We start from the raw sequence: 72,089 nt of genomic DNA, 5'->3' as shown, positions 1-72,089 counted from the left end.
AATCGCTTCTGTATCTGCTATAGTAACGGAGATATGCGATTTTGAAATTTTACATAATGTTTTTGTAAAACGTGAAGCCTAAGGATGTATAACATTGTTTCAACAATCAAAGTGGTTATTTCAAATCTCCACGACGACTACTACAATGAAGCACAAATATATTGCTTACTTTTTTGTTATGAGAGTTTCCATGGTAACTAAGCATGAATATTACACATGGATTAAATTTTTCCTGATGAGCCTATAGAGAGCTTCGACCTGATTACATTGAGTGTAAAATCCCTTCTGAATCTGCTATAGTAACGGAGATATGCGATTTTGAAATTTTATATAATGTTTTTGTAAAACGTGAAGCCTAAGGATGTATAACATTGTTTCAACAATCAAAGTGGTTATTTCAAATCTCCACGACGACTACTACAATGAAGCACAAATATATTGCTTACTTTTTTGTTATGAGAGTTTCCATGGTAACTAAGCATGAATATTACACATGGATTAATTTTTTCCTGATGAGCCTATAGAGAACTTCGACCTAATTAGATTGAGTGTAAAATCACTTCTGTATATTCTATAGAAACAGAGATTTGCGAGTTTGAAATTTTATATAATGTTTTGGTAAAACGTGAAGCCTAAGGATGTATTACACTGATTCAACAATCAAAGTGGTTATTTCAAATCTCCAATTCGACTACTACAATCAAGCACAAATATATTGCTTACTTTTTTGTTATGAGAGTTTTCATGGCAACTAAGCATGAATATTACACATGGATTAAATTTTTCCTGATGAGCCGATAGAAAACTTCGACCTAATTAGATTGAGTGTAAAATCCCTTCTGTATATTCTATAGTAACAGAGATTTGCGAGTTTGAAATTTTATATAATGTTTTTGTAAAACGTGAAGCCTAAGGATGTATTACATTGTTTCAACAATCAAAGTGGTTATTTCAAATCTCCACGACGACTACTACAATGAAGCTCAAAAAGATTGTTTACTTTTTTTGTTATGAGAGTTTTCATGGCAACTAAGCAGGAATATTACACATGGATTAAATTTTTCCTGATGAGCCGATAGAAAACTTCGACCTAATTAGATTGAGTGTAAAATCCCTTCTGTATATTCTATAGTAACAGAGATTTGCGAGTTTGAAATTTTATATAATGTTTTTGTAAAACGTGAAGCCTAAGGATGTATTACATTGTTTCAACAATCAAAGTGGTTATTCAAATCTCCACGACGACTACTACAATGAAGCACAAAAAGATTGTTTAATTTTTTTGTTATGAGAGTTTTCATGGCAACTAAGCATGAATATTACACATGGATTAAATTTTTCCTGATGAGCCGATAGAAAACTTCGACCTAATTAGATTGAGTGTAAAATCCCTTCTGTATATTCTATAGTAACAGAGATTTGCGAGTTTGAAATTTTATATAATGTTTTTGTAAAACGTGAAGCCTAAGGATGTATTACATTGTTTCAACAATCAAAGTGGATATTTCAAATCTCCACGACGACTACTACAATGAAGCACAAAAAGATTGTTTACTTTTTTTGTTATGAGAGTTTTCATGGCAACTAAGCATGAATATTACACATGGATTAATTTTTTCCTGATGAGCCGATAGAAAACTTCGACCTAATTAGATTGAGTGTAAAATCCCTTCTGTATATTCTATAGTAACAGAGATTTGCGAGTTTAAATTTTATATAATGTTTTTGTAAAACGTGAAGCCTAAGGATGTATTACATTGTTTCAACAATCAAAGTGGTTATTTCAATTCTGCACGACGACGACTACAATCATACACAAATAGATTGTTTGATTTATTGTTATGAGAGTTTCCATGGTAACTAAGCATGAATATTACACATGGATTAATTTTTTTATGATGAGCCTATACAGAGTTTCGACCTGATTACGTGAGTGTAAAATCACTTCTGTATCTTCTATAGTAACGGAGATATGCGATTTTGAAATTTTACATAATGTTTTTGTAAAACGTGAAGCCTAAGGATGTATAACATTGTTTCAACAATCAAAGTGGTTATTTCAAATCTCCACGACGACTACTACAATGAAGCACAAATATATTGCTTACTTTTTTGTTATGAGAGTTTCCATGGTAACTAAGCATGAATATTACACATGGATTAAATTTTTCCTGATGAGCCTATAGAGAGCTTCGACCTGATTACATTGAGTGTAAAATCACTTCTGAATCTGCTATAGTAACGGAGATATGCGATTTTGAAATTTTATATAATGTTTTTGTAAAACGTGAAGCCTAAGGATGTATAACATTGTTTCAACAATCAAAGTGGTTATTTCAAATCTCCACGACGACTACTACAATGAAGCACAAATATATTGCTTACTTTTTTGTTATGAGAGTTTCCATGGTAACTAAGCATGAATATTACACATGGATTAATTTTTTCCTGATGAGCCTATAGAGAACTTCGACCTAATTAGATTGAGTGTAAAATCACTTCTGTATATTCTATAGAAACAGAGATTTGCGAGTTTGAAATTTTATATAATGTTTTGGTAAAACGTGAAGCCTAAGGATGTATTACACTGATTCAACAATCAAAGTGGTTATTTCAAATCTCCAATTCGACTACTACAATCAAGCACAAATATATTGCTTACTTTTTTGTTATGAGAGTTTTCATGGCAACTAAGCATGAATATTACACATGGATTAAATTTTTCCTGATGAGCCGATAGAAAACTTCGACCTAATTAGATTGAGTGTAAAATCCCTTCTGTATATTCTATAGTAACAGAGATTTGCGAGTTTGAAATTTTATATAATGTTTTTGTAAAACGTGAAGCCTAAGGATGTATTACATTGTTTCAACAATCAAAGTGGTTATTTCAAATCTCCACGACGACTACTACAATGAAGCTCAAAAAGATTGTTTACTTTTTTTGTTATGAGAGTTTTCATGGCAACTAAGCAGGAATATTACACATGGATTAAATTTTTCCTGATGAGCCGATAGAAAACTTCGACCTAATTAGATTGAGTGTAAAATCCCTTCTGTATATTCTATAGTAACAGAGATTTGCGAGTTTGAAATTTTATATAATGTTTTTGTAAAACGTGAAGCCTAAGGATGTATTACATTGTTTCAACAATCAAAGTGGTTATTCAAATCTCCACGACGACTACTACAATGAAGCACAAAAAGATTGTTTAATTTTTTTGTTATGAGAGTTTTCATGGCAACTAAGCATGAATATTACACATGGATTAAATTTTTCCTGATGAGCCGATAGAAAACTTCGACCTAATTAGATTGAGTGTAAAATCCCTTCTGTACATTCTATAGTAACAGAGATTTGCGAGTTTGAAATTTTATATAATGTTTTTGTAAAACGTGAAGCCTAAGGATGTATTACATTGTTTCAACAATCAAAGTGGATATTTCAAATCTCCACGACGACTACTACAATGAAGCACAAAAAGATTGTTTACTTTTTTTGTTATGAGAGTTTTCATGGCAACTAAGCATGAATATTACACATGGATTAATTTTTTCCTGATGAGCCGATAGAAAACTTCGACCTAATTAGATTGAGTGTAAAATCCCTTCTGTATATTCTATAGTAACAGAGATTTGCGAGTTTAAATTTTATATAATGTTTTTGTAAAACGTGAAGCCTAAGGATGTATTACATTGTTTCAACAATCAAAGTGGTTATTTCAATTCTGCACGACGACGACTACAATCATACACAAATAGATTGTTTGCTTTATTGTTATGAGAGTTTCCATGGTAACTAAGCATGAATATTACACATGGATTAATTTTTTTATGATAAGCCTATACAGAGTTTCGACCTGATTACGTGAGTGTAAAATCACTTCTGTATCTTCTATAGTAACATAGATATACGAGTTTCAAATTTTATATGAGGTTTTTTTCAAAACGTGAGTCCTTAGTATGCATTACATTGTTTCAACAATCAAACTGGTTATTTGAAATCTCCACGACGACGCCTACAATCCTGCACAAATAGATTGTTTACTTTATTGTTATGAGAGTTTCCATGGTAACTAAGCATGAATATTACACATGGATTAAATTTTTCCTGATGAGCCTATAGAGACCTTCGACCTGATTACATTGAGTGTAAAATCGCTTCTGTATCTGCTATAGTAACGGAGATATGCGATTTTGAAATTTTACATAATGTTTTTGTAAAACGTGAAGCCTAAGGATGTATAACATTGTTTCAACAATCAAAGTGGTTATTTCAAATCTCCACGACGACTACTACAATGAAGCACAAATATATTGCTTACTTTTTTGTTATGAGAGTTTCCATGGTAACTAAGCATGAATATTACACATGGATTAAATTTTTCCTGATGAGCCGATAGAAAACTTCGACCTAATTAGATTGAGTGTAAAATCCCTTCTGTATATTCTATAGTAACAGAGATTTGCGAGTTTGAAATTTTATATAATGTTTTTGTAAAACGTGAAGCCTAAGGATGTATTACATTGTTTCAACAATCAAAGTGGTTATTTCAAATCTCCACGACGACTACTACAATGAAGCACAAAAAGATTGTTTACTTTTTTTGTTATGAGAGTTTTCATGGCAACTAAGCATGAATATTACACATGGATTAAATTTTTCCTGATGAGCCGATAGAAAACTTCGACCTAATTAGATTGAGTGTAAAATCCCTTCTGTATATTCTATAGTAACAGAGATTTGCGAGTTTGAAATTTTATATAATGTTTTTGTAAAACGTGAAGCCTAAGGATGTATTACATTGTTTCAACAATCAAAGTGGTTATTCAAATCTCCACGACGACTACTACAATGAAGCACAAAAAGATTGTTTAATTTTTTTGTTATGAGAGTTTTCATGGCAACTAAGCATGAATATTACACATGGATTAAATTTTTCCTGATGAGCCGATAGAAAACTTCGACCTAATTAGATTGAGTGTAAAATCCCTTCTGTACATTCTATAGTAACAGAGATTTGCGAGTTTGAAATTTTATATAATGTTTTTGTAAAACGTGAAGCCTAAGGATGTATTACATTGTTTCAACAATCAAAGTGGATATTTCAAATCTCCACGACGACTACTACAATGAAGCACAAAAAGATTGTTTACTTTTTTTGTTATGAGAGTTTTCATGGCAACTAAGCATGAATATTACACATGGATTAAATTTTTCCTGATGAGCCGATAGAAAACTTCGACCTAATTAGATTGAGTGTAAAATCCCTTCTGTATATTCTATAGTAACAGAGATTTGCGAGTTTGAAATTTTATATAATGTTTTTGTAAAACGTGAAGCCTAAGGATGTATTACATTGTTTCAACAATCAAAGTGGTTATTTCAAATCTCCACGACGACGCGTACAATCCTGCACAAATAGATTGTTTACTTTATTGTTATGAGAGTTTCCATGGTAACTAAGCACGAATATTACATATGAATTATTTTTTTTCGGATGAGCCTATAGAGAGCTTCGACCTGATTACACTGATGTAAAATCACTTCTGTATCTTATATAGTAACGGAGATATGCGAGTTTAAATTTTATATAATGTTTTTGTAAAACGTGAAGCCTAATGATGTATTACATTGTTTCAACAATCAAAGTGGTTATTTCAATTCTGCACGACGACGACTACAATCATACACAAATAGATTGTTTGATTTATTGTTATGAGAGTTTCCATGGTAACTAAGCATGAATATTACACATGGATTAATTTTTTTATGATGAGCCTATACAGAGTTTCGACCTGATTACGTGAGTGTAAAATCACTTCTGTATCTTCTATAGTAACATAGATATACGAGTTTCAAATTTTATAAGAGGTTTTTTTCAAAACGTGAGTCCTTAGTATGCATTACATTGTTTCAACAATCAAACTGGTTATTTGAAATCTCCACGACGACGCCTACAATCCTGCACAAATAGATTGTTTACTTTATTGTTATGAGAGTTTCCATGGTAACTAAGCATGAATATTACACATGGATTAAATTTTTCCTGATGAGCCTATAGAGACCTTCGACCTGATTACATTGAGTGTAAAATCGCTTCTGTATCTGCTATAGTAACGGAGATATGCGATTTTGAAATTTTACATAATGTTTTTGTAAAACGTGAAGCCTAAGGATGTATAACATTGTTTCAACAATCAAAGTGGTTATTTCAAATCTCCACGACGACTACTACAATGAAGCACAAATATATTGCTTACTTTTTTGTTATGAGAGTTTCCATGGTAACTAAGCATGAATATTACACATGGATTAAATTTTTCCTGATGAGCCTATAGAGAGCTTCGACCTGATTACATTGAGTGTAAAATCCCTTCTGAATCTGCTATAGTAACGGAGATATGCGATTTTGAAATTTTATATAATGTTTTTGTAAAACGTGAAGCCTAAGGATGTATAACATTGTTTCAACAATCAAAGTGGTTATTTCAAATCTCCACGACGACTACTACAATGAAGCACAAATATATTGCTTACTTTTTTGTTATGAGAGTTTCCATGGTAACTAAGCATGAATATTACACATGGATTAATTTTTTCCTGATGAGCCTATAGAGAACTTCGACCTAATTAGATTGAGTGTAAAATCACTTCTGTATATTCTATAGAAACAGAGATTTGCGAGTTTGAAATTTTATATAATGTTTTGGTAAAACGTGAAGCCTAAGGATGTATTACACTGATTCAACAATCAAAGTGGTTATTTCAAATCTCCAATTCGACTACTACAATCAAGCACAAATATATTGCTTACTTTTTTGTTATGAGAGTTTTCATGGCAACTAAGCATGAATATTACACATGGATTAAATTTTTCCTGATGAGCCGATAGAAAACTTCGACCTAATTAGATTGAGTGTAAAATCCCTTCTGTATATTCTATAGTAACAGAGATTTGCGAGTTTGAAATTTTATATAATGTTTTTGTAAAACGTGAAGCCTAAGGATGTATTACATTGTTTCAACAATCAAAGTGGTTATTTCAAATCTCCACGACGACTACTACAATGAAGCTCAAAAAGATTGTTTACTTTTTTTGTTATGAGAGTTTTCATGGCAACTAAGCAGGAATATTACACATGGATTAAATTTTTCCTGATGAGCCGATAGAAAACTTCGACCTAATTAGATTGAGTGTAAAATCCCTTCTGTATATTCTATAGTAACAGAGATTTGCGAGTTTGAAATTTTATATAATGTTTTTGTAAAACGTGAAGCCTAAGGATGTATTACATTGTTTCAACAATCAAAGTGGTTATTCAAATCTCCACGACGACTACTACAATGAAGCACAAAAAGATTGTTTAATTTTTTTGTTATGAGAGTTTTCATGGCAACTAAGCATGAATATTACACATGGATTAAATTTTTCCTGATGAGCCGATAGAAAACTTCGACCTAATTAGATTGAGTGTAAAATCCCTTCTGTACATTCTATAGTAACAGAGATTTGCGAGTTTGAAATTTTATATAATGTTTTTGTAAAACGTGAAGCCTAAGGATGTATTACATTGTTTCAACAATCAAAGTGGATATTTCAAATCTCCACGACGACTACTACAATGAAGCACAAAAAGATTGTTTACTTTTTTTGTTATGAGAGTTTTCATGGCAACTAAGCATGAATATTACACATGGATTAATTTTTTCCTGATGAGCCGATAGAAAACTTCGACCTAATTAGATTGAGTGTAAAATCCCTTCTGTATATTCTATAGTAACAGAGATTTGCGAGTTTAAATTTTATATAATGTTTTTGTAAAACGTGAAGCCTAAGGATGTATTACATTGTTTCAACAATCAAAGTGGTTATTTCAATTCTGCACGACGACGACTACAATCATACACAAATAGATTGTTTGCTTTATTGTTATGAGAGTTTCCATGGTAACTAAGCATGAATATTACACATGGATTAATTTTTTTATGATAAGCCTATACAGAGTTTCGACCTGATTACGTGAGTGTAAAATCACTTCTGTATCTTCTATAGTAACATAGATATACGAGTTTCAAATTTTATATGAGGTTTTTTTCAAAACGTGAGTCCTTAGTATGCATTACATTGTTTCAACAATCAAACTGGTTATTTGAAATCTCCACGACGACGCCTACAATCCTGCACAAATAGATTGTTTACTTTATTGTTATGAGAGTTTCCATGGTAACTAAGCATGAATATTACACATGGATTAAATTTTTCCTGATGAGCCTATAGAGACCTTCGACCTGATTACATTGAGTGTAAAATCGCTTCTGTATCTGCTATAGTAACGGAGATATGCGATTTTGAAATTTTACATAATGTTTTTGTAAAACGTGAAGCCTAAGGATGTATAACATTGTTTCAACAATCAAAGTGGTTATTTCAAATCTCCACGACGACTACTACAATGAAGCACAAATATATTGCTTACTTTTTTGTTATGAGAGTTTCCATGGTAACTAAGCATGAATATTACACATGGATTAAATTTTTCCTGATGAGCCGATAGAAAACTTCGACCTAATTAGATTGAGTGTAAAATCCCTTCTGTATATTCTATAGTAACAGAGATTTGCGAGTTTGAAATTTTATATAATGTTTTTGTAAAACGTGAAGCCTAAGGATGTATTACATTGTTTCAACAATCAAAGTGGTTATTTCAAATCTCCACGACGACTACTACAATGAAGCACAAAAAGATTGTTTACTTTTTTTGTTATGAGAGTTTTCATGGCAACTAAGCATGAATATTACACATGGATTAAATTTTTCCTGATGAGCCGATAGAAAACTTCGACCTAATTAGATTGAGTGTAAAATCCCTTCTGTATATTCTATAGTAACAGAGATTTGCGAGTTTGAAATTTTATATAATGTTTTTGTAAAACGTGAAGCCTAAGGATGTATTACATTGTTTCAACAATCAAAGTGGTTATTCAAATCTCCACGACGACTACTACAATGAAGCACAAAAAGATTGTTTAATTTTTTTGTTATGAGAGTTTTCATGGCAACTAAGCATGAATATTACACATGGATTAAATTTTTCCTGATGAGCCGATAGAAAACTTCGACCTAATTAGATTGAGTGTAAAATCCCTTCTGTATATTCTATAGTAACAGAGATTTGCGAGTTTGAAATTTTATATAATGTTTTTGTAAAACGTGAAGCCTAAGGATGTATTACATTGTTTCAACAATCAAAGTGGTTATTTCAAATCTCCACGACGACGCGTACAATCCTGCACAAATAGATTGTTTACTTTATTGTTATGAGAGTTTCCATGGTAACTAAGCACGAATATTACATATGAATTATTTTTTTTCGGATGAGCCTATAGAGAGCTTCGACCTGATTACACTGATGTAAAATCACTTCTGTATCTTATATAGTAACGGAGATATGCGAGTTTAAATTTTATATAATGTTTTTGTAAAACGTGAAGCCTAATGATGTATTACATTGTTTCAACAATCAAAGTGGTTATTTCAATTCTGCACGACGACGACTACAATCATACACAAATAGATTGTTTGATTTATTGTTATGAGAGTTTCCATGGTAACTAAGCATGAATATTACACATGGATTAATTTTGTTATGATGAGCCTATACAGAGTTTCGACCTGATTACGTGAGTGTAAAATCACTTCTGTATCTTCTATAGTAACATAGATATACGAGTTTCAAATTTTATAAGAGGTTTTTTTCAAAACGTGAGTCCTTAGTATGCATTACATTGTTTCAACAATCAAACTGGTTATTTGAAATCTCCACGACGACGCCTACAATCCTGCACAAATAGATTGTTTACTTTATTGTTATGAGAGTTTCCATGGTAACTAAGCATGAATATTACACATGGATTAAATTTTTTCTGATGAGCCTATAGAGACCTTCGACCTGATTACATTGAGTGTAAAATCGCTTCTGTATCTGCTATAGTAACGGAGATATGCGATTTTGAAATTTTACATAATGTTTTTGTAAAACGTGAAGCCTAAGGATGTATAACATTGTTTCAACAATCAAAGTGGTTATTTCAAATCTCCACGACGACTACTACAATGAAGCACAAATATATTGCTTACTTTTTTGTTATGAGAGTTTCCATGGTAACTAAGCATGAATATTACACATGGATTAAATTTTTCCTGATGAGCCTATAGAGAGCTTCGACCTGATTACATTGAGTGTAAAATCCCTTCTGAATCTGCTATAGTAACGGAGATATGCGATTTTGAAATTTTATATAATGTTTTTGTAAAACGTGAAGCCTAAGGATGTATAACATTGTTTCAACAATCAAAGTGGTTATTTCAAATCTCCACGACGACTACTACAATGAAGCACAAATATATTGCTTACTTTTTTGTTATGAGAGTTTCCATGGTAACTAAGCATGAATATTACACATGGATTAATTTTTTCCTGATGAGCCTATAGAGAACTTCGACCTAATTAGATTGAGTGTAAAATCACTTCTGTATATTCTATAGAAACAGAGATTTGCGAGTTTGAAATTTTATATAATGTTTTGGTAAAACGTGAAGCCTAAGGATGTATTACACTGATTCAACAATCAAAGTGGTTATTTCAAATCTCCAATTCGACTACTACAATCAAGCACAAATATATTGCTTACTTTTTTGTTATGAGAGTTTTCATGGCAACTAAGCATGAATATTACACATGGATTAAATTTTTCCTGATGAGCCGATAGAAAACTTCGACCTAATTAGATTGAGTGTAAAATCCCTTCTGTATATTCTATAGTAACAGAGATTTGCGAGTTTGAAATTTTATATAATGTTTTTGTAAAACGTGAAGCATAAGGATGTATTACATTGTTTCAACAATCAAAGTGGTTATTTCAAATCTCCACGACGACTACTACAATGAAGCTCAAAAAGATTGTTTACTTTTTTTGTTATGAGAGTTTTCATGGCAACTAAGCAGGAATATTACACATGGATTAAATTTTTCCTGATGAGCCGATAGAAAACTTCGACCTAATTAGATTGAGTGTAAAATCCCTTCTGTATATTCTATAGTAACAGAGATTTGCGAGTTTGAAATTTTATATAATGTTTTTGTAAAACGTGAAGCCTAAGGATGTATTACATTGTTTCAACAATCAAAGTGGTTATTCAAATCTCCACGACGACTACTACAATGAAGCACAAAAAGATTGTTTAATTTTTTTGTTATGAGAGTTTTCATGGCAACTAAGCATGAATATTACACATGGATTAAATTTTTCCTGATGAGCCGATAGAAAACTTCGACCTAATTAGATTGAGTGTAAAATCCCTTCTGTATATTCTATAGTAACAGAGATTTGCGAGTTTGAAATTTTATATAATGTTTTTGTAAAACGTGAAGCCTAAGGATGTATTACATTGTTTCAACAATCAAAGTGGATATTTCAAATCTCCACGACGACTACTACAATGAAGCACAAAAAGATTGTTTACTTTTTTTGTTATGAGAGTTTTCATGGCAACTAAGCATGAATATTACACATGGATTAATTTTTTCCTGATGAGCCGATAGAAAACTTCGACCTAATTAGATTGAGTGTAAAATCCCTTCTGTATATTCTATAGTAACAGAGATTTGCGAGTTTAAATTTTATATAATGTTTTTGTAAAACGTGAAGCCTAAGGATGTATTACATTGTTTCAACAATCAAAGTGGTTATTTCAATTCTGCACGACGACGACTACAATCATACACAAATAGATTGTTTGCTTTATTGTTATGAGAGTTTCCATGGTAACTAAGCATGAATATTACACATGGATTAATTTTTTTATGATAAGCCTATACAGAGTTTCGACCTGATTACGTGAGTGTAAAATCACTTCTGTATCTTCTATAGTAACATAGATATACGAGTTTCAAATTTTATATGAGGTTTTTTTCAAAACGTGAGTCCTTAGTATGCATTACATTGTTTCAACAATCAAACTGGTTATTTGAAATCTCCACGACGACGCCTACAATCCTGCACAAATAGATTGTTTACTTTATTGTTATGAGAGTTTCCATGGTAACTAAGCATGAATATTACACATGGATTAAATTTTTCCTGATGAGCCTATAGAGACCTTCGACCTGATTACATTGAGTGTAAAATCGCTTCTGTATCTGCTATAGTAACGGAGATATGCGATTTTGAAATTTTACATAATGTTTTTGTAAAACGTGAAGCCTAAGGATGTATAACATTGTTTCAACAATCAAAGTGGTTATTTCAAATCTCCACGACGACTACTACAATGAAGCACAAATATATTGCTTACTTTTTTGTTATGAGAGTTTCCATGGTAACTAAGCATGAATATTACACATGGATTAAATTTTTCCTGATGAGCCTATAGAGAGCTTCGACCTGATTACATTGAGTGTAAAATCACTTCTGAATCTGCTATAGTAACGGAGATATGCGATTTTGAAATTTTATATAATGTTTTTGTAAAACGTGAAGCCTAAGGATGTATAACATTGTTTCAACAATCAAAGTGGTTATTTCAAATCTCCACGACGACTACTACAATGAAGCACAAATATATTGCTTACTTTTTTGTTATGAAAGTTTCCATGGTAACTAAGCATGAATATTACACATGGATTAATTTTTTCCTGATGAGCCTATAGAGCACTTCGACCTAATTAGATTGAGTGTAAAATCACTTCTGTATATTCTATAGAAACAGAGATTTGCGAGTTTGAAATTTTATATAATGTTTTGGTAAAACGTGAAGCCTAAGGATGTATTACACTGATTCAACAATCAAAGTGGTTATTTCAAATCTCCAGTTCGACTACTACAATCAAGCACAAATATATTGCTTACTTTTTTGTTATGAGAGTTTTCATGGCAACTAAGCATGAATATTACACATGGATTAAATTTTTCCTGATGAGCCGATAGAAAACTTCGACCTAATTAGATTGAGTGTAAAATCCCTTCTGTATATTCTATAGTAACAGAGATTTGCGAGTTTGAAATTTTATATAATGTTTTTGTAAAACGTGAAGCCTAAGGATGTATTACATTGTTTCAACAATCAAAGTGGTTATTTCAAATCTCCACGACGACGACTACAATGAAGCTCAAAAAGATTGTTTACTTTTTTTGTTATGAGAGTTTTCATGGCAACTAAGCAGGAATATTACACATGGATTAAATTTTTCCTGATGAGCCGATAGAAAACTTCGACCTAATTAGATTGAGTGTAAAATCCCTTCTGTATATTCTATAGTAACAGAGATTTGCGAGTTTGAAATTTTATATAATGTTTTTGTAAAACGTGAAGCCTAAGGCTGTATTACATTGTTTCAACAATCAAAGTGGTTATTCAAATCTCCACGACGACTACTACAATGAAGCACAAAAAGATTGTTTAATTTTTTTGTTATGAGAGTTTTCATGGCAACTAAGCATGAATATTACACATGGATTAAATTTTTCCTGATGAGCCGATAGAAAACTTCGACCTAATTAGATTGAGTGTAAAATCCCTTCTGTACATTCTATAGTAACAGAGATTTGCGAGTTTGAAATTTTATATAATGTTTTTGTAAAACGTGAAGCCTAAGGATGTATTACATTGTTTCAACAATCAAAGTGGATATTTCAAATCTCCACGACGACTACTACAATGAAGCACAAAAAGATTGTTTACTTTTTTTGTTATGAGAGTTTTCATGGCAACTAAGCATGAATATTACACATGGATTAATTTTTTCCTGATGAGCCGATAGAAAACTTCGACCTAATTAGATTGAGTGTAAAATCCCTTCTGTATATTCTATAGTAACAGAGATTTGCGAGTTTCAAATTTTATATAATGTTTTTGTAAAACGTGAAGCCTAAGGATGTATTACATTGTTTCAACAATCAAAGTGGTTATTTCAAATCTCCACGACGACGCGTACAATCCTGCACAAATAGATTGTTTACTTTATTGTTATGAGAGTTTCCATGGTAACTAAGCACGAATATTACATATGAATTATTTTTTTTCGGATGAGCCTATAGAGAGCTTCGACCTGATTACATTGATGTAAAATCACTTCTGTATCTTATATAGTAACGGAGATATGCGAGTTTAAATTTTATATAATGTTTTGGTAAAACGTGAAGCCTAATGATGTATTACATTGTTTCAACAATCAAAATGGTTATTTCAATTCTGCACGACGACGACTACAATCATACACAAATAGATTGTTTGCTTTATTGTTATGAGAGTTTCCATGGTAACTAAGCATGAATATTACACATGGATTAATTTTTTTATGATGAGCCTATACAGAGTTTCGACCTGATTACGTGAGTGTAAAATCACTTCTGTATCTTCTATAGTAACATAGATATACGAGTTTCAAATTTTATATGAGGTTTTTTTCAAAACGTGAGTCCTTAGTATGCATTACATTGTTTCAACAATCAAACTGGTTATTTGAAATCTCCACGACGACGCCTACAATCCTGCACAAATAGATTGTTTACTTTATTGTTATGAGAGTTTCCATGGTAACTAAGCATGAATATTACACATGGATTAAATTTTTCCTGATGAGCCGATAGAAAACTTCGACCTAATTAGATTGAGTGTAAAATCCCTTCTGTATATTCTATAGTAACAGAGATTTGCGAGTTTGAAATTTTATATAATGTTTTTGTAAAACGTGAAGCCTAAGGATGTATTACATTGTTTCAACAATCAAAGTGGTTATTCAAATCTCCACGACGACTACTACAATGAAGCACAAAAAGATTGTTTAATTTTTTTGTTATGAGAGTTTTCATGGCAACTAAGCATGAATATTACACATGGATTAAATTTTTCCTGATGAGCCGATAGAAAACTTCGACCTAATTAGATTGAGTGTAAAATCCCTTCTGTATATTCTATAGTAACAGAGATTTGCGAGTTTGAAATTTTATATAATGTTTTTGTAAAACGTGAAGCCTAAGGATGTATTACATTGTTTCAACAATCAAAGTGGTTATTTCAAATCTCCACGACGACGCGTACAATCCTGCACAAATAGATTGTTTACTTTATTGTTATGAGAGTTTCCATGGTAACTAAGCACGAATATTACATATGAATTATTTTTTTTCGGATGAGCCTATAGAGAGCTTCGACCTGATTACATTGATGTAAAATCACTTCTGTATCTTATATAGTAACGGAGATATGCGAGTTTAAATTTTATATAATGTTTTTGTAAAACGTGAAGCCTAATGATGTATTACATTGTTTCAACAATCAAAGTGGTTATTTCAATTCTGCACGACGACGACTACAATCATACACAAATAGATTGTTTGCTTTATTGTTATGAGAGTTTCCATGGTAACTAAGCATGAATATTACACATGGATTAATTTTTTTATGATGAGCCTATACAGAGTTTCGACCTGATTACGTGAGTGTAAAATCACTTCTGTATCTTCTATAGTAACATAGATATACGAGTTTCAAATTTTATATGAGGTTTTTTTCAAAACGTGAGTCCTTAGTATGCATTACATTGTTTCAACAATCAAACTGGCTATTTGAAATCTCCACGACGACGCCTACAATCCTGCACAAATAGATTGTTTACTTTATTGTTATGAGAGTTTCCATGGTAACTAAGCATGAATATTACACATGGATTAAATTTTTCCTGATGAGCCTATAGAGACCTTCGACCTGATTACATTGAGTGTAAAATCGCTTCTGTATCTGCTATAGTAACGGAGATATGCGATTTTGAAATTTTACATAATGTTTTTGTAAAACGTGAAGCCTAAGGATGTATAACATTGTTTCAACAATCAAAGTGGTTATTTCAAATCTCCACGACGACTACTACAATGAAGCACAAATATATTGCTCACTTTTTTGTTATGAGAGTTTCCATGGTAACTAAGCATGAATATTACACATGGATTAAATTTTTCCTGATGAGCCTATAGAGAGCTTCGACCTGATTACATTGAGTGTAAAATCACTTCTGAATCTTCTATAGTAACGGAGATATACGAGTTTGAAATTTTTTATAATGTTTTTTCAAAACGTGAGGCCTTAGTATGCATTAAACTGTTTCAACAATCAAACTGGTTATTTCAAATCTCCACGACGACGCCTACAATAATGCACAAATAGATTGTTTACTTTATTGTTATGAGAGTTTCCATGGTAACTAAGCATGAATATTACACATGGATTAAATTTTTCCTGATGAGCCTATAGAGAACTTCGACCTAATTAGATTGAGTGTAAAATCACTTCTGTATATTCTATAGAAACAGAGATTTGCGAGTTTGAAATTTTATTTAATGTTTTGGTAAAACGTGAAGCCTAAGGATGTATTACACTGATTCAACAATCAAAGTGGTTATTTCAAATCTCCAATTCGACTACTACAATCAAGCACAAATAGATTGTTTACTTTTTTGTTATGAGAGTTTTCATGGTAACTAAGCATGAATATTACACATGGATTAATTTTTTCCTGATGAGCCTATACAGAGCTTCGACCTGATTACGTGAGAGTAAAATCACTTCTGTATCTTCTATAGTAACATAGATATACGAGTTTGAAATTTTATATAAGGTTTTTTTCAAAACGTGAGTCCTTAGTATGCATTACATTGTTTCAACAATCAAACTGGTTATTTGAAATCTCCACGACGACGCCTACAATCCTGCACAAATAGATTTTTACTTTATTGTTATGAGAGTTTCCATGGTAACTAAGCATGAATATTACACATGGATTAAATTTTTCCTGATGAGCCTATAGACAGCTTCGACCTGATTACATTGAGTGTAAAATCACTTTTGTATCTTCTTTAGTAAAGGCGATATGCGAGTTTGAAATTTTATATAATGTTTTTGTAAAACGTGAAGCCTTAGTATGCATTACACTGTTTCAACAATCAAAATGGTTATTTCAAATCTTCACGACGACTACTACAATCAAGCACAAATATATTGTTTACTTTTTTGTTATGAGAGTTTTCATGGCAACTAAGCATGAATATTACACATGGAATAAATTTTTCCTGATGAGCCTATAGAGACCTTCGACCTGATTAGATTGAGTGTAAAATCCCTTCTGTATATTCTATATTAACGGAGATTTGCGAGTTTGAAATTTTATATAATGTTTTTCAAAACGTGAGGCCTTAGTATGCAATACACTGTTTCAACAATCAAACTGGTTATTTCAAATCTCCACGACGACGCCTACAATAATGCACAAATAGATTGTTTACTTTATTGTTATGAGAGTTTCCATGATAACTAAGCATGAATATTACACATGGATTATATTTTTTACTGATGAGCCAATAGAGAAATTCGACCTGATTACATTGAGTGTAAAATCGCTTCTGTATCTTCTATAGTAACGGAGATATGCGATTTTGAAATTTTATATAATGTTTTTGTAAAACGTGAAGCCTAAGGCTGTATTACATTGTTTCAACAATCAAAGTGGTTATTTCAAATCTCCACGACGACTACTACAATGAAGGACAAATATATTGTTTACTTTTTTGTTATGAGAGTTTCCATGGTAACTAAGCATGAATATTACACATGGATTAAATTTTTTACTGATGAGCCAATAGAGAATTTCGACCTGATTACATTGAGTGTAAAATCGCTTCTGTATCTGCTATAGTAACGGAGATATGCGATTTTGAAATTTTATATAATGTTTTTGTAAAACGTGAAGCCTAAGGATGTATAACATTGTTTCAACAATCAAAGTGGTTATTTCAAATCTCCACGACGACTACTACAATGAAGCACAAATATATTGCTTACTTTTTTGTTATGAGAGTTTCCATGGTAACTAAGCATGAATATTACACATGGATTAATTTTTTCCTGATGAGCCTATAGAGAACTTCGACCTAATTAGATTGAGTGTAAAATCACTTCTGTATATTCTATAGAAACAGAGATTTGCGAGTTTGAAATTTTATATAATGTTTTGGTAAAACGTGAAGCCTAAGGATGTATTACACTGATTCAACAATCAAAGTGGTTATTTCAAATCTCCAATTCGACTACTACAATCAAGCACAAATATATTGCTTACTTTTTTGTTATGAGAGTTTTCATGGCAACTAAGCATGAATATTACACATGGATTAAATTTTTCCTGATGAGCCGATAGAAAACTTCGACCTAATTAGATTGAGTGTAAAATCCCTTCTGTATATTCTATAGTAACAGAGATTTGCGAGTTTGAAATTTTATATAATGTTTTTGTAAAACGTGAAGCCTAAGGATGTATTACATTGTTTCAACAATCAAAGTGGTTATTTCAAATCTCCACGACGACTACTACAATGAAGCTCAAAAAGATTGTTTACTTTTTTTGTTATGAGAGTTTTCATGGCAACTAAGCAGGAATATTACACATGGATTAAATTTTTCCTGATGAGCCGATAGAAAACTTCGACCTAATTAGATTGAGTGTAAAATCCCATCTGTATATTCTATAGTAACAGAGATTTGCGAGTTTGAAATTTTATATAATGTTTTTGTAAAACGTGAAGCCTAAGGATGTATTACATTGTTTCAACAATCAAAGTGGTTATTCAAATCTCCACGACGACTACTACAATGAAGCACAAAAAGATTGTTTAATTTTTTTGTTATGAGAGTTTTCATGGCAACTAAGCATGAATATTACACATGGATTAAATTTTTCCTGATGAGCTGATAGAAAACTTCGACCTAATTAGATTGAGTGTAAAATCCCTTCTGTACATTCTATAGTAACAGAGATTTGCGAGTTTGAAATTTTATATAATGTTTTTGTAAAACGTGAAGCCTAAGGATGTATTACATTGTTTCAACAATCAAAGTGGATATTTCAAATCTCCACGACGACTACTACAATGAAGCACAAAAAGATTGTTTACTTTTTTTGTTATGAGAGTTTTCATGGCAACTAAGCATGAATATTACACATGGATTAATTTTTTCCTGATGAGCCGATAGAAAACTTCGACCTAATTAGATTGAGTGTAAAATCCCTTCTGTATATTCTAAAGTAACAGAGATTTGCGAGTTTGAAATTTTATATAATGTTCTTGTAAAACGTGAAGCCTAAGGATGTATTACATTGTTTCAACAATCAAAGTGGTTATTTCAAATCTCCACGACGACGCGTACAATCCTGCACAAATAGATTGTTTACTTTATTGTTATGAGAGTTTCCATGGTAACTAAGCACGAATATTACATATGAATTATTTTTTTTCGGATGAGCCTATAGAGAGCATCGACCTGATTACATTGATGTAAAATCACTTCTGTATCTTATATAGTAACGGAGATATGCGAGTTTAAATTTTATATAATGTTTTTGTAAAACGTGAAGCCTAATGATGTATTACATTGTTTCAACAATCAAAGTGGTTATTTCAATTCTGCACGACGACGACTACAATCATACACAAATAGATTGTTTGCTTTATTGTTATGAGAGTTTCCATGGTAACTAAGCATGAATATTACACATGGATTAATTTTTTTATGATAAGCCTATACAGAGTTTCGACCTGATTACGTGAGTGTAAAATCACTTCTGTATCTTCTATAGTAACATAGATATACGAGTTTCAAATTTTATATGAGGTTTTTTTCAAAACGTGAGTCCTTAGTATGCATTACATTGTTTCAACAATCAAACTGGTTATTTGAAATCTCCACGACGACGCCTACAATCCTGCACAAATAGATTGTTTACTTTATTGTTATGAGAGTTTCCATGGTAACTAAGCATGAATATTACACATGGATTAAATTTTTCCTGATGAGCCTATAGAGAGCTTCGACCTGATTACATTGAGTGTAAAATCACTTCTGAATCTTCTATAGTAACGGAGATATACGAGTTTGAAATTTTTTATAATGTTTTTTCAAAACGTGAGGCCTTAGTATGCATTAAACTGTTTCAACAATCAAACTGGTTATTTCAAATCTCCACGACGACGCCTACAATAATGCACAAATAGATTGTTTACTTTATTGTTATGAGAGTTTCCATGGTAACTAAGCATGAATATTACACATGGATTAAATTTTTCCTGATGAGCCTATAGAGAACTTCGACCTAATTAGATTGAGTGTAAAATCACTTCTGTATATTCTATAGAAACAGAGATTTGCGAGTTTGAAATTTTATTTAATGTTTTGGTAAAACGTGAAGCCTAAGGATGTATTACACTGATTCAACAATCAAAGTGGTTATTTCAAATCTCCAATTCGACTACTACAATCAAGCACAAATAGATTGTTTACTTTTTTGTTATGAGAGTTTTCATGGTAACTAAGCATGAATATTACACATGGATTAATTTTTTCCTGATGAGCCTATACAGAGCTTCGACCTGATTACGTGAGAGTAAAATCACTTCTGTATCTTCTATAGTAACATAGATATACGAGTTTGAAATTTTATATAAGGTTTTTTTCAAAACGTGAGTCCTTAGTATGCATTACATTGTTTCAACAATCAAACTGGTTATTTGAAATCTCCACGACGACGCCTACAATCCTGCACAAATAGATTGTTTACTTTATTGTTATGAGAGTTTCCATGGTAACTAAGCATGAATATTACACATGGATTAAATTTTTCCTGATGAGCCTATAGACAGCTTCGACCTGATTACATTGAGTGTAAAATCACTTTTGTATCTTCTTTAGTAAAGGCGATATGCGAGTTTGAAATTTTATATAATGTTTTTGTAAAACGTGAAGCCTTAGTATGCATTACACTGTTTCAACAATCAAAATGGTTATTTCAAATCTTCACGACGACTACTACAATCAAGCACAAATATATTGTTTACTTTTTTGTTATGAGAGTTTTCATGGCAACTAAGCATGAATATTACACATGGAATAAATTTTTCCTGATGAGCCTATAGAGACCTTCGACCTGATTAGATTGAGTGTAAAATCCCTTCTGTATATTCTATATTAACGGAGATTTGCGAGTTTGAAATTTTATATAATGTTTTTCAAAACGTGAGGCCTTAGTATGCAATACACTGTTTCAACAATCAAACTGGTTATTTCAAATCTCCACGACGACGCCTACAATAATGCACAAATAGATTGTTTACTTTATTGTTATGAGAGTTTCCATGATAACTAAGCATGAATATTACACATGGATTATATTTTTTACTGATGAGCCAATAGAGAAATTCGACCTGATTACATTGAGTGTAAAATCGCTTCTGTATCTTCTATAGTAACGGAGATATGCGATTTTGAAATTTTATATAATGTTTTTGTAAAACGTGAAGCCTAAGGCTGTATTACATTGTTTCAACAATCAAAGTGGTTATTTCAAATCTCCACGACGACTACTACAATGAAGGACAAATATATTGTTTACTTTTTTGTTATGAGAGTTTCCATGGTAACTAAGCATGAATATTACACATGGATTAAATTTTTTACTGATGAGCCAATAGAGAATTTCGACCTGATTACATTGAGTGTAAAATCGCTTCTGTATCTGCTATAGTAACGGAGATATGCGATTTTGAAATTTTATATAATGTTTTTGTAAAACGTGAAGCCTAAGGATGTATAACATTGTTTCAACAATCAAAGTGGTTATTTCAAATCTCCACGACGACTACTACAATGAAGCACAAATATATTGCTTACTTTTTTGTTATGAGAGTTTCCATGGTAACTAAGCATGAATATTACACATGGATTAATTTTTTCCTGATGAGCCTATAGAGAACTTCGACCTAATTAGATTGAGTGTAAAATCACTTCTGTATATTCTATAGAAACAGAGATTTGCGAGTTTGAAATTTTATATAATGTTTTGGTAAAACGTGAAGCCTAAGGATGTATTACACTGATTCAACAATCAAAGTGGTTATTTCAAATCTCCAATTCGACTACTACAATCAAGCACAAATATATTGCTTACTTTTTTGTTATGAGAGTTTTCATGGCAACTAAGCATGAATATTACACATGGATTAAATTTTTCCTGATGAGCCGATAGAAAACTTCGACCTAATTAGATTGAGTGTAAAATCCCTTCTGTATATTCTATAGTAACAGAGATTTGCGAGTTTGAAATTTTATATAATGTTTTTGTAAAACGTGAAGCCTAAGGATGTATTACATTGTTTCAACAATCAAAGTGGTTATTTCAAATCTCCACGACGACTACTACAATGAAGCTCAAAAAGATTGTTTACTTTTTTTGTTATGAGAGTTTTCATGGCAACTAAGCAGGAATATTACACATGGATTAAATTTTTCCTGATGAGCCGATAGAAAACTTCGACCTAATTAGATTGAGTGTAAAATCCCATCTGTATATTCTATAGTAACAGAGATTTGCGAGTTTGAAATTTTATATAATGTTTTTGTAAAACGTGAAGCCTAAGGATGTATTACATTGTTTCAACAATCAAAGTGGTTATTCAAATCTCCACGACGACTACTACAATGAAGCACAAAAAGATTGTTTAATTTTTTTGTTATGAGAGTTTTCATGGCAACTAAGCATGAATATTACACATGGATTAAATTTTTCCTGATGAGCTGATAGAAAACTTCGACCTAATTAGATTGAGTGTAAAATCCCTTCTGTACATTCTATAGTAACAGAGATTTGCGAGTTTGAAATTTTATATAATGTTTTTGTAAAACGTGAAGCCTAAGGATGTATTACATTGTTTCAACAATCAAAGTGGATATTTCAAATCTCCACGACGACTACTACAATGAAGCACAAAAAGATTGTTTACTTTTTTTGTTATGAGAGTTTTCATGGCAACTAAGCATGAATATTACACATGGATTAATTTTTTCCTGATGAGCCGATAGAAAACTTCGACCTAATTAGATTGAGTGTAAAATCCCTTCTGTATATTCTATAGTAACAGAGATTTGCGAGTTTGAAATTTTATATAATGTTCTTGTAAAACGTGAAGCCTAAGGATGTATTACATTGTTTCAACAATCAAAGTGGTTATTTCAAATCTCCACGACGACGCGTACAATCCTGCACAAATAGATTGTTTACTTTATTGTTATGAGAGTTTCCATGGTAACTAAGCACGAATATTACATATGAATTATTTTTTTTCGGATGAGCCTATAGAGAGCATCGACCTGATTACATTGATGTAAAATCACTTCTGTATCTTATATAGTAACGGAGATATGCGAGTTTAAATTTTATATAATGTTTTTGTAAAACGTGAAGCCTAATGATGTATTACATTGTTTCAACAATCAAAGTGGTTATTTCAATTCTGCACGACGACGACTACAATCATACACAAATAGATTGTTTGCTTTATTGTTATGAGAGTTTCCATGGTAACTAAGCATGAATATTACACATGGATTAATTTTTTTATGATAAGCCTATACAGAGTTTCGACCTGATTACGTGAGTGTAAAATCACTTCTGTATCTTCTATAGTAACATAGATATACGAGTTTCAAATTTTATATGAGGTTTTTTTCAAAACGTGAGTCCTTAGTATGCATTACATTGTTTCAACAATCAAACTGGTTATTTGAAATCTCCACGACGACGCCTACAATCCTGCACAAATAGATTGTTTACTTTATTGTTATGAGAGTTTCCATGGTAACTAAGCATGAATATTACACATGGATTAAATTTTTCCTGATGAGCCTATAGAGACCTTCGACCTGATTACATTGAGTGTAAAATCGCTTCTGTATCTGCTATAGTAACGGAGATATGCGATTTTGAAATTTTACATAATGTTTTTGTAAAACGTGAAGCCTAAGGATGTATAACATTGTTTCAACAATCAAAGTGGTTATTTCAAATCTCCACGACGACTACTACAATGAAGCACAAATATATTGCTTACTTTTTTGTTATGAGACTTTCCATGGTAACTAAGCATGAATATTACACATGGATTAAATTTTTCCTGATGAGCCTATAGAGAGCTTCGACCTGATTACATTGAGTGTAAAATGACTTCTGAATCTGCTATAGTAACGGAGATATGCGATTTTGAAATTTTATATAATGTTTTTGTAAAACGTGAAGCCTAAGGATGTATAACATTGTTTCAACAATCAAAGTGGTTATTTCAAATCTCCACGACGACTACTACTATGAAGCACAAATATATTGCTTACTTTTTTGTTATGAGAGTTTCCATGGTAACTAAGCATGAATATTACACATGGATTAATTTTTTCCTGATGAGCCTATAGAGAACTTCGACCTAATTAGATTGAGTGTAAAATCACTTCTGTATATTCTATAGAAACAGAGATTTGCGAGTTTGAAATTTTATATAATGTTTTGGTAAAACGTGAAGCCTAAGGATGTATTACACTGATTCAACAATCAAAGTGGTTATTTCAAATCTCCAATTCGACTACTACAATCAAACACAAATATATTGCTTACTTTTTTGTTATGAGAGTTTTCATGGCAACTAAGCATGAATATTACACATGGATTAAATTTTTCCTGATGAGCCGATAGAAAACTTCGACCTAATTAGATTGAGTGTAAAATCCCTTCTGTATATTCTATAGTAACAGAGATTTGCGAGTTTGAAATTTTATATAATGTTTTTGTAAAACGTGAAGACTAAGGATGTATTACATTGTTTCAACAATCAAAGTGGTTATTTCAAATCTCCACGACGACTACTACAATGAAGCACAAAAAGATTGTTTACTTTTTTTGTTATGAGAGTTTTCATGGCAACTAACATGAATATTACACATGGATTAAATTTTTCCTGATGAGCCGATAGAAAACTTCGACCTAATTAGATTGAGTGTAAAATCCCTTCTGTATATTCTATAGTAACAGAGATTTGCGAGTTTGAAATTTTATATAATGTTTTTGTAAAACGTGAAGCCTAAGGATGTATTACATTGTTTCAACAATCAAAGTGGTTATTCAAATCTCCACGACGACTACTACAATGAAGCACAAAAAGATTGTTTAATTTTTTTGTTATGAGAGTTTTCATGGCAACTAAGCATGAATATTACACATGGATTAAATTTTTCCTGATGAGCCGATAGAAAACTTCGACCTAATTAGATTGAGTGTAAAATCCCTTCTGTACATTCTATAGTAACAGAGATTTGCGAGTTTGAAATTTTATATAATGTTTTTGTAAAACGTGAAGCCTAAGGATGTATTACATTGTTTCAACAATCAAAGTGGATATTTCAAATCTCCACGACGACTACTACAATGAAGCACAAAAAGATTGTTTACTTTTTTTGTTATGAGAGTTTTCATGGCAACTAAGCATGAATATTACACATGGATTAAATTTTTCCTGATGAGCCGATAGAAAACTTCGACCTAATTAGATTGAGTGTAAAATCCCTTCTGTATATTCTATAGTAACAGAGATTTGCGAGTTTGAAATTTTATATAATGTTTTTGTAAAACGTGAAGCCTAAGGATGTATTACATTGTTTCAACAATCAAAGTGGTTATTTCAAATCTCCACGACGACGCGTACAATCCTGCACAAATAGATTGTTTACTTTATTGTTATGAGAGTTTCCATGGTAACTAAGCACGAATATTACATATGAATTTTTTTTTTTCGGATGAGCCTATAGAGAGCTTCGACCTGATTACATTGATGTAAAATCACTTCTGTATCTTATATAGTAACGGAGATATGCGAGTTTAAATTTTATATAATGTTTTTGTAAAACGTGAAGCCTAATGATGTATTACATTGTTTCAACAATCAAAGTGGTTATTTCAATTCTGCACGACGACGACTACAATCATACACAAATAGATTGTTTGATTTATTGTTATGAGAGTTTCCATGGTAACTAAGCATGAATATTACACATGGATTAATTTTTTTATGATGAGCCTATACAGAGTTTCGACCTGATTACGTGAGTGTAAAATCACTTCTGTATCTTCTATAGTAACATAGATATACGAGTTTCAAATTTTATAAGAGGTTTTTTTCAAAACGTGAGTCCTTAGTATGCATTACATTGTTTCAACAATCAAACTGGTTATTTGAAATCTCCACGACGACGCCTATAATAATGCACAAATAGATTGTTTACTTTATTGTTATGAGAGTTTCCATGGTAACTAAGCATGAATATTACACATGGATTAAATTTTTCCTGATGAGCCTATAGAGACCTTCGACCTGATTACATTGAGTGTAAAATCGCTTCTGTATCTGCTATAGTAACGGAGATATGCGATTTTGAAATTTTACATAATGTTTTTGTAAAACGTGAAGCCTAAGGATGTATAACATTGTTTCAACAATCAAAGTGGTTATTTCAAATCTCCACGACGACTACTACAATGAAGCACAAATATATTGCTTACTTTTTTGTTATGAGAGTTTCCATGGTAACTAAGCACGAATATTACACATGGATTAAATTTTTCCTGATGAGCCTATAGAGAGCTTCGACCTGATTACATTGAGTGTAAAATGACTTCTGAATCTGCTATAGTAACGGAGATATGCGATTTTGAAATTTTATATAATGTTTTTGTAAAACGTGAAGCCTAAGGATGTATAACATTGTTTCAACAATCAAAGTGGTTATTTCAAATCTCCACGACGACTACTACAATGAAGCACAAATATATTGCTTACTTTTTTGTTATGAGAGTTTCCATGGTAACTAAACATGAATATTACACATGGATTAATTTTTTCCTGATGAGCCTATAGAGAACTTCGACCTAATTAGATTGAGTGTAAAATCACTTCTGTATATTCTATAGAAACAGATATTTGCGAGTTTGAAATTTTATATAATGTTTTGGTAAAACGTGAAGCCTAAGGATGTATTACACTGATTCAACAATCAAAGTGGTTATTTCAAATCTCCAATTCGACTACTACAATCAAACACAAATATATTGCTTACTTTTTTGTTATGAGAGTTTTCATGGCAACTAAGCATGAATATTACACATGGATTAAATTTTTCCTGATGAGCCGATAGAAAACTTCGACCTAATTAGATTGAGTGTAAAATCCCTTCTGTATATTCTATAGTAACAGAGATTTGCGAGTTTGAAATTTTATATAATGTTTTTGTAAAACGTGAAGCCTAAGGATGTATTACATTGTTTCAACAATCAAAGTGGTTATTTCAAATCTCCACGACGACTACTACAATGAAGCACAAAAAGATTGTTTACTTTTTTTGTTATGAGAGTTTTCATGGCAACTAACATGAATATTACACATGGATTAAATTTTTCCTGATGAGCCGATAGAAAACTTCGACCTAATTAGATTGAGTGTAAAATCCCTTCTGTATATTCTATAGTAACAGAGATTTGCGAGTTTGAAATTTTATATAATGTTTTTGTAAAACGTGAAGCCTAAGGATGTATTACATTGTTTCAACAATCAAAGTGGTTATTCAAATCTCCACGACGACTACTACAATGAAGCACAAAAAGATTGTTTAATTTTTTTGTTATGAGAGTTTTCATGGCAACTAAGCATGAATATTACACATGGATTAAATTTTTCCTGATGAGCCGATAGAAAACTTCGACCTAATTAGATTGAGTGTAAAATCCCTTCTGTACATTCTATAGTAACAGAGATTTGCGAGTTTGAAATTTTATATAATGTTTTTGTAAAACGTGAAGCCTAAGGATGTATTACATTGTTTCAACAATCAAAGTGGATATTTCAAATCTCCACGACGACTACTACAATGAAGCACAAAAAGATTGTTTACTTTTTTTGTTATGAGAGTTTTCATGGCAACTAAGCATGAATATTACACATGGATAAAAATTTTTCCTGATGAGCCGATAGAAAACTTCGACCTAATTAGATTGAGTGTAAAATCCCTTCTGTATATTCTATAGTAACAGAGATTTGCGAGTTTGAAATTTTATATAATGTTTTTGTAAAACGTGAAGCCTAAGGATGTATTACATTGTTTCAACAATCAAAGTGGTTATTTCAAATCTCCACGGCGACTACTACAATGAAGCACAAAAAGATTGTTTACTTTTTTTGTTATGAGAGTTTTCATGGCAACTAAGCATGAATATTACACAGGGATTAAATTTTTCCTGATGAGCCGATAGAAAACTTCGACCTAATTAGATTGAGTGTAAAATCCCTTCTGTATATTCTATAGTAACAGAGATTTGCGAGTTTGAAATTTTATATAATGTTTTTGTAAAACGTGAAGCCTAAGGATGTGTTACACTGATTCAACAATCAAAGTGGTTATTTCAAATCTCCAATTCGACTACTACAATCAAGCACAAATAGATTGTTTACTTTTTTGTTATGAGAGTTTTCATGGCAACTAAGCATGAATATTACACATGGAATAAATTTTTCCTGATGAGCCTATAGAGACCTTCGACCTGATTAGATTGAGTGTAAAATCCATTCTGTATATTCTATAGTAACGGAGATTTGCGAGTTTGAAATTTTATATAATGTTTTTCAAAACGTGAGGCCTTAGTATGCAATACACTGTTTCAACAATCAAACTGGTTATTTCAAATCTCCACGACGACGCCTACAATAATGCACAAATAGATTGTTTACTTTATTGTTATGAGAGTTTCCATGATAACTAAGCATGAATATTACACATGGATTATATTTTTTACTGATGAGCCAATAGAGAACTTCGACCTGATTACATTGAGTGTAAAATCGCTTCTGTATCTTCTATAGTAACGGAGATATGCGATTTTGAAATTTTATATAATGTTTTTGTAAAACGTGAAGCCTAAGGATGTATTACATTGTTTCAACAATCAAAGTGGTTATTTCAAATCTCCAATTCGACTACTACAATCAAGCACAAATATATTGCTTACTTTTTTGTTATGAGAGTTTTCATGGCAACTAAGCATGAATATTACACATGGATTAAATTTTTCCTGATGAGCCGATAGAAAACTTCGACCTAATTAGATTGAGTGTAAAATCCCTTCTGTATATTCTATAGTAACAGAGATTTGCGAGTTTGAAATTTTATATAATGTTTTTGTAAAACGTGAAGCCTAATTATGTATTACATTGTTTCAACAATCAAAGTGGTTATTTCAAATCTCCACGACGACTACTACAATGAAGCACAAAAAGATTGTTTACTTTTTTTGTTATGAGAGTTTTCATGGCAACTAAGCATGAATATTACACATGGATTAAATTTTTCCTGATGAGCCGATAGAAAACTTCGACCTAATTAGATTGAGTGTAAAATCCCTTCTGTATATTCTATAGTAACAGAGATTTGCGAGTTTGAAATTTTATATAATGTTTTTGTAAAACGTGAAGCCTAAGGATGTATTACATTGTTTCAACAATCAAAGTGGTTATTCAAATCTCCACGACGACTACTACAATGAAGCACAAAAAGATTGTTTAATTTTTTTGTTATGAGAGTTTTCATGGCAACTAAGCATGAATATTACACATGGATTAAATTTTTCCTGATGAGCCGATAAAAAACTTCGACCTAATTAGATTGAGTGTAAAATCCCTTCTGTACATTCTATAGTAACAGAGATTTGCGAGTTTGAAATTTTATATAATGTTTTTGTAAAACGTGAAGCCTAAGGATGTATTACATTGTTTCAACAATCAAAGTGGATATTTCAAATCTCCACGACGACTACTACAATGAAGCACAAAAAGATTGTTTACTTTTTTTGTTATGAGAGTTTTCATGGCAACTAAGCATGAATATTACACATGGATTAAATTTTTCCTGATGAGCCGATAGAAAACTTCGACCTAATTAGATTGAGTGTAAAATCCCTTCTGTATATTCTATAGTAACAGAGATTTGCGAGTTTGAAATTTTATATAATGTTTTTGTAAAACGTGAAGCCTAAGGATGTATTACATTGTTTCAACAATCAAAGTGGTTATTTCAAATCTCCACGACGACGCGTACAATCCTGCACAAATAGATTGTTTACTTTATTGTTATGAGAATTTCCATGGTAACTAAGCACGAATATTACATATGAATTTTTTTTTTTCGGATGAGCCTATAGAGAGCTTCGACCTGATTACATTGATGTAAAATCACTTCTGTATCTTATATAGTAACGGAGATATGCGAGTTTAAATTTTATATAATGTTTTTGTAAAACGTGAAGCCTAATGATGTATTACATTGTTTCAACAATCAAAGTGGTTATTTCAATTCTGCACGACGACGACTACAATCATACACAAATAGATTGTTTGATTTATTGTTATGAGAGTTTCCATGGTAACTAAGCATGAATATTACACATGGATTAATTTTTTTATGATGAGCCTATACAGAGTTTCGACCTGATTACGTGAGTGTAAAATCACTTCTGTATCTTCTATAGTAACATAGATATACGAGTTTCAAATTTTATAAGAGGTTTTTTTCAAAACGTGAGTCCTTAGTATACATTACATTGTTTCAACAATCAAACTGGTTATTTGAAATCTCCACGACGACGCCTACAATCCTGCACAAATAGATTGTTTACTTTATTGTTATGAGAGTTTCCATGGTAACTAAGCATGAATATTACACATGGATTAATTTTTTTATGATGAGCCTATAGAGACCTTCGACCTGATTACATTGAGTGTAAAATCGCTTCTGTATCTGCTATAGTAACGGAGATATGCGATTTTGAAATTTTACATAATGTTTTTGTAAAATGTGAAGCCTAAGGATGTATAACATTGTTTCAACAATCAAAGTGGTTATTTCAAATCACCACGACGACTACTACAATGAAGCACAAATATATTGCTTACTTTTTTGTTATGAGAGTTTCCATGGTAACTAAGCATGAATATTACACATGGATTAAAGTTTTCCTGATGAGCCTATAGAGAGCTTCGACCTGATTACATTGAGTGTAAAATGACTTCTGAATCTGCTATAGTAACGGAGATATGCGATTTTGAAATTTTATATAATGTTTTTGTAAAACGTGAAGCCTAAGGATGTATAACATTGTTTCAACAATCAAAGTGGTTATTTCAAATCTCCACGACGACTACTACTATGAAGCACAAATATATTGCTTACTTTTTTGTTATGAGAGTTTCCATGGTAACTAAGCATGAATATTACACATGGATTAATTTTTTCCTGATGAGCCTATAGAGAACTTCGACCTAATTAGATTGAGTGTAAAATGACTTCTGTATATTCTATAGAAACAGAGATTTGCGAGTTTGAAATTTTATATAATGTTTTGGTAAAACGTGAAGCCTAAGGATGTATTACACTGATTCAACAATCAAAGTGGTTATTTCAAATCTCCAATTCGACTACTACAATCAAACACAAATATATTGCTTACTTTTTTGTTATGAGAGTTTTCATGGCAACTAAGCATGAATATTACACATGGATTAAATTTTTCCTGATGAGCCGATAGAAAACTTCGACCTAATTAGATTGAGTGTAAAATCCCTTCTGTATATTCTATAGTAACAGAGATTTGCGAGTTTGAAATTTTATATAATGTTTTTGTAAAACGTGAAGCCTAAGGATGTATTACATTGTTTCAACAATCAAAGTGGTTATTTCAAATCTCCACGGCGACTACTACAATGAAGCACAAAAAGATTGTTTACTTTTTTTGTTATGAGAGTTTTCATGGCAACTAAGCATGAATATTACACAGGGATTAAATTTTTCCTGATGAGCCGATAGAAAACTTCGACCTAATTAGATTGAGTGTAAAATCCCTTCTGTATATTCTATAGTAACAGAGATTTGCGAGTTTGAAATTTTATATAATGTTTTTGTAAAACGTGAAGCCTAAGGATGTGTTACACTGATTCAACAATCAAAGTGGTTATTTCAAATCTCCAATTCGACTACTACAATCAAGCACAAATAGATTGTTTACTTTTTTGTTATGAGAGTTTTCATGGCAACTAAGCATGAATATTACACATGGAATAAATTTTTCCTGATGAGCCTATAGAGACCTTCGACCTGATTAGATTGAGTGTAAAATCCATTCTGTATATTCTATAGTAACGGAGATTTGCGAGTTTGAAATTTTATATAATGTTTTTCAAAACGTGAGGCCTTAGTATGCAATACACTGTTTCAACAATCAAACTGGTTATTTCAAATCTCCACGACGACGCCTACAATAATGCACAAATAGATTGTTTACTTTATTGTTATGAGAGTTTCCATGATAACTAAGCATGAATATTACACATGGATTATATTTTTTACTGATGAGCCAATAGAGAACTTCGACCTGATTACATTGAGTGTAAAATCGCTTCTGTATCTTCTATAGTAACGGAGATATGCGATTTTGAAATTTTATATAATGTTTTTGTAAAACGTGAAGCCTAAGGATGTATTACATTGTTTCAACAATCAAAGTGGTTATTTCAAATCTCCAATTCGACTACTACAATCAAGCACAAATATATTGCTTACTTTTTTGTTATGAGAGTTTTCATGGCAACTAAGCATGAATATTACACATGGATTAAATTTTTCCTGATGAGCCGATAGAAAACTTCGACCTAATTAGATTGAGTGTAAAATCCCTTCTGTATATTCTATAGTAACAGAGATTTGCGAGTTTGAAATTTTATATAATGTTTTTGTAAAACGTGAAGCCTAATTATGTATTACATTGTTTCAACAATCAAAGTGGTTATTTCAAATCTCCACGACGACTACTACAATGAAGCACAAAAAGATTGTTTACTTTTTTTGTTATGAGAGTTTTCATGGCAACTAAGCATGAATATTACACATGGATTAAATTTTTCCTGATGAGCCGATAGAAAACTTCGACCTAATTAGATTGAGTGTAAAATCCCTTCTGTATATTCTATAGTAACAGAGATTTGCGAGTTTGAAATTTTATATAATGTTTTTGTAAAACGTGAAGCCTAAGGATGTATTACATTGTTTCAACAATCAAAGTGGTTATTCAAATCTCCACGACGACTACTACAATGAAGCACAAAAAGATTGTTTAATTTTTTTGTTATGAGAGTTTTCATGGCAACTAAGCATGAATATTACACATGGATTAAATTTTTCCTGATGAGCCGATAAAAAACTTCGACCTAATTAGATTGAGTGTAAAATCCCTTCTGTACATTCTATAGTAACAGAGATTTGCGAGTTTGAAATTTTATATAATGTTTTTGTAAAACGTGAAGCCTAAGGATGTATTACATTGTTTCAACAATCAAAGTGGATATTTCAAATCTCCACGACGACTACTACAATGAAGCACAAAAAGATTGTTTACTTTTTTTGTTATGAGAGTTTTCATGGCAACTAAGCATGAATATTACACATGGATTAAATTTTTCCTGATGAGCCGATAGAAAACTTCGACCTAATTAGATTGAGTGTAAAATCCCTTCTGTATATTCTATAGTAACAGAGATTTGCGAGTTTGAAATTTTATATAATGTTTTTGTAAAACGTGAAGCCTAAGGATGTATTACATTGTTTCAACAATCAAAGTGGTTATTTCAAATCTCCACGACGACGCGTACAATCCTGCACAAATAGATTGTTTACTTTATTGTTATGAGAATTTCCATGGTAACTAAGCACGAATATTACATATGAATTTTTTTTTTTCGGATGAGCCTATAGAGAGCTTCGACCTGATTACATTGATGTAAAATCACTTCTGTATCTTATATAGTAACGGAGATATGCGAGTTTAAATTTTATATAATGTTTTTGTAAAACGTGAAGCCTAATGATGTATTACATTGTTTCAACAATCAAAGTGGTTATTTCAATTCTGCACGACGACGACTACAATCATACACAAATAGATTGTTTGATTTATTGTTATGAGAGTTTCCATGGTAACTAAGCATGAATATTACACATGGATTAATTTTTTTATGATGAGCCTATACAGAGTTTCGACCTGATTACGTGAGTGTAAAATCACTTCTGTATCTTCTATAGTAACATAGATATACGAGTTTCAAATTTTATAAGAGGTTTTTTTCAAAACGTGAGTCCTTAGTATGCATTACATTGTTTCAACAATCAAACTGGTTATTTGAAATCTCCACGACGACGCCTACAATCCTGCACAAATAGATTGTTTACTTTATTGTTATGAGAGTTTCCATGGTAACTAAGCATGAATATTACACATGGATTAATTTTTTTATGATGAGCCTATAGAGACCTTCGACCTGATTACATTGAGTGTAAAATCGCTTCTGTATCTGCTATAGTAACGGAGATATGCGATTTTGAAATTTTACATAATGTTTTTGTAAAATGTGAAGCCTAAGGATGTATAACATTGTTTCAACAATCAAAGTGGTTATTTCAAATCACCACGACGACTACTACAATGAAGCACAAATATATTGCTTACTTTTTTGTTATGAGAGTTTCCATGGTAACTAAGCATGAATATTACACATGGATTAAAGTTTTCCTGATGAGCCTATAGAGAGCTTCGACCTGATTACATTGAGTGTAAAATGACTTCTGAATCTGCTATAGTAACGGAGATATGCGATTTTGAAATTTTATATAATGTTTTTGTAAAACGTGAAGCCTAAGGATGTATAACATTGTTTCAACAATCAAAGTGGTTATTTCAAATCTCCACGACGACTACTACTATGAAGCACAAATATATTGCTTCCTTTTTTGTTATGAGAGTTTCCATGGTAACTAAGCATGAATATTACACATGGATTAATTTTTTCCTGATGAGCCTATAGAGAACTTCGACCTAATTAGATTGAGTGTAAAATCACTTCTGTATATTCTATAGAAACAGAGATTTGCGAGTTTGAAATTTTATATAATGTTTTGGTAAAACGTGAAGCCTAAGGATGTATTACACTGATTCAACAATCAAAGTGGTTATTTCAAATCTCCAATTCGACTACTACAATCAAACACAAATATATTGCTTACTTTTTTGTTATGAGAGTTTTCATGGCAACTAAGCATGAATATTACACATGGATTAAATTTTTCCTGATGAGCCGATAGAAAACTTCGACCTAATTAGATTGAGTGTAAAATCCCTTCTGTATATTCTATAGTAACAGAGATTTGCGAGTTTGAAATTTTATATAATGTTTTTGTAAAACGTGAAGCCTAAGGATGTATTACATTGTTTCAACAATCAAAGTGGTTATTTCAAATCTCCACGACGACTACTACAATGAAGCACAAAAAGATTGTTTACTTTTTTTGTTATGAGAGTTTTCATGGCAACTAACATGAATATTACACATGGATTAAATTTTTCCTGATGAGCCGATAGAAAACTTCGACCTAATTAGATTGAGTGTAAAATCCCTTCTGTATATTCTATAGTAACAGAGATTTGCGAGTTTGAAATTTTATATAATGTTTTTGTAAAACGTGAAGCCTAAGGATGTATTACATTGTTTCAACAATCAAAGTGGTTATTCAAATCTCCACGACGACTACTACAATGAAGCACAAAAAGATTGTTTAATTTTTTTGTTATGAGAGTTTTCATGGCAACTAAGCATGAATATTACACATGGATTAAATTTTTCCTGATGAGCCGATAGAAAACTTCGACCTAATTAGATTGAGTGTAAAATCCCTTCTGTACATTCTATAGTAACAGAGATTTGCGAGTTTGAAATTTTATATAATGTTTTTGTAAAACGTGAAGCCTAAGGATGTATTACATTGTTTCAACAATCAAAGTGGATATTTCAAATCTCCACGACGACTACTACAATGAAGCACAAAAAGATTGTTTACTTTTTTTGTTATGAGAGTTTTCATGGCAACTAAGCATGAATATTACACATGGATTAAATTTTTCCTGATGAGCCGATAGAAAACTTCGACCTAATTAGATTGAGTGTAAAATCCCTTCTGTATATTCTATAGTAACAGAGATTTGCGAGTTTGAAATTTTATATAATGTTTTTGTAAAACGTGAAGCCTAAGGATGTATTACATTGTTTCAACAATCAAAGTGGTTATTTCAAATCTCCACGACGACGCGTACAATCCTGCACAAATAGATTGTTTACTTTATTGTTATGAGAGTTTCCATGGTAACTAAGCACGAATATTACATATGAATTTTTTTTTTTCGGATGAGCCTATAGAGAGCTTCGACCTGATTACATTGATGTAAAATCACTTCTGTATCTTATATAGTAACGGAGATATGCGAGTTTAAATTTTATATAATGTTTTTGTAAAACGTGAAGCCTAATGATGTATTACATTGTTTCAACAATCAAAGTGGTTATTTCAATTCTGCACGACGACGACTACAATCATACACAAATAGATTGTTTGATTTATTGTTATGAGAGTTTCCATGGTAACTAAGCATGAATATTACACATGGATTAATTTTTTTATGATGAGCCTATACAGAGTTTCGACCTGATTACGTGAGTGTAAAATCACTTCTGTATCTTCTATAGTAACATAGATATACGAGTTTCAAATTTTATAAGAGGTTTTTTTCAAAACGTGAGTCCTTAGTATGCATTACATTGTTTCAACAATCAAACTGGTTATTTGAAATCTCCACGACGACGCCTATAATAATGCACAAATAGATTGTTTACTTTATTGTTATGAGAGTTTCCATGGTAACTAAGCATGAATATTACACATGGATTAAATTTTTCCTGATGAGCCTATAGAGACCTTCGACCTGATTACATTGAGTGTAAAATCGCTTCTGTATCTGCTATAGTAACGGAGATATGCGATTTTGAAATTTTATATAATGTTTTTGTAAAACGTGAAGCCTAAGGATGTATTACATTGTTTCAACAATCAAAGTGGATATTTCAAATCTCCACGACGACTACTACAATGAAGCACAAAAAGATTGTTTACTTTTTTTGTTATGAGAGTTTTCATGGCAACTAAGCATGAATATTACACATGGATAAAATTTTTCCTGATGAGCCGATAGAAAACTTCGACCTAATTAGATTGAGTGTAAAATCCCTTCTGTATATTCTATAGTAACAGAGATTTGCGAGTTTGAAATTTTATATAATGTTTTTGTAAAACGTGAAGCCTAAGGATGTATTACATTGTTTCAACAATCAAAGTGGTTATTTCAAATCTCCACGGCGACTACTACAATGAAGCACAAAAAGATTGTTTACTTTTTTTGTTATGAGAGTTTTCATGGCAACTAAGCATGAATATTACACAGGGATTAAATTTTTCCTGATGAGCCGATAGAAAACTTCGACCTAATTAGATTGAGTGTAAAATCCCTTCTGTATATTCTATAGTAACAGAGATTTGCGAGTTTGAAATTTTATATAATGTTTTTGTAAAACGTGAAGCCTAAGGATGTGTTACACTGATTCAACAATCAAAGTGGTTATTTCAAATCTCCAATTCGACTACTACAATCAAGCACAAATAGATTGTTTACTTTTTTGTTATGAGAGTTTTCATGGCAACTAAGCATGAATATTACACATGGAATAAATTTTTCCTGATGAGCCTATAGAGACCTTCGACCTGATTAGATTGAGTGTAAAATCCATTCTGTATATTCTATAGTAACGGAGATTTGCGAGTTTGAAATTTTATATAATGTTTTTCAAAACGTGAGGCCTTAGTATGCAATACACTGTTTCAACAATCAAACTGGTTATTTCAAATCTCCACGACGACGCCTACAATAATGCACAAATAGATTGTTTACTTTATTGTTATGAGAGTTTCCATGATAACTAAGCATGAATATTACACATGGATTATATTTTTTACTGATGAGCCAATAGAGAACTTCGACCTGATTACATTGAGTGTAAAATCGCTTCTGTATCTTCTATAGTAACGGAGATATGCGATTTTGAAATTTTATATAATGTTTTTGTAAAACGTGAAGCCTAAGGATGTATTACATTGTTTCAACAATCAAAGTGGTTATTTCAAATCTCCAATTCGACTACTACAATCAAGCACAAATATATTGCTTACTTTTTTGTTATGAGAGTTTTCATGGCAACTAAGCATGAATATTACACATGGATTAAATTTTTCCTGATGAGCCGATAGAAAACTTCGACCTAATTAGATTGAGTGTAAAATCCCTTCTGTATATTCTATAGTAACAGAGATTTGCGAGTTTGAAATTTTATATAATGTTTTTGTAAAACGTGAAGCCTAATTATGTATTACATTGTTTCAACAATCAAAGTGGTTATTTCAAATCTCCACGACGACTACTACAATGAAGCACAAAAAGATTGTTTACTTTTTTTGTTATGAGAGTTTTCATGGCAACTAAGCATGAATATTACACATGGATTAAATTTTTCCTGATGAGCCGATAGAAAACTTCGACCTAATTAGATTGAGTGTAAAATCCCTTCTGTATATTCTATAGTAACAGAGATTTGCGAGTTTGAAATTTTATATAATGTTTTTGTAAAACGTGAAGCCTAAGGATGTATTACATTGTTTCAACAATCAAAGTGGTTATTCAAATCTCCACGACGACTACTACAATGAAGCACAAAAAGATTGTTTAATTTTTTTGTTATGAGAGTTTTCATGGCAACTAAGCATGAATATTACACATGAATTAAATTTTTCCTGATGAGCCGATAAAAAACTTCGACCTAATTAGATTGAGTGTAAAATCCCTTCTGTACATTCTATAGTAACAGAGATTTGCGAGTTTGAAATTTTATATAATGTTTTTGTAAAACGTGAAGCCTAAGGATGTATTACATTGTTTCAACAATCAAAGTGGATATTTCAAATCTCCACGACGACTACTACAATGAAGCACAAAAAGATTGTTTACTTTTTTTGTTATGAGAGTTTTCATGGCAACTAAGCATGAATATTACACATGGATTAAATTTTTCCTGATGAGCCGATAGAAAACTTCGACCTAATTAGATTGAGTGTAAAATCCCTTCTGTATATTCTATAGTAACAGAGATTTGCGAGTTTGAAATTTTATATAATGTTTTTGTAAAACGTGAAGCCTAAGGATGTATTACATTGTTTCAACAATCAAAGTGGTTATTTCAAATCTCCACGACGACGCGTACAATCCTGCACAAATAGATTGTTTACTTTATTGTTATGAGAATTTCCATGGTAACTAAGCACGAATATTACATATGAATTTTTTTTTTCGGATGAGCCTATAGAGAGCTTCGACCTGATTACATTGATGTAAAATCACTTCTGTATCTTATATAGTAACGGAGATATGCGAGTTTAAATTTTATATAATGTTTTTGTAAAACGTGAAGCCTAATGATGTATTACATTGTTTCAACAATCAAAGTGGTTATTTCAATTCTGCACGACGACGACTACAATCATACACAAATAGATTGTTTGATTTATTGTTATGAGAGTTTCCATGGTAACTAAGCATGAATATTACACATGGATTAATTTTTTTATGATGAGCCTATACAGAGTTTCGACCTGATTACGTGAGTGTAAAATCACTTCTGTATCTTCTATAGTAACATAGATATACGAGTTTCAAATTTTATAAGAGGTTTTTTTCAAAACGTGAGTCCTTAGTATGCATTACATTGTTTCAACAATCAAACTGGTTATTTGAAATCTCCACGACGACGCCTACAATCCTGCACAAATAGATTGTTTACTTTATTGTTATGAGAGTTTCCATGGTAACTAAGCATGAATATTACACATGGATTAATTTTTTTATGATGAGCCTATAGAGACCTTCGACCTGATTACATTGAGTGTAAAATCGCTTCTGTATCTGCTATAGTAACGGAGATATGCGATTTTGAAATTTTACATAATGTTTTTGTAAAATGTGAAGCCTAAGGATGTATAACATTGTTTCAACAATCAAAGTGGTTATTTCAAATCACCACGACGACTACTACAATGAAGCACAAATATATTGCTTACTTTTTTGTTATGAGAGTTTCCATGGTAACTAAGCATGAATATTACACATGGATTAAAGTTTTCCTGATGAGCCTATAGAGAGCTTCGACCTGATTACATTGAGTGTAAAATCACTTCTGAATCTCCTATAGTAACGGAGATATGCGATTTTGAAATTTTATATAATGTTTTTGTAAAACGTGAAGCCTAAGGATGTATAACATTGTTTCAACAATCAAAGTGGTTATTTCAAATCTCCACGACGACTACTACAATGAAGCACAAATATATTGCTTACTTTTTTGTTATGAGAGTTTCCATGGTAACTAAGCATGAATATTACACATGGATTAATTTTTTCCTGATGAGCCTATAGAGAACTTCGACCTAATTAGATTGAGTGTAAAATCACTTCTGTATATTCTATAGAAACAGAGATTTGCGAGTTTGAAATTTTATATAATGTTTTGGTAAAACGTGAAGCCTAAGGATGTATTACACTGATTCAACAATCAAAGTGGTTATTTCAAATCTCCAATTCGACTACTACAATCAAGCACAAATATATTGCTTACTTTTTTGTTATGAGAGTTTTCATGGCAACTAAGCATGAATATTACACATGGATTAAATTTTTCCTGATGAGCCGATAGAAAACTTCGACCTAATTAGATTGAGTGTAAAATCCCTTCTGTATATTCTATAGTAACAGAGATTTGCGAGTTTGAAATTTTATATAATGTTTTTGTAAAACGTGAAGCCTAAGGATGTATTACATTGTTTCAACAATCAAAGTGGTTATTTCAAATCTCCACGACGACTACTACAATGAAGCTCAAAAAGATTGTTTACTTTTTTTGTTATGAGAGTTTTCATGGCAACTAAGCAGGAATATTACACATGGATTAAATTTTTCCTGATGAGCCGATAGAAAACTTCGACCTAATTAGATTGAGTGTAAAATCCCTTCTGTATATTCTATAGTAACAGAGATTTGCGAGTTTGAAATTTTATATAATGTTTTTGTAAAACGTGAAGCCTAAGGATGTATTACATTGTTTCAACAATCAAAGTGGTTATTCAAATCTCCACGACGACTACTACAATGAAGCACAAAAAGATTGTTTAATTTTTTTGTTATGAGAGTTTTCATGGCAACTAAGCATGAATATTACACATGGATTAAATTTTTCCTGATGAGCCGATAGAAAACTTCGACCTAATTAGATTGAGTGTAAAATCCCTTCTGTACATTCTATAGTAACAGAGATTTGCGAGTTTGAAATTTTATATAATGTTTTTGTAAAACGTGAAGCCTAAGGATGTATTACATTGTTTCAACAATCAAAGTGGATATTTCAAATCTCCACGACGACTACTACAATGAAGCACAAAAAGATTGTTTACTTTTTTTGTTATGAGAGTTTTCATGGCAACTAAGCATGAATATTACACATGGATTAATTTTTTCCTGATGAGCCGATAGAAAACTTCGACCTAATTAGATTGAGTGTAAAATCCCTTCTGTATATTCTATAGTAACAGAGATTTGCGAGTTTGAAATTTTATATAATGTTTTTGTAAAACTTGAAGCCTAAGGATGTATTACATTGTTTCAACAATCAAAGTGGTTATTTCAAATCTCCACGACGACGCGTACAATCCTGCACAAATAGATTGTTTACTTTATTGTTATGAGAGTTTCCATGGTAACTAAGCACGAATATTACATATGAATTATTTTTTTTCGGATGAGCCTATAGAGAGCTTCGACCTGATTACATTGATGTAAAATCACTTCTGTATCTTATATAGTAACGGAGATATGCGAGTTTAAATTTTATATAATGTTTTTGTAAAACGTGAAGCCTAATGATGTATTACATTGTTTCAACAATCAAAGTGGTTATTTCAATTCTGCACGACGACGACTACAATCATACACAAATAGATTGTTTGCTTTATTGTTATGAGAGTTTCCATGGTAACTAAGCATGAATATTACACATGGATTAATTTTTTTATGATGAGCCTATACAGAGTTTCGACCTGATTACGTGAGTGTAAAATCACTTCTGTATCTTCTATAGTAACATAGATATACGAGTTTCAAATTTTATATGAGGTTTTTTTCAAAACGTGAGTCCTTAGTATGCATTACATTGTTTCAACAATCAAACTGGTTATTTGAAATCTCCACGACGACGCCTACAATCCTGCACAAATAGATTGTTTACTTTATTGTTATGAGAGTTTCCATGGTAACTAAGCATGAATATTACACATGGATTAATTTTTTCCTGATGAGCCTGTAGAGAACTTCGACCTAATTAGATTGAGTGTAAAATCACTTCTGTATATTCTATAGAAACAGAGATTTGCGAGTTTGAAATTTTATATAATGTTTTGGTAAAACGTGAAGCCTAAGGATGTATAACATTGTTTCAACAATCAAAGTGGTTATTTCAAATCTCCACGACGACTACTACAATGAAGTACAAATATATTGCTTACTTTTTTGTTATGAGAGTTTCCATGGTAACTAAGCATGAATATTACACATGGATTAATTTTTTCCTGATGAGCCTATAGAGAACTTCGACCTAATTAGATTGAGTGTAAAATCACTTCTGTATATTCTATAGAAACAGAGATTTGCGAGTTTGAAATTTTATATAATGTTTTTGTAAAACGTGAAGCCTAAGGATGTATTACATTGTTTCAACAATCAAAGTGGTTATTCAAATCTCCACGACGACTACTACAATGAAGCACAAAAAGATTGTTTAATTTTTTTGTTATGAGAGTTTTCATGGCAACTAAGCATGAATATTACACATGGATTAAATTTTTCCTGATGAGCCGATAGAAAACTTCGACCTAATTAGATTGAGTGTAAAATCCCTTCTGTACATTCTATAGTAACAGAGATTTGCGAGTTTGAAATTTTATATAATGTTTTTGTAAAACGTGAAGCCTAAGGATGTATTACATTGTTTCAACAATCAAAGTGGATATTTCAAATCTCCACGACGACTACTACAATGAAGCACAAAAAGATTGTTTACTTTTTTTGTTATGAGAGTTTTCATGGCAACTAAGCATGAATATTACACATGGATTAAATTTTTCCTGATGAGCCGATAGAAAACTTCGACCTAATTAGATTGAGTGTAAAATTCCTTCTGTATATTCTATAGTAACAGAGATTTGCGAGTTTGAAATTTTATATAATGTTTTTGTAAAACTTGAAGCCTAAGGATGTATTACATTGTTTCAACAATCAAAGTGGTTATTTCAAATCTCCACGACGACGCGTACAATCCTGCACAAATAGATTGTTTACTTTATTGTTATGAGAGTTTCCATGGTAACTAAGCACGAATATTACATATGAATTATTTTTTTTCGGATGAGCCTATAGAGAGCTTCGACCTGATTACATTGATGTAAAATCACTTCTGTATCTTATATAGTAACGGAGATATGCGAGTTTAAATTTTATATAATGTTTTTGTAAAACGTGAAGCCTAATGATGTATTACATTGTTTCAACAATCAAAGTGGTTATTTCAATTCTGCACGACGACGACTACAATCATACACAAATAGATTGTTTGCTTTATTGTTATGAGAGTTTCCATGGTAACTAAGCATGAATATTACACATGGATTAATTTTTTTATGATGAGCCTATACAGAGTTTCGACCTGATTACGTGAGTGTAAAATCACTTCTGTATCTTCTATAGTAACATAGATATACGAGTTTCAAATTTTATATGAGGTTTTTTTCAAAACGTGAGTCCTTAGTATGCATTACATTGTTTCAACAATCAAACTGGTTATTTGAAATCTCCACGACGACGCCTACAATCCTGCACAAATAGATTGTTTACTTTATTGTTATGAGAGTTTCCATGGTAACTAAGCATGAATATTACACATGGATTAAATTTTTCCTGATGAGCCTATAGAGACCTTCGACCTGATTACATTGAGTGTAAAATCGCTTCTGTATCTGCTATAGTAACGGAGATATGCGATTTTGAAATTTTACATAATGTTTTTGTAAAACGTGAAGCCTAAGGATGTATAACATTGTTTCAACAATCAAAGTGGTTATTTCAAATCTCCACGACGACTACTACAATGAAGCACAAATATATTGCTTACTTTTTTGTTATGAGAGTTTCCATGGTAACTAAGCATGAATATTACACATGGATTAAATTTTTCCTGATGAGCCGATAGAAAACTTCGACCTAATTAGATTGAGTGTAAAATCCCTTCTGTATATTCTATAGTAACAGAGATTTGCGAGTTTGAAATTTTATATAATGTTTTTGTAAAACGTGAAGCCTAAGGATGTATTACATTGTTTCAACAATCAAAGTGGTTATTTCAAATCTCCACGACGACGCGTACAATCCTGCACAAATAGATTGTTTACTTTATTGTTATGAGAATTTCCATGGTAACTAAGCACGAATATTACATATGAATTTTTTTTTTTCGGATGAGCCTATAGAGAGCTTCGACCTGATTACATTGATGTAAAATCACTTCTGTATCTTATATAGTAACGGAGATATGCGAGTTTAAATTTTATATAATGTTTTTGTAAAACGTGAAGCCTAATGATGTATTACATTGTTTCAACAATCAAAGTGGTTATTTCAATTCTGCACGACGACGACTACAATCATACACAAATAGATTGTTTGATTTATTGTTATGAGAGTTTCCATGGTAACTAAGCATGAATATTACACATGGATTAATTTTTTTATGATGAGCCTATACAGAGTTTCGACCTGATTACGTGAGTGTAAAATCACTTCTGTATCTTCTATAGTAACATAGATATACGAGTTTCAAATTTTATAAGAGGTTTTTTTCAAAACGTGAGTCCTTAGTATGCATTACATTGTTTCAACAATCAAACTGGTTATTTGAAATCTCCACGACGACGCCTACAATCCTGCACAAATAGATTGTTTACTTTATTGTTATGAGAGTTTCCATGGTAACTAAGCATGAATATTACACATGGATTAATTTTTTTATGATGAGCCTATAGAGACCTTCGACCTGATTACATTGAGTGTAAAATCGCTTCTGTATCTGCTATAGTAACGGAGATATGCGATTTTGAAATTTTACATAATGTTTTTGTAAAATGTGAAGCCTAAGGATGTATAACATTGTTTCAACAATCAAAGTGGTTATTTCAAATCACCACGACGACTACTACAATGAAGCACAAATATATTGCTTACTTTTTTGTTATGAGAGTTTCCATGGTAACTAAGCATGAATATTACACATGGATTAAAGTTTTCCTGATGAGCCTATAGAGAGCTTCGACCTGATTACATTGAGTGTAAAATCACTTCTGAATCTCCTATAGTAACGGAGATATGCGATTTTGAAATTTTATATAATGTTTTTGTAAAACGTGAAGCCTAAGGATGTATAACATTGTTTCAACAATCAAAGTGGTTATTTCAAATCTCCACGACGACTACTACAATGAAGCACAAATATATTGCTTACTTTTTTGTTATGAGAGTTTCCATGGTAACTAAGCATGAATATTACACATGGATTAATTTTTTCCTGATGAGCCTATAGAGAACTTCGACCTAATTAGATTGAGTGTAAAATCACTTCTGTATATTCTATAGAAACAGAGATTTGCGAGTTTGAAATTTTATATAATGTTTTGGTAAAACGTGAAGCCTAAGGATGTATTACACTGATTCAACAATCAAAGTGGTTATTTCAAATCTCCAATTCGACTACTACAATCAAGCACAAATATATTGCTTACTTTTTTGTTATGAGAGTTTTCATGGCAACTAAGCATGAATATTACACATGGATTAAATTTTTCCTGATGAGCCGATAGAAAACTTCGACCTAATTAGATTGAGTGTAAAATCCCTTCTGTATATTCTATAGTAACAGAGATTTGCGAGTTTGAAATTTTATATAATGTTTTTGTAAAACGTGAAGCCTAAGGATGTATTACATTGTTTCAACAATCAAAGTGGTTATTTCAAATCTCCACGACGACTACTACAATGAAGCTCAAAAAGATTGTTTACTTTTTTTGTTATGAGAGTTTTCATGGCAACTAAGCAGGAATATTACACATGGATTAAATTTTTCCTGATGAGCCGATAGAAAACTTCGACCTAATTAGATTGAGTGTAAAATCCCTTCTGTATATTCTATAGTAACAGAGATTTGCGAGTTTGAAATTTTATATAATGTTTTTGTAAAACGTGAAGCCTAAGGATGTATTACATTGTTTCAACAATCAAAGTGGTTATTCAAATCTCCACGACGACTACTACAATGAAGCACAAAAAGATTGTTTAATTTTTTTGTTATGAGAGTTTTCATGGCAACTAAGCATGAATATTACACATGGATTAAATTTTTCCTGATGAGCCGATAGAAAACTTCGACCTAATTAGATTGAGTGTAAAATCCCTTCTGTATATTCTATAGTAACAGAGATTTGCGAGTTTGAAATTTTATATAATGTTTTTGTAAAACTTGAAGCCTAAGGATGTATTACATTGTTTCAACAATCAAAGTGGTTATTTCAAATCTCCACGACGACGCGTACAATCCTGCACAAATAGATTGTTTACTTTATTGTTATGAGAGTTTCCATGGTAACTAAGCACGAATATTACATATGAATTATTTTTTTTCGGATGAGCCTATAGAGAGCTTCGACCTGATTACATTGATGTAAAATCACTTCTGTATCTTATATAGTAACGGAGATATGCGAGTTTAAATTTTATATAATGTTTTTGTAAAACGTGAAGCCTAATGATGTATTACATTGTTTCAACAATCAAAGTGGTTATTTCAATTCTGCACGACGACGACTACAATCATACACAAATAGATTGTTTGCTTTATTGTTATGAGAGTTTCCATGGTAACTAAGCATGAATATTACACATGGATTAATTTTTTTATGATGAGCCTATACAGAGTTTCGACCTGATTACGTGAGTGTAAAATCACTTCTGTATCTTCTATAGTAACATAGATATACGAGTTTCAAATTTTATATGAGGTTTTTTTCAAAACGTGAGTCCTTAGTATGCATTACATTGTTTCAACAATCAAACTGGTTATTTGAAATCTCCACGACGACGCCTACAATCCTGCACAAATAGATTGTTTACTTTATTGTTATGAGAGTTTCCATGGTAACTAAGCATGAATATTACACATGGATTAATTTTTTCCTGATGAGCCTATAGAGAACTTCGACCTAATTAGATTGAGTGTAAAATCACTTCTGTATATTCTATAGAAACAGAGATTTGCGAGTTTGAAATTTTATATAATGTTTTGGTAAAACGTGAAGCCTAAGGATGTATAACATTGTTTCAACAATCAAAGTGGTTATTTCAAATCTCCACGACGACTACTACAATGAAGTACAAATATATTGCTTACTTTTTTGTTATGAGAGTTTCCATGGTAACTAAGCATGAATATTACACATGGATTAATTTTTTCCTGATGAGCCTATAGAGAACTTCGACCTAATTAGATTGAGTGTAAAATCACTTCTGTATATTCTATAGAAACAGAGATTTGCGAGTTTGAAATTTTATATAATGTTTTTGTAAAACGTGAAGCCTAAGGATGTATTACATTGTTTCAACAATCAAAGTGGTTATTCAAATCTCCACGACGACTACTACAATGAAGCACAAAAAGATTGTTTAATTTTTTTGTTATGAGAGTTTTCATGGCAACTAAGCATGAATATTACACATGGATTAAATTTTTCCTGATGAGCCGATAGAAAACTTCGACCTAATTAGATTGAGTGTAAAATCCCTTCTGTACATTCTATAGTAACAGAGATTTGCGAGTTTGAAATTTTATATAATGTTTTTGTAAAACGTGAAGCCTAAGGATGTATTACATTGTTTCAACAATCAAAGTGGATATTTCAAATCTCCACGACGACTACTACAATGAAGCACAAAAAGATTGTTTACTTTTTTTGTTATGAGAGTTTTCATGGCAACTAAGCATGAATATTACACATGGATTAAATTTTTCCTGATGAGCCGATAGAAAACTTCGACCTAATTAGATTGAGTGTAAAATTCCTTCTGTATATTCTATAGTAACAGAGATTTGCGAGTTTGAAATTTTATATAATGTTTTTGTAAAACTTGAAGCCTAAGGATGTATTACATTGTTTCAACAATCAAAGTGGTTATTTCAAATCTCCACGACGACGCGTACAATCCTGCACAAATAGATTGTTTACTTTATTGTTATGAGAGTTTCCATGGTAACTAAGCACGAATATTACATATGAATTATTTTTTTTCGGATGAGCCTATAGAGAGCTTCGACCTGATTACATTGATGTAAAATCACTTCTGTATCTTATATAGTAACGGAGATATGCGAGTTTAAATTTTATATAATGTTTTTGTAAAACGTGAAGCCTAATGATGTATTACATTGTTTCAACAATCAAAGTGGTTATTTCAATTCTGCACGACGACGACTACAATCATACACAAATAGATTGTTTGCTTTATTGTTATGAGAGTTTCCATGGTAACTAAGCATGAATATTACACATGGATTAATTTTTTTATGTTGAGCCTATACAGAGTTTCGACCTGATTACGTGAGTGTAAAATCACTTCTGTATCTTCTATAGTAACATAGATATACGAGTTTCAAATTTTATATGAGGTTTTTTTCAAAACGTGAGTCCTTAGTATGCATTACATTGTTTCAACAATCAAACTGGTTATTTGAAATCTCCACGACGACGCCTACAATCCTGCACAAATAGATTGTTTACTTTATTGTTATGAGAGTTTCCATGGTAACTAAGCATGAATATTACACATGGATTAAATTTTTCCTGATGAGCCTATAGAGACCTTCGACCTGATTACATTGAGTGTAAAATCGCTTCTGTATCTGCTATAGTAACGGAGATATGCGATTTTGAAATTTTACATAATGTTTTTGTAAAACGTGAAGCCTAAGGATGTATAACATTGTTTCAACAATCAAAGTGGTTATTTCAAATCTCCACGACGACTACTACAATGAAGCACAAATATATTGCTTACTTTTTTGTTATGAGAGTTTCCATGGTAACTAAGCATGAATATTACACATGGATTAAATTTTTCCTGATGAGCCTATAGAGAGCTTCGACCTGATTACATTGAGTGTAAAATCACTTCTGAATCTGCTATAGTAACGGAGATATGCGATTTTGAAATTTTATATAATGTTTTTGTAAAACGTGAAGCCTAAGGATGTATAACATTGTTTCAACAATCAAAGTGCTTATTTCAAATCTCCACGACGACTACTACAATGAAGCACAAATATATTGCTTACATTTTTGTTATGAGAGTTTCCATGGTAACTAAGCATGAATATTACACATGGATTAATTTTTTCCTGATGAGCCTATAGAGAACTTCGACCTAATTAGATTGAGTGTAAAATCACTTCTGTATATTCTATAGAAACAGAGATTTGCGAGTTTGAAATTTTATATAATGTTTTGGTAAAACGTGAAGCCTATGGATGTATTACACTGATTCAACAATCAAAGTGGTTATTTCAAATCTCCAATTCGACTACTACAATCAAACACAAATATATTGCTTACTTTTTTGTTATGAGAGTTTTCATGGCAACTAAGCATGAATATTACACATGGATTAAATTTTTCCTGATGAGCCGATAGAAAACTTCGACCTAATTAGATTGAGTGTAAAATCCCTTCTGTATATTCTATAGTAACAGAGATTTGCGAGTTTGAAATTTTATATAATGTTTTTGTAAAACGTGAAGCCTAAGGATGTATTACATTGTTTCAACAATCAAAGTGGTTATTTCAAATCTCCACGACGACTACTACAATGAAGCACAAAAAGATTGTTTACTTTTTTTGTTATGAGAGTTTTCATGGCAACTAACATGAATATTACACATGGATTAAATTTTTCCTGATGAGCCGATAGAAAACTTCGACCTAATTAGATTGAGTGTAAAATCCCTTCTGTATATTCTATAGTAACAGAGATTTGCGAGTTTGAAATTTTATATAATGTTTTTGTAAAACGTGAAGCCTAAGGATGTATTACATTGTTTCAACAATCAAAGTGGTTATTCAAATCTCCACGACGACTACTACAATGAAGCACAAAAAGATTGTTTAATTTTTTTGTTATGAGAGTTTTCATGGCAACTAAGCATGAATATTACACATGGATTAAATTTTTCCTGATGAGCCGATAGAAAACTTCGACCTAATTAGATTGAGTGTAAAATCCCTTCTGTACATTCTATAGTAACAGAGATTTGCGAGTTTGAAATTTTATATAATGTTTTTGTAAAACGTGAAGCCTAAGGATGTATTACATTGTTTCAACAATCAAAGTGGATATTTCAAATCTCCACGACGACTACTACAATGAAGCACAAAAAGATTGTTTACTTTTTTTGTTATGAGAGTTTTCATGGCAACTAAGCATGAATATTACACATGGATTAAATTTTTCCTGATGAGCCGATAGAAAACTTCGACCTAATTAGATTGAGTGTAAAATCCCTTCTGTATATTCTATAGTAACAGAGATTTGCGAGTTTGAAATTTTATATAATGTTTTTGTAAAACGTGAAGCCTAAGGATGTATTACATTGTTTCAACAATCAAAGTGGTTATTTCAAATCTCCACGACGACTACTACAATGGATCACAAAAAGATTGTTTACTTTTTTTGTTATGAGAGTTTTCATGGCAACTAAACATGAATATTACACAGGGATTAAATTTTTCCTGATGAGCCGATAGAAAACTTCGACCTAATTAGATTGAGTGTAAAATCCCTTCTGTATATTCTATAGTAACAGAGATTTGCGAGTTTGAAATTTTATATAATGTTTTTGTAAAACGTGAAGCCTAAGGATGTATTACATTGTTTCAACAATCAAAGTGGTTATTTCAAATCTCCACGACGACGCGTACAATCCTGCACAAATAGATTGTTTACTTTATTGTTATGAGAGTTTCCATGGTAACTAAGCACGAATATTACATATGAATTATTTTTTTTCGGATGAGCCTATAGAGAGCTTCGACCTGATTACATTGATGTAAAATCACTTCTGTATCTTATATAGTAACGGAGATATGCGAGTTTAAATTTTATATAATGTTTTTGTAAAACGTGAAGCCTAATGATGTATTACATTGTTTCAACAATCAAAGTGGTTATTTCAATTCTGCACGACGACGACTACAATCATACACAAATAGATTGTTTGCTTTATTGTTATGAGAGTTTCCATGGTAACTAAGCATGAATATTACACATGGATTAATTTTTTTATGATGAGCCTATACAGAGTTTCGACCTGATTACGTGAGTGTAAAATCACTTCTGTATCTTCTATAGTAACATAGATATACGAGTTTCAAATTTTATATGAGGTTTTTTTCAAAACGTGAGTCCTTAGTATGCATTACATTGTTTCAACAATCAAACTGGTTATTTGAAATCTCCACGACGACGCCTACAATCCTGCACAAATAGATTGTTTACTTTATTGTTATGAGAGTTTCCATGGTAACTAAGCATGAATATTACACATGGATTAAATTTTTCCTGATGAGCCGATAGAAAACTTCGACCTGATTACATTGAGTGTAAAATCACTTCTGAATCTGCTATAGTAACGGAGATATGCGATTTTGAAATTTTATATAATGTTTTTGTAAAACGTGAAGCCTAAGGATGTATAACATTGTTTCAACAATCAAAGTGGTTATTTCAAATCTCCACGACGACGCCTATAATAATGCACAAATAGATTGTTTACTTTATTGTTATGAGAGTTTCCATGGTAACTAAGCATGAATATTACACATGGATTACATTTTTCCTGATGAGCTAATAGAGAACTTCGACCTAATTAGATTGAGTGTAAAATCACTTCTGTATATTCTATAGAAACAGAGATTTGCGAGTTTGAAATTTTATTTAATGTTTTGGTAAAACGTGAAGCCTAAGGATGTGTTACACTGATTCAACAATCAAAGTGGTTATTTCAAATCTCCAATTCGACTACTACAATCAAGCACATATAGATTGTTTACTTTTTTGTTATGAGAGTTTCCATGGTAACTAAGCATGAATATTACACATGGATTACATTTTTCCTGATGAGCTAATAGAGAACTTCGACCTAATTAGATTGAGTGTAAAATCCCTTCTGTATATTCTATAGTAACAGAGATTTGCGAGTTTGAAATTTTATATAATGTTTTTGTAAAACGTGAAGCCTAAGGATGTATTACATTGTTTCAACAATCAAAGTGGTTATTTCAAATCTCCACGACGACGCGTACAATCCTGCACAAATAGATTGTTTACTTTATTGTTATGAGAGTTTCCATGGTAACTAAGCACGAATATTACATATGAATTATTTTTTTTCGGATGAGCCTATAGAGAGCTTCGACCTGATTACATTGATGTAAAATCACTTCTGTATCTTATATAGTAACGGAGATATGCGAGTTTAAATTTTATATAATGTTTTTGTAAAACGTGAAGCCTAATGATGTATTACATTGTTTCAACAATCAAAGTGGTTATTTCAATTCTGCACGACGACGACTACAATCATACACAAATAGATTGTTTGCTTTATTGTTATGAGAGTTTCCATGGTAACTAAGCATGAATATTACACATGGATTAATTTTTTTATGATGAGCCTATACAGAGTTTCGACCTGATTACGTGAGTGTAAAATCACTTCTGTATCTTCTATAGTAACATAGATATACGAGTTTCAAATTTTACATAATGTTTTTGTAAAACGTGAAGCCTAAGGATGTATAACATTGTTTCAACAATCAAAGTGGTTATTTCAAATCTCCACGACGACTACTACAATGAAGCACAAATATATTGCTTACTTTTTTGTTATGAGAGTTTCCATGGTAACTAAGCATGAATATTACACATGGATTAAATTTTTCCTGATGAGCCTATAGAGAGCTTCGACCTGATTACATTGAGTGTAAAATCACTTCTGAATCTGCTATAGTAACGGAGATATGCGATTTTGAAATTTTATATAATGTTTTTGTAAAACGTGAAGCCTAAGGATGTATAACATTGTTTCAACAATCAAAGTGCTTATTTCAAATCTCCACGACGACTACTACAATGAAGCACAAATATATTGCTTACATTTTTGTTATGAGAGTTTCCATGGTAACTAAGCATGAATATTACACATGGATTAATTTTTTCCTGATGAGCCTATAGAGAACTTCGACCTAATTAGATTGAGTGTAAAATCACTTCTGTATATTCTATAGAAACAGAGATTTGCGAGTTTGAAATTTTATATAATGTTTTGGTAAAACGTGAAGCCTATGGATGTATTACACTGATTCAACAATCAAAGTGGTTATTTCAAATCTCCAATTCGACTACTACAATCAAACACAAATATATTGCTTACTTTTTTGTTATGAGAGTTTTCATGGCAACTAAGCATGAATATTACACATGGATTAAATTTTTCCTGATGAGCCGATAGAAAACTTCGACCTAATTAGATTGAGTGTAAAATCCCTTCTGTATATTCTATAGTAACAGAGATTTGCGAGTTTGAAATTTTATATAATGTTTTTGTAAAACGTGAAGCCTAAGGATGTATTACATTGTTTCAACAATCAAAGTGGTTATTTCAAATCTCCACGACGACTACTACAATGAAGCACAAAAAGATTGTTTACTTTTTTTGTTATGAGAGTTTTCATGGCAACTAACATGAATATTACACATGGATTAAATTTTTCCTGATGAGCCGATAGAAAACTTCGACCTAATTAGATTGAGTGTAAAATCCCTTCTGTATATTCTATAGTAACAGAGATTTGCGAGTTTGAAATTTTATATAATGTTTTTGTAAAACGTGAAGCCTAAGGATGTATTACATTGTTTCAACAATCAAAGTGGTTATTCAAATCTCCACGACGACTACTACAATGAAGCACAAAAAGATTGTTTAATTTTTATGTTATGAGAGTTTTCATGGCAACTAAGCATGAATATTACACATGGATTAAATTTTTCCTGATGAGCCGATAGAAAACTTCGACCTAATTAGATTGAGTGTAAAATCCCTTCTGTACATTCTATAGTAACAGAGATTTGCGAGTTTGAAATTTTATATAATGTTTTTGTAAAACGTGAAGCCTAAGGATGTATTACATTGTTTCAACAATCAAAGTGGATATTTCAAATCTCCACGACGACTACTACAATGAAGCACAAAAAGATTGTTTACTTTTTTTGTTATGAGAGTTTTCATGGCAACTAAGCATGAATATTACACATGGATTAAATTTTTCCTGATGAGCCGATAGAAAACTTCGACCTAATTAGATTGAGTGTAAAATCCCTTCTGTATATTCTATAGTAACAGAGATTTGCGAGTTTGAAATTTTATATAATGTTTTTGTAAAACGTGAAGCCTAAGGATGTATTACATTGTTTCAACAATCAAAGTGGTTATTTCAAATCTCCACGACGACTACTACAATGGATCACAAAAAGATTGTTTACTTTTTTTGTTATGAGAGTTTTCATGGCAACTAAACATGAATATTACACAGGGATTAAATTTTTCCTGATGAGCCGATAGAAAACTTCGACCTAATTAGATTGAGTGTAAAATCCCTTCTGTATATTCTATAGTAACAGAGATTTGCGAGTTTGAAATTTTATATAATGTTTTTGTAAAACGTGAAGCCTAAGGATGTATTACATTGTTTCAACAATCAAAGTGGTTATTTCAAATCTCCACGACGACGCGTACAATCCTGCACAAATAGATTGTTTACTTTATTGTTATGAGAGTTTCCATGGTAACTAAGCACGAATATTACATATGAATTATTTTTTTTCGGATGAGCCTATAGAGAGCTTCGACCTGATTACATTGATGTAAAATCACTTCTGTATCTTATATAGTAACGGAGATATGCGAGTTTAAATTTTATATAATGTTTTTGTAAAACGTGAAGCCTAATGATGTATTACATTGTTTCAACAATCAAAGTGGTTATTTCAATTCTGCACGACGACGACTACAATCATACACAAATAGATTGTTTGCTTTATTGTTATGAGAGTTTCCATGGTAACTAAGCATGAATATTACACATGGATTAATTTTTTTATGATGAGCCTATACAGAGTTTCGACCTGATTACGTGAGTGTAAAATCACTTCTGTATCTTCTATAGTAACATAGATATACGAGTTTCAAATTTTATATGAGGTTTTTTTCAAAACGTGAGTCCTTAGTATGCATTACATTGTTTCAACAATCAAACTGGTTATTTGAAATCTCCACGACGACGCCTACAATCCTGCACAAATAGATTGTTTACTTTATTGTTATGAGAGTTTCCATGGTAACTAAGCATGAATATTACACATGGATTAAATTTTTCCTGATGAGCCTATAGAGACCTTCGACCTGATTACATTGAGTGTAAAATCGCTTCTGTATCTGCTATAGTAACGGAGATATGCGATTTTTAAATTTTACATAATGTTTTTGTAAAACGTGAAGCGTAAGGATGTATAACATTGTTTCAACAATCAAAGTGGTTATTTCAAATCTCCACGACGACGCCTATAATAATGCACAAATAGATTGTTTACTTTATTGTTATGAGAGTTTCCATGGTAACTAAGCATGAATATTACACATGGATTACATTTTTCCTGATGAGCTAATAGAGAACTTCGACCTAATTAGATTGAGTGTAAAATCACTTCTGTATATTCTATAGAAACAGAGATTTGCGAGTTTGAAATTTTATTTAATGTTTTGGTAAAACGTGAAGCCTAAGGATGTGTTACACTGATTCAACAATCAAAGTGGTTATTTCAAATCTCCAATTCGACTACTACAATCAAGCACATATAGATTGTTTACTTTTTTGTTATGAGAGTTTTCATGGTAACTAAGCATGAATATTACACATGGATTAAATTTTTCCTGATGAGCCTATAGAGACCTTCGACCTGATTACATTGAGTGTAAAATCACTTTTGTATCTTCTTTAGTAAAGGCGATATGCGAGTTTGAAATTTTATATAATGTTTTTGTAAAACGTGAAGCCTAATGATGTATTACATTGTTTCAACAATCAAAGTGGTTTTTTCAAATCTCCACGACGACTACTACAATGAAGCACAAATATATTGCTTACTTTTTTGTTATGAGAGTTTCCATGGTAACTAAGCATGAATATTACACATGGATTAATTTTTTCCTGATGAGCCTATAGAGAACTTCGACCTAATTAGATTGAGTGTAAAATCATATCTGTATATTCTATAGAAACAGAGATTTGCGAGTTTGAAATTTTATATAATGTTTTGGTAAAACGTGAAGCCTAAGGATGTATTTCACTGATTCAACAATCAAAGTGGTTATTTCAAATTTCCAATTCGACTACTACAATGAAGCACAAAAAGATTGTTTACTTTTTTTGTTATGAGAGTTTTCATGCCAACTAAGCATGAATATTACACAGGGATTAAATTTTTCCTGATGAGCCGATAGAAAACTTCGACCTAATTAGATTGAGTGTAAAATCCCTTCTGTATATTCTATAGTAACAGAGATTTGCGAGTTTGAAATTTTATATAATGTTTTTGTAAAACGTGAAGCCTAAGGATGTATTACATTGTTTCAACAATCAAAGTGGTTATTTCAAATCTCCACGACGACGCGTACAATCCTGCACAAATAGATTGTTTACTTTATTGTTATGAGAGTTTCCATGGTAACTAAGCACGAATATTACATATGAATTATTTTTTTTCGGATGAGCCTATAGAGAGCTTCGACCTGATTACATTGATGTAAAATCACTTCTGTATATTATATAGTAACGGAGATATGCGAGTTTAAATTTTATATAATGTTTTTGTAAAACGTGAAGCCTAATGATGTATTACATTGTTTCAACAATCAAAGTGGTTATTTCAATTCTGCACGACGACGACTACAATCATACACAAATAGATTGTTTGCTTTATTGTTATGAGAGTTTCCATGGTAACTAAGCATGAATATTACACATGGATTAATTTTTTTATGATGAGCCTATACAGAGTTTCGACCTGATTACGTGAGTGTAAAATCACTTCTGTATCTTCTATAGTAACATAGATATACGAGTTTCAAATTTTATATGAGGTTTTTTTCAAAACGTGAGTCCTTAATATGCATTACATTGTTTCAACAATCAAACTGGTTATTTGAAATCTCCACGACGACGCCTACAATCCTGCACAAATAGATTGTTTACTTTATTGTTATGAGAGTTTCCATGGTAACTAAGCATGAATATTACACATGGATTAAATTTTTCCTGATGAGCCTATAGAGAACTTCGACCTAATTAGATTGAGTGTAAAATCACTTCTGTATATTCTATAGAAACAGAGATTTGCGAGTTTGAAATTTTATTTAATGTTTTGGTAAAACGTGAAGCCTAAGGATGTGTTACACTGATTCAACAATCAAAGTGGTTATTTCAAATCTCCAATTCGACTACTACAATCAAGCACAAATAGATTGTTTAATTTTTGTTATGAGAGTTTTCATGGTAACTAAGCATGAATATTACACATGGATTAAATTTTTCCTGATGAGCCTATAGACAGCTTCGACCTGATTACATTGAGTGTAAAATCACTTTTGTATCTTCTTTAGTAAAGGCGATATGCGAGTTTGAAATTTTATATAATGTTTTTGTAAAACGTGAAGCCTAATGATGTATTACATTGTTTCAACAATCAAAGTGGTTATTTCAAATCTCCACGACGACTACTACAATGAAGCACAAATATATTGCTTACTTTTTTGTTATGAGAGTTTCCAAGGTCACTAAGCATGAATATTACACATGGATTAATTTTTTCCTGATGAGCCTATAGAGAACTTCGACCTTATTAGATTGAGTGTAAAATCACTTCTGTATATTCTATAGAAACAGAGATTTGCGAGTTTGAAATTTTATATAATGTTTTGGTAAAACGTGAAGCCTAAGGATGTATTACACTGATTCAACAATCAAAGTGGTTATTTCAAATTTCCAATTCGACTACTACAATCAAGCACAAATAGATTGTTTACTTTATTGTTAGAGAGATTTCATGGCAACTAAGCATGAATATTACACATGGATTAAATTTTTTACTGATGAGCCAATAGAGAACTTCGACCTGATTACATTGAGTGTAAAATCGCTTCTGTATCTTATATAGTAACGGAGATATGCGATTTTGAAATTTTATATAATGTTTTTGTAAAACGTGAAGCCTATGGATGTATTACATTTTTTCAACAATCAAAGTGGTTATTTCAAATCTCCACGACGACTACTACAATGAAGCACAAATAGATTGTTTACTTTTTTTGTTATGAGAGTTTTCATGGCAACTAAGCATGAATATTACACATGGATTAAATTTTTCCTGATGAGCCTATAGAAAACTTCGACCTAATTAGATTGAGTGTAAAATCCCTTCTGTATATTCTATTGTAACAGAGATTTGCGAGTTTGAAATTTTATATAATGTTTTTGTAAAACGTGAAGCCTAAGGATGTATTACATTGTTTCAACAATCAAAGTGGTTATTTCAAATCTCCACGACGACGCGTACAATCCTGCACAAATAGATTGTTTACTTTATTGTTATGAGAGTTTCCATGGTAACTAAGCACGAATATTACATATGAATTATTTTTTTTCGGATGAGCCTATAGAGAGCTTCGACCTGATTACATTGATGTAAAATCACTTCTGTATCTTATATAGTAACGGAGATATGCGAGTTTAAATTTTATATAATGTTTTTGTAAAACGTGAAGCCTAATGATATATTACATTGTTTCAACAATCAAAGTGGTTATTTCAATTCTGCACGACGACGACTACAATCATACACAAATAGATTGTTTGCTTTATTGTTATGAGAGTTTCCATGGTAACTAAGCATGAATATTACACATGGATTAATTTTTTTATGATGAGCCTATACAGAGTTTCGACCTGATTACGTGAGTGTAAAATCACTTCTGTATCTTCTATAGTAACATAGATATACGAGTTTCAAATTTTATATGAGGTTTTTTTCAAAACGTGAGTCCTTAATATGCATTACATTGTTTCAACAATCAAACTGGTTATTTGAAATCTCCACGACGACGCCTACAATCCTGTACAAATAGATTGTTTACTTTATTGTTATGAGAGTTTCCATGGTAACTAAGCATGAATATTACACATGGATTAAATTTTTCCTGATGAGCCTATAGAGAGCTTCGACCTGATTACATTGAGTGTAAAATCACTTCTGAATCTTCTATAGTAACGGAGATATACGAGTTTGAAATTTTTTATAATGTTTTTTCAAAACGTGAGGCCTTAGTATGCATTACACTGTTTCAACAATCAAACTGGTTATTTGAAATCTCCACGACGACGCCTACAATCCTGCACAAATAGATTGTTTACTTTATTGTTATGAGAGTTTCCATGGTAACTAAGCACGAATATTACATATGAATTATTTTTTTTCGGATGAGCCTATAGAGAGCTTCGACCTGATTACATTGATGTAAAATCACTTCTGTATCTTATATAGTAACGGAGATATGCGTGTTTAAATTTTATATAATGTTTTTGTAAAACGTGAAGCCTAATGATGTATTACATTGTTTCAACAATCAAAGTGGTTATTTCAATTCTGCACGACGACGACTACAATCATACACAAATAGATTGTTTGCTTTATTGTTATGAGAGTTTCCATGGTAACTAAGCATGAATATTACACATGGATTAATTTTTTTATGATGAGCCTATACAGAGTTTCGACCTGATTACGTGAGTGTAAAATCACTTCTGTATCTTCTATAGTAACATAGATATACGAGTTTCAAATTTTATATGAGGTTTTTTTCAAAACGTGAGTCCTTAGTATGCATTACATTGTTTCAACAATCAAACTGGTTATTTGAAATCTCCACGACGACGCCTACAATCCTGCACAAATAGATTGTTTACTTTATTGTTATGAGAGTTTCCATGGTAACTAAGCATGAATATTACACATGGATTAAATTTTTCCTGATGAGCCTATAGAGACCTTCGACCTGATTACATTGAGTGTAAAATCGCTTCTGTATCTGCTATAGTAACGGAGATATGCGATTTTTAAATTTTACATAATGTTTTTGTAAAACGTGAAGCGTAAGGATGTATAACATTGTTTCAACAATCAAAGTGGTTATTTCAAATCTCCACGACGACGCCTATAATAATGCACAAATAGATTGTTTACTTTATTGTTATGAGAGTTTCCATGGTAACTAAGCATGAATATTACACATGGATTACATTTTTCCTGATGAGCTAATAGAGAACTTCGACCTAATTAGATTGAGTGTAAAATCACTTCTGTATATTCTATAGAAACAGAGATTTGCGAGTTTGAAATTTTATTTAATGTTTTGGTAAAACGTGAAGCCTAAGGATGTGTTACACTGATTCAACAATCAAAGTGGTTATTTCAAATCTCCAATTCGACTACTACAATCAAGCACATATAGATTGTTTACTTTTTTGTTATGAGAGTTTTCATGGTAACTAAGCATGAATATTACACATGGATTAAATTTTTCCTGATGAGCCTATAGACAGCTTCGACCTGATTACATTGAGTGTAAAATCACTTTTGTATCTTCTTTAGTAAAGGCGATATGCGAGTTTGAAATTTTATATAATGTTTTTGTAAAACGTGAAGCCTAATGATGTATTACATTGTTTCAACAATCAAAGTGGTTTTTTCAAATCTCCACGACGACTACTACAATGAAGCACAAATATATTGCTTACTTTTTTGTTATGAGAGTTTCCATGGTAACTAAGCATGAATATTACACATGGATTAATTTTTTCCTGATGAGCCTATAGAGAACTTCGACCTAATTAGATTGAGTGTAAAATCATATCTGTATATTCTATAGAAACAGAGATTTGCGAGTTTGAAATTTTATATAATGTTTTGGTAAAACGTGAAGCCTAAGGATGTATTTCACTGATTCAACAATCAAAGTGGTTATTTCAAATTTCCAATTCGACTACTACAATGAAGCACAAAAAGATTGTTTACTTTTTTGTTATGAGAGTTTTCATGGCAACTAAGCATGAATATTACACAGGGATTAAATTTTTCCTGATGAGCCGATAGAAAACTTCGACCTAATTAGATTGAGTGTAAAATCCCTTCTGTATATTCTATAGTAACAGAGATTTGCGAGTTTGAAATTTTATATAATGTTTTTGTAAAACGTGAAGCCTAAGGATGTATTACATTGTTTCAACAATCAAAGTGGTTATTTCAAATCTCCACGACGACGCGTACAATCCTGCACAAATAGATTGTTTACTTTATTGTTATGAGAGTTTCCATGGTAACTAAGCACGAATATTACATATGAATTATTTTTTTTCGGATGAGCCTATAGAGAGCTTCGACCTGATTACATTGATGTAAAATCACTTCTGTATCTTATATAGTAACGGAGATATGCGAGTTTAAATTTTATATAATGTTTTTGTAAAACGTGAAGCCTAATGATGTATTACATTGTTTCAACAATCAAAGTGGTTATTTCAATTCTGCACGACGACGACTACAATCATACACAAATAGATTGTTTGCTTTATTGTTATGAGAGTTTCCATGGTAACTAAGCATGAATATTACACATGGATTAATTTTTTTATGATGAGCCTATACAGAGTTTCGACCTGATTACGTGAGTGTAAAATCACTTCTGTATCTTCTATAGTAACATAGATATACGAGTTTCAAATTTTATATGAGGTTTTTTTCAAAACGTGAGTCCTTAATATGCATTACATTGTTTCAACAATCAAACTGGTTATTTGAAATCTCCACGACGACGCCTACAATCCTGCACAAATAGATTGTTTACTTTATTGTTATGAGAGTTTCCATGGTAACTAAGCATGAATATTACACATGGATTAAATTTTTCCTGATGAGCCTATAGAGAACTTCGACCTAATTAGATTGAGTGTAAAATCACTTCTGTATATTCTATAGAAACAGAGATTTGCGAGTTTGAAATTTTATTTAATGTTTTGGTAAAACGTGAAGCCTAAGGATGTGTTACACTGATTCAACAATCAAAGTGGTTATTTCAAATCTCCAATTCGACTACTACAATCAAGCACAAATAGATTGTTTAATTTTTGTTATGAGAGTTTTCATGGTAACTAAGCATGAATATTACACATGGATTAAATTTTTCCTGATGAGCCTATAGACAGCTTCGACCTGATTACATTGAGTGTAAAATCACTTTTGTATCTTCTTTAGTAAAGGCGATATGCGAGTTTGAAATTTTATATAATGTTTTTGTAAAACGTGAAGCCTAATGATGTATTACATTGTTTCAACAATCAAAGTGGTTATTTCAAATCTCCACGACGACTACTACAATGAAGCACAAATATATTGCTTACTTTTTGTTATGAGAGTTTCCAAGGTCACTAAGCATGAATATTACACATGGATTAATTTTTTCCTGATGAGCCTATAGAGAACTTCGACCTTATTAGATTGAGTGTAAAATCACTTCTGTATATTCTATAGAAACAGAGATTTGCGAGTTTGAAATTTTATATAATGTTTTGGTAAAACGTGAAGCCTAAGGATGTATTACACTGATTCAACAATCAAAGTGGTTATTTCAAATTTCCAATTCGACTACTACAATCAAGCACAAATAGATTGTTTACTTTATTGTTAGAGAGATTTCATGGCAACTAAGCATGAATATTACACATGGATTAAATTTTTTACTGATGAGCCAATAGAGAACTTCGACCTGATTACATTGAGTGTAAAATCGCTTCTGTATCTTATATAGTAACGGAGATATGCGATTTTGAAATTTTATATAATGTTTTTGTAAAACGTGAAGCCTATGGATGTATTACATTTTTCAACAATCAAAGTGGTTATTTCAAATCTCCACGACGACTACTACAATGAAGCACAAATAGATTGTTTACTTTTTTTGTTATGAGAGTTTTCATGGCAACTAAGCATGAATATTACACATGGATTAAATTTTTCCTGATGAGCCTATAGAAAACTTCGACCTAATTAGATTGAGTGTAAAATCCCTTCTGTATATTCTATTGTAACAGAGATTTGCGAGTTTGAAATTTTATATAATGTTTTTGTAAAACGTGAAGCCTAAGGATGTATTACATTGTTTCAACAATCAAAGTGGTTATTTCAAATCTCCACGACGACGCGTACAATCCTGCACAAATAGATTGTTTACTTTATTGTTATGAGAGTTTCCATGGTAACTAAGCACGAATATTACATATGAATTATTTTTTTTCGGATGAGCCTATAGAGAGCTTCGACCTGATTACATTGATGTAAAATCACTTCTGTATCTTATATAGTAACGGAGATATGCGAGTTTAAATTTTATATAATGTTTTTGTAAAACGTGAAGCCTAATGATATATTACATTGTTTCAACAATCAAAGTGGTTATTTCAATTCTGCACGACGACGACTACAATCATACACAAATAGATTGTTTGCTTTATTGTTATGAGAGTTTCCATGGTAACTAAGCATGAATATTACACATGGATTAATTTTTTTATGATGAGCCTATACAGAGTTTCGACCTGATTACGTGAGTGTAAAATCACTTCTGTATCTTCTATAGTAACATAGATATACGAGTTTCAAATTTTATATGAGGTTTTTTTCAAAACGTGAGTCCTTAATATGCATTACATTGTTTCAACAATCAAACTGGTTATTTGAAATCTCCACGACGACGCCTACAATCCTGTACAAATAGATTGTTTACTTTATTGTTATGAGAGTTTCCATGGTAACTAAGCATGAATATTACACATGGATTAAATTTTTCCTGATGAGCCTATAGAGAGCTTCGACCTGATTACATTGAGTGTAAAATCACTTCTGAATCTTCTATAGTAACGGAGATATACGAGTTTGAAATTTTTTATAATGTTTTTTCAAAACGTGAGGCCTTAGTATGCATTACACTGTTTCAACAATCAAACTGGTTATTTGAAATCTCCACGACGACGCCTACAATCCTGCACAAATAGATTGTTTACTTTATTGTTATGAGAGTTTCCATGGTAACTAAGCACGAATATTACATATGAATTATTTTTTTTCGGATGAGCCTATAGAGAGCTTCGACCTGATTACATTGATGTAAAATCACTTCTGTATCTTATATAGTAACGGAGATATGCGTGTTTAAATTTTATATAATGTTTTTGTAAAACGTGAAGCCTAATGATGTATTACATTGTTTCAACAATCAAAGTGGTTATTTCAATTCTGCACGACGACGACTACAATCATACACAAATAGATTGTTTGCTTTATTGTTATGAGAGTTTCCATGGTAACTAAGCATGAATATTACACATGGATTAATTTTTTTATGATGAGCCTATACAGAGTTTCGACCTGATTACGTGAGTGTAAAATCACTTCTGTATCTTCTATAGTAACATAGATATACGAGTTTCAAATTTTATATGAGGTTTTTTTCAAAACGTGAGTCCTTAGTATGCATTACATTGTTTCAACAATCAAACTGGTTATTTGAAATCTCCACGACGACGCCTACAATCCTGCACAAATAGATTGTTTACTTTATTGTTATGAGAGTTTCCATGGTAACTAAGCATGAATATTACACATGGATTAAATTTTTCCTGATGAGCCTATAGAGACCTTCGACCTGATTACATTGAGTGTAAAATCGCTTCTGTATCTGCTATAGTAACGGAGATATGCGATTTTTAAATTTTACATAATGTTTTTGTAAAACGTGAAGCGTAAGGATGTATAACATTGTTTCAACAATCAAAGTGGTTATTTCAAATCTCCACGACGACGCCTATAATAATGCACAAATAGATTGTTTACTTTATTGTTATGAGAGTTTCCATGGTAACTAAGCATGAATATTACACATGGATTACATTTTTCCTGATGAGCTAATAGAGAACTTCGACCTAATTAGATTGAGTGTAAAATCACTTCTGTATATTCTATAGAAACAGAGATTTGCGAGTTTGAAATTTTATTTAATGTTTTGGTAAAACGTGAAGCCTAAGGATGTGTTACACTGATTCAACAATCAAAGTGGTTATTTCAAATCTCCAATTCGACTACTACAATCAAGCACATATAGATTGTTTACTTTTTTGTTATGAGAGTTTTCATGGTAACTAAGCATGAATATTACACATGGATTAAATTTTTCCTGATGAGCCTATAGACAGCTTCGACCTGATTACATTGAGTGTAAAATCACTTTTGTATCTTCTTTAGTAAAGGCGATATGCGAGTTTGAAATTTTATATAATGTTTTTGTAAAACGTGAAGCCTAATGATGTATTACATTGTTTCAACAATCAAAGTGGTTTTTTCAAATCTCCACGACGACTACTACAATGAAGCACAAATATATTGCTTACTTTTTTGTTATGAGAGTTTCCATGGTAACTAAGCATGAATATTACACATGGATTAATTTTTTCCTGATGAGCCTATAGAGAACTTCGACCTAATTAGATTGAGTGTAAAATCATATCTGTATATTCTATAGAAACAGAGATTTGCGAGTTTGAAATTTTATATAATGTTTTGGTAAAACGTGAAGCCTAAGGATGTATTTCACTGATTCAACAATCAAAGTGGTTATTTCAAATTTCCAATTCGACTACTACAATGAAGCACAAAAAGATTGTTTACTTTTTTGTTATGAGAGTTTTCATGGCAACTAAGCATGAATATTACACAGGGATTAAATTTTTCCTGATGAGCCGATAGAAAACTTCGACCTAATTAGATTGAGTGTAAAATCCCTTCTGTATATTCTATAGTAACAGAGATTTGCGAGTTTGAAATTTTATATAATGTTTTTGTAAAACGTGAAGCCTAAGGATGTATTACATTGTTTCAACAATCAAAGTGGTTATTTCAAATCTCCACGACGACGCGTACAATCCTGCACAAATAGATTGTTTACTTTATTGTTATGAGAGTTTCCATGGTAACTAAGCACGAATATTACATATGAATTATTTTTTTTCGGATGAGCCTATAGAGAGCTTCGACCTGATTACATTGATGTAAAATCACTTCTGTATCTTATATAGTAACGGAGATATGCGAGTTTAAATTTTATATAATGTTTTTGTAAAACGTGAAGCCTAATGATGTATTACATTGTTTCAACAATCAAAGTGGTTATTTCAATTCTGCACGACGACGACTACAATCATACACAAATAGATTGTTTGCTTTATTGTTATGAGAGTTTCCATGGTAACTAAGCATGAATATTACACATGGATTAATTTTTTTATGATGAGCCTATACAGAGTTTCGACCTGATTACGTGAGTGTAAAATCACTTCTGTATCTTCTATAGTAACATAGATATACGAGTTTCAAATTTTATATGAGGTTTTTTTCAAAACGTGAGTCCTTAATATGCATTACATTGTTTCAACAATCAAACTGGTTATTTGAAATCTCCACGACGACGCCTACAATCCTGCACAAATAGATTGTTTACTTTATTGTTATGAGAGTTTCCATGGTAACTAAGCATGAATATTACACATGGATTAAATTTTTCCTGATGAGCCTATAGAGAACTTCGACCTAATTAGATTGAGTGTAAAATCACTTCTGTATATTCTATAGAAACAGAGATTTGCGAGTTTGAAATTTTATTTAATGTTTTGGTAAAACGTGAAGCCTAAGGATGTGTTACACTGATTCAACAATCAAAGTGGTTATTTCAAATCTCCAATTCGACTACTACAATCAAGCACAAATAGATTGTTTAATTTTTGTTATGAGAGTTTTCATGGTAACTAAGCATGAATATTACACATGGATTAAATTTTTCCTGATGAGCCTATAGACAGCTTCGACCTGATTACATTGAGTGTAAAATCACTTTTGTATCTTCTTTAGTAAAGGCGATATGCGAGTTTGAAATTTTATATAATGTTTTTGTAAAACGTGAAGCCTAATGATGTATTACATTGTTTCAACAATCAAAGTGGTTATTTCAAATCTCCACGACGACTACTACAATGAAGCACAAATATATTGCTTACTTTTTGTTATGAGAGTTTCCAAGGTCACTAAGCATGAATATTACACATGGATTAATTTTTTCCTGATGAGCCTATAGAGAACTTCGACCTTATTAGATTGAGTGTAAAATCACTTCTGTATATTCTATAGAAACAGAGATTTGCGAGTTTGAAATTTTATATAATGTTTTGGTAAAACGTGAAGCCTAAGGATGTATTACACTGATTCAACAATCAAAGTGGTTATTTCAAATTTCCAATTCGACTACTACAATCAAGCACAAATAGATTGTTTACTTTATTGTTAGAGAGATTTCATGGCAACTAAGCATGAATATTACACATGGATTAAATTTTTTACTGATGAGCCAATAGAGAACTTCGACCTGATTACATTGAGTGTAAAATCGCTTCTGTATCTTATATAGTAACGGAGATATGCGATTTTGAAATTTTATATAATGTTTTTGTAAAACGTGAAGCCTATGGATGTATTACATTTTTCAACAATCAAAGTGGTTATTTCAAATCTCCACGACGACTACTACAATGAAGCACAAATAGATTGTTTACTTTTTTTGTTATGAGAGTTTTCATGGCAACTAAGCATGAATATTACACATGGATTAAATTTTTCCTGATGAGCCTATAGAAAACTTCGACCTAATTAGATTGAGTGTAAAATCCCTTCTGTATATTCTATTGTAACAGAGATTTGCGAGTTTGAAATTTTATATAATGTTTTTGTAAAACGTGAAGCCTAAGGATGTATTACATTGTTTCAACAATCAAAGTGGTTATTTCAAATCTCCACGACGACGCGTACAATCCTGCACAAATAGATTGTTTACTTTATTGTTATGAGAGTTTCCATGGTAACTAAGCACGAATATTACATATGAATTATTTTTTTTCGGATGAGCCTATAGAGAGCTTCGACCTGATTACATTGATGTAAAATCACTTCTGTATCTTATATAGTAACGGAGATATGCGAGTTTAAATTTTATATAATGTTTTTGTAAAACGTGAAGCCTAATGATATATTACATTGTTTCAACAATCAAAGTGGTTATTTCAATTCTGCACGACGACGACTACAATCATACACAAATAGATTGTTTGCTTTATTGTTATGAGAGTTTCCATGGTAACTAAGCATGAATATTACACATGGATTAAATTTTTCCTGATGAGCCTATAGAGAACTTCGACCTAATTAGATTCAGTGTAAAATCACTTCTGTATATTCTATAGAAACAGAGATTTGCGAGTTTGAAATTTTATTTAATGTTTTGGTAAAACGTGAAGCCTAAGGATGTGTTACACTGATTCAACAATCAAAGTGGTTATTTCAAATCTCCAATTCGACTACTACAATCAAGCACAAATAGATTGTTTACTTTTTTGTTATGAGAGTTTTCATGGTAACTAAGCATGAATATTACACATGGATTAAATTTTTCCTGATGAGCCTATAGACAGCTTCGACCTGATTACATTGAGTGTAAAATCACTTTTGTATCTTCCTTAGTAAAGGCGATATGCGAGTTTGAAATTTTATATAATGTTTTTGTAAAACGTGAAGCCTAATGATGTATTACATTGTTTCAACAATCAAAGTGGTTATTTCAAATCTCCACGACGACTACTACAATGAAGCACAAATATATTGCTTACTTTTTTGTTATGAGAGTTTCCATGGTCACTAAGCATGAATATTACACATGGATTAATTTTTTCCTGATGAGCCTATAGAGAACTTCGACCTAATTAGATTGAGTGTAAAATCACTTCTGTATATTCTATAGAAACAGAGATTTGCGAGTTTGAAATTTTATATAATGTTTTGGTAAAACGTGAAGCCTAAGGATGTATTACACTGATTCAACAATCAAAGTGGTTATTTCAAATTTCCAATTCGACTACTACAATCAAGCACAAATAGATTGTTTACTTTATTGTTATGAGAGATTTCATGGCAACTAAGCATGAATATTACACATGGATTAAATTTTTTACTGATGAGCCAATAGAGAACTTCGACCTGATTACATTGAGTGTAAAATCGCTTCTGTATCTTCTATAGTAACGGAGATATGCGATTTTGAAATTTTATATAATGTTCTTGTAAAACGTGAAGCCTATGGATGTATTACATTTTTTCAACAATCAAAGTGGTTATTTCAAATCTCCACGACGACTACTACAATGAAGCACAAATAGATTATTTACTTTTTTTGTTATGAGAGTTTTCATGGCAACTAAGCATGAATATTACACATGGATTAAATTTTTCCTGATGAGCCTATAGAAAACTTCGACCTAATTAGATTGAGTGTAAAATCCCTTCTGTATATTCTATTGTAACAGAGATTTGCGAGTTTGAAATTTTATATAATGTTTTTGTAAAACGTGAAGCCTAAGGATGTATTACATTGTTTCAACAATCAAAGTGGTTATTTCAAATCTCCACGACGACGCGTACAATCCTGCACAAATAGATTGTTTACTCTATTGTTATGAGAGTTTCCATGGTAACTAAGCACGAATATTACATATGAATTATTTTTTTTCGGATGAGCCTATAGAGAGCTTCGACCTGATTACATTGATGTAAAATCACTTCTGTATATTATATAGTAACGGAGATATGCGAGTTTAAATTTTATATAATGTTTTTGTAAAACGTGAAGCCTAATGATGTATTACATTGTTTCAACAATCAAAGTGGTTATTTCAATTCTGCACGACGACGACTACAATCATACACAAATAGATTGTTTGCTTTATTGTTATGAGAGTTTCCATGGTAACTAAGCATGAATATTACACATGGATTAAATTTTTCCTGATGAGCCTATTGAAAACTTCGACCTAATTAGATTGAGTGTAAAATCCCTTCTGTATATTCTATTGTAACAGAGATTTGCGAGTTTGAAATTTTATATAATGTTTTTGTAAAACGTGAAGCCTAAGGATGTATAACATTGTTTCAACAATCAAAGTGGTTATTTCAAATCTCCACGACGACGCGTACAATCCTGCACAAATAGATTGTTTACTTTATTGTTATGAGAGTTTCCATGGTAACTAAGCACGAATATTACATATGAATTATTTTTTTTCGGATGAGCCTATAGAGAGCTTCGACCTGATTACATTGATGTAAAATCACTTCTGTATATTATATAGTAACGGAGATATGCGAGTTTAAATTTTATATAATGTTTTTGTAAAACGTGAAGCCTAATGATGTATTACATTGTTTCAACAATCAAAGTGGTTATTTCAATTCTGCACGACGACGACTACAATCATACACAAATAGATTGTTTGCTTTATTGTTATGAGAGTTTCCATGGTAACTAAGCATGAATATTACACATGGATTAATTTTTTTATGATGAGCCTATAGAGAACTTCGACCTAATTAGATTGAGTGTAAAATCGCTTTTGTATCTGCTATAGTAACGGAGATATGCGATTTTAAAATTTTATATAATGTTTTAGTAAAACGTGAAGCCTAAGGATGTATAACATTGTTTCAACAATCAAAGTGGTTATTTCAAATCTCCACGACGACTACTACAATGAAGCACAAATATATTGCTTACTTTTTTGTTATGAGAGTTTCCATGGTCACTAAGCATGAATATTACACATGGATTAATTTTTTCCTGATGAGCCTATAGAGAACTTCGACCTAATTAGATTGAGTGTAAAATCACTTCTGTATATTCTATAGAAACAGAGATTTGCGAGTTTGAAATTTTATATAATGTTTTGGTAAAACGTGAAGCCTAAGGATGTATTACACTGATTCAACAATCAAAGTGGTTATTTCAAATTTCCAATTCGACTACTACAATCAAGCACAAATAGACTGTTTACTTTATTGTTATGAGAGATTTCATGGCAACTAAGCATGAATATTACACATGGATTAAATTTTTTACTGATGAGCCAATAGAGAACTTCGACCTGATTACATTGAGTGTAAAATCGCTTCTGTATCTTATATAGTAACGGAGATATGCGATTTTGAAATTTTATATAATGTTTTTGTAAAACGTGAAGCCTATGGATGTATTACATTTTTTCAACAATCAAAGTGGTTATTTCAAATCTCCACGACGACTACTACAATGAAGCACAAATAGATTGTTTACTTTTTTTGTTATGAGAGTTTTCATGGCAACTAAGCATGAATATTACACATGGATTAAATTTTTCCTGATGAGCCTATAGAAAACTTCGACCTAATTAGATTGAGTGTAAAATCCCTTCTGTATATTCTATTGTAACAGAGATTTGCGAGTTTGAAATTTTATATAATGTTTTTGTAAAACGTGAAGCCTAAGGATGTATAACATTGTTTCAACAATCAAAGTGGTTATTTCAAATCTCCACGACGACGCGTACAATCCTGCACAAATAGATTGTTTACTTTATTGTTATGAGAGTTTCCATGGTAACTAAGCACGAATATTACATATGAATTATTTTTTTTCGGATGAGCCTATAGAGAGCTTCGACCTGATTACATTGATGTAAAATCACTTCTGTATCTTATATAGTAACGGAGATATGCGAGTTTAAATTTTATATAATGTTTTTGTAAAACGTGAAGCCTAATGATGTATTACA

This window comes from Lepisma saccharinum, unplaced genomic scaffold, assembly GCF_977018435.1.
Source record: "Lepisma saccharinum unplaced genomic scaffold, izLepSacc3.1 HAP1_SCAFFOLD_35, whole genome shotgun sequence".
NCBI classification, from domain to species: Eukaryota; Metazoa; Arthropoda; class Insecta; order Zygentoma; family Lepismatidae; genus Lepisma; species Lepisma saccharinum.
This window is presented reverse-complemented; position numbering follows the sequence as displayed.